The 72,089-nt window shown below is 39.4% G+C and overlaps 1 protein-coding gene across 1 annotated transcript; it reads right to left on the bottom strand.

Annotated features, from left to right (window-relative positions):
• Positions 1–35,222: 35,222 nt before the first annotated feature.
• Positions 35,223–56,616, bottom strand: LOC146004855 (trypsin-like). Its single transcript, XM_083143880.1, has 7 exons — positions 56,601–56,616; positions 54,941–55,003; positions 52,253–52,392; positions 51,043–51,134; positions 49,197–49,300; positions 45,685–45,878; positions 35,223–35,510 (listed from the first exon to the last, which is right to left on the bottom strand). The coding sequence occupies exons 1-7, from the start codon at positions 56,614–56,616 to the stop codon at positions 35,295–35,297; spliced, it is 825 nt and encodes a 274-aa protein (XP_083000006.1). The 3' UTR covers positions 35,223–35,294.
• Between the last annotated feature and the right edge of the window lie 15,473 nt (positions 56,617–72,089).

Raw genomic sequence — 72,089 nt, 5'->3', positions numbered from 1 at the left:
TCCCCTTTGACCAGTTGCTTAAAATAATCAAAATTAATCTGGAGTCGAGTTCTGTAATTCATGTTAATGCCCCTTACTTTAATAACATGTTTCTCATCCTGAGGATCATGTTTGTTCACCATCTTATATGCATAGTTTTTTGGGACCACCACCCAAAAAGCATGTAATTGGGTAGCGCTCTTTAATCTCATCCGTCATTTCACCAAGAAATGAGCCTGTAGGAATAAGTTTTTCATGTTCATTTTCTACATAAAATACAGAGTTCGTATCCACGTAGTGAATACTTTCCTTGACTTTGTCCATAAAATAATATAAATGCATTCTCCCATAAGCAGTAATAAACGCAGAGACAAGTACATTTGAGAGTACTAACGGTTCATTTTTGCTTTCCAGATCAATATAATTCACTAATAAACAAAATTCGGAAATAGGGACAACATTACTGATTTCATACTGTGGATTAAACACTATATCATGGAATTTCTGTTCTGTATTTACAAAAATAGACTTAGTTTTTAAAGTATTTTCTGAAAATTCAAAGAATTCAGCAGAATTTTGGAAATAAAACGAAGCCCAGGTTTGGGTGCAATTTCATCTTTTATAAGTTGAATTCCCTCCTGATCGAAATAATCTTGAATATACTTGTCTTTGTCATGTTCTGAACTGCAGCCGGAAGAATATCCTGAGGACTGTTGTTTTAGTCTAAGAAATGTGTCTACATAGTCTTCGAACACATTATCATTCTGGTCAGCCGAAGTAAAATCCCAAATTTTATATATTTTGAATATTTTGTACCCTTTTTTTACAGCCAGTTTCAGTTCTTCCGATACCCAGGTGCCATGTAAGTATCTTTCTTTATCTGCGTGTGAACATTGTTCTTGATTCTCGCTTTGAGCACAAATTCTGCATAAAGCAAACATTAATTTGTTATTGCATGACATGCCCAGTACTGGTAAATATAAATCTTTAGGGGGGAGAATATCACATTTTACAACCCCAAAAACATTATCCAAGGTATTAAATTCTGACGTGTAAATAACTGGTTTCCCTGTAGGCATTTTTCTTTGCTTCATCATTGCTGGGTAAAGGGAAACTACATCTAGCATTTTCATTCTCGTATTTTCATTCTCTTGTTTTTCATAAACTGCTCTGAAAACTTCTCTGCATCCCCCATTAAAAGCTTGTTTTGGGATAAGTGGGTTATTCAGGGAATAACAATTCTCAGCAACGAATTTGCGTAATTCAGGATCTTTTTTAATTTCCTCATAGAATTCACATTCCCATTTTTCTACAACCGTGTACCCCATTTGCTTTAATATTTCTTTACGGGTAACACTACGTTCGTACCTATGGTCAAGGGTCTCGCCAGTCTCGTTAAGAGGCTTATCTCTGTTTTCAGTAAGGCAAATCCGACAAGCGTGGAAATAACATCCATGAAAACTATAAACAGTTTTACTTTCTTCATGGAGCCCGTCCAACTTATAACGACCTATTTTAGCCTCCCCCAGATTACCTGCGTGTCTTAGAGTGATTTGTTTAGTATTTTCTACCCACTTTAACCACTTTAATGCAATTAGAGATTGCTGGTCTTGTTCACGAAATCCAAATGGCGGAACTTTAATAAGGGTGTTTAATTTCAGATATTTACTTCTAAATATCAAAGAAGCTAACGACGAAAGAGTCTCACAGCGAACAAAGCACTGTATTCCAGTCAGATCTTCGATCAGATTAGAGAATTTGATACATGCAGCAGCAAATATTTCCACATCTTCAATACAGTTTTCGCGCAACTGTTTTTGAAAATCAAAAATGTTCCCGGCTTGCACTGTTTTCTCATGCCATTTTAGCATCTCTTCTCTTTCATTGGGGGACTTGGAATCTATATCATAATACTGAATATCTGGGAATGGACCTACATAATTCTGATTTGCTGGGGTGGAAAACAAATACGGAAAATCGCCTCTCTGCAAATCTTCCGTCCCAGACTTGCTGGCAAGTCCTTCAATTTCATGAGCATGAAATTCAACGAGTCCCTGAACACTATTTTCTTTGTAATTGACATCTCTATTATTTTCCTACCCTGCATAATTACGGATGGGGTAATATTCTCTTTAGTAATCAGGTAATTTAAAACAAAATGAGAATCATATCGTCCTGCATTATGTGCAACACACACAATTTTATCAAACCCTTCCCTCGGTGTTTGTATATAGTGCATAAATTCTTGAATATTGCGGAAAATATGGACACTGGGACCACACGTCTCGCAGAAATCTGCATCCGTGTCTTTACAGACATGACAAGCTTGCTTAGCAACAGCCAGATTGACTTCGTGTTTCTGGCTTTCCTCACCCTCTACCAGCATACACTCAAAATCATAGAAAATATAAAGACACTTTGCAATTGGTTCGGGCTTAATAGGCTGAATATAACATTTGTGTGCTGGTTCAACAAAAGCATTACATCTTTTACAAAAACATTCATCGCATTTGTATGGTGTTTTGCGCAATCTCTTGTTCACAACTTTGTAACATACATTACATTGGTGAATAGCATGGCAAACACTGGATTTTCGCCCTTCGGTACGGAAATGATTTTCATAACATTTTGGGGACAAAAATTTCCTATTACATGCAGTGCATTTTCTCGGGATAGTGTTAGTGGATTCATTACCATGGCAGTTTTCACACAATGACCAATATCTAGTACATTCAGTATTTTGATATTTATTATTAAATCCTACTTGGCATTTGGGGCAGTAATACTTCTTCACAAGAAGTGTGGGGACAGAATTAACTATATCAAAATGTTGATCGTGATAGAGTAAATTAATCTGTTTAGGGGCGAACGATGTTGACCGGATAACTTCATACTCCTTTCCCCCTCTTTCATTGAAAACACAACAATTTGGTACTCTGGTCCCAATTGGTTATGAAATTTAATAATGTCCTCTACAGTGCATCCATTGGTTGGATCAACGCGTTTTTCATGGCATAACCTCATAGCCGCTTCTTTCAGTTTATTATCGTATCTTCGAAACGATTGGATTTTGTTTGTGTTCTTCTCAACTTTAGCTTGGGCAAATACAATAGGGCGCGGCAAGCACAAATTGTCATCGTTAGTCATAATAGTAAAAGCAGTCTGTCTCTGGTTAGGATTGTTTATTGTTAGTAAGGGAGCATACTTCCTGTAAAGTGGATATTTTCTCTTCCCTCTACCACGCTTGGGTTCGACAATATGCGTCATGCATTTCAAAGAGTTATCCACAAAGAAGGATTCATTGCTGTTCAGTACTTTGTTTACATAGTGTTGAATAATCTTGTGATTTAATGCCGAAAGGCTGCGCCAAGGGATATAAATATACTTATTGGTTTCATTGCCGAAGATAATCAAACCAACCTGACTGTCCGGTGACACATCAAAAAAAATATTTCTCATTAGAAATTGGAACATAGACCCAACCAAATATTCAGGGTTCCCCCACAACCTGATTAGGTATTTCAATGGATACCTCCCGCCCTAGCATTCCAAACCGTCTAAAATATCTTTCTCTTTCTTCCACAATTGAAAATTGACTTGCCCCCACTCCTAATTGACACATTGCTGTTTGCACTGTCTCACAGAAAAAAGTCGGATCACATGTAGTGATATCGTCGTGGAACACTACCCTGTCACATATATCATAATATGCATTAACGAGTTCTAGTGGATAGGTATACATTCCAGAGGTAAAATTACGTATAATTTCGTCCGAAGTACTCACCGCAGTGTGGTTAGCCTCGTTGGTAGAGCTTGTAGACGCCATCTTTCACTAAAAGTTCCTTCCAGTCACACGTACACAGAAAATAGAATCACCTGAAAAAAAAACATAGTTGTAGTACTTGTTCACATTGCGCATATTCTTTTTGGTTTGCATTGACTTTTTCTTCGTTTCAATCTTAGGATTTACATATTATTTAAAAACACACTACATAATAAAAAATCATTTACCTTAATTATAGCTTCTCTTGAGTTCTTTGTCTTCAAATCTCAGACAATGATCACAAGTTGATATCTTTTCTGACACAATACTTCAGAAATTCTTCTCAAACTAACATCTTCTCGCTTTTACGCGCTTTTTTATACCTCGGAAGCAAAACTGACGCGTTCTCTGATTGGTTGAAATAAACCGACGCGTTTTCTGATTGGTTGAAATAAAACCGACGCTTTCTTTGTTTTTGCAGTCTAGTTCACCTTGAACTCCTTCCCATCATCCTTTGTTCTAGTGTTCTACAAAACCTTGGCCTACTTTGACAGAAACTTTCAAAAAATTTGACCTAGATCGTGCATTCCTTGACATCCTTTGTTGTCTGGTTCAATTCCTCCCCTGCCCTACGGTGTTGCATACCTTTCCCCTGTTCTTGCGTTCTGATTAACCTTGGGAAAACAGGTTCTGATTAGTCAATCGGGTTCTTTCTTTGTTCAGGCGTCATTTGACCTAGATCGCACATCTCCCAAATTCCTTTCTCGTCTACCCTCAGCGTGGAGTTCACAGTCTCCTGTTTCGGACCGTCGTCTTTCATAACATAATAACATACATTATTACATATATTGCACACTATTGGCCTAACCATTTATTACCTTTACATATCGCGGGTTCGAGTACCGGGACCGTCTTCTTTCGTACCATTAACACCTTTCATAGCGGTTCATAAACCGTAAACTTTTATTTTCAATACTATAAACATTAATATTATCGATTCATACATTACATACTTTGTAGTAATGAATATAAAACCATATGCATAGCGTTTAGTACCTCTAATTACCTTATGTATACATATTTTTCATAAAATAAATAATTATATATTCATAAAAATTATAAACATGCAAATACATAAATGTAAAGTATTCTAACTACGTGCCAATGAGTTCTACATACGTGCAAATAAATTCTAAATACGTGCAAATAAATTGCGAATATTAAATAGCGACAGACGTTGGCTGGGATTACATCTACTCACTACTATTTCGTATATTTTACGTCCTTTGCTACCTTTAAGGCTTTCGTTTTATAGGATAATCGTGACGATGAGGATGATGGTGAATTATTGAAATAAAATTATTATTTCTTTGTGTATGTAATTACTATTTTCTATAACTATGTAAGTAAAATAATAACAACGAACATTGAAATAACCATTTCTTGCTGAGGATTCGAATTTGCGACACCTGACACTTCAGAGCGTGCTAAGATAACAATCGGGAAATTATGCTTGTAAGTAATGTTTTCACCCAAAAACAGTTCTACCACCTCAAAAACATTGCTTCAATCCGAAGTTATTGCATTCCTGCGACAACGTATGTCAATCTCAATCATTATTATCAACAATTATCACAAATTCCTGTAACCGAAATAATAATATATGTGTGAAATATAGAATTTTAGGTTGACATTTTTAGAAGGACAGCGGACCCCTTTATCATACCCATCCCTCTTCTCTCCTTCTCGCCCATGATGTCGAAGAAGGACAAAGAGGACTTTCGTAATCGCTGATATTTAGTGTAAATACAAAATATCACTTTGTAGTTTGCTTTTCCCCCAGTGTGATTTGTTTTTTTAAATTTTGATTTGGCGATTAAAGTCCACTTCATGCACAGTAATGCTAATCGGGACAGTTTTAAGTTAGATCCTAACCACTTGTGCCTACACCGGGTATCGAACCCGGGATCCCTTGAATATAAGGCGGCAACGCTACCACTGCGCCATCGTTTCCCAGTGGGACTGGACACCTTCAGTGTAAGATAGACCCGATTTGGCGACTTAGCTCTTTTCTGTCAATTGAATATGGCAACACTGGTCTGTATCCGGTAAGGATCACCGGCAACTGCGCCGGCTAAACAGGCATGCCAAAAACCCGCCTCCTCCTCCCGCGGTCAGTCTTTGCCGCAACGCGAAGTCTTCCTTGCGTGGGCTCAGGGCGCTTTCCTCATGTTGCCTGAGGGTACCGGATCAGTCCCCCTCTTCGCTTTTGCCGGTGTCAGAAAAAATGTCAGTCTGCAATGATTACTTTACGACAATATTACCAGTTTATGTACGTAATAATATTTTAAGACGGGTTCTTCAATTCTTTATATTTTGGTGTTACCTGCGGTAACAGCGGCTACATGTGCTGTGCATTGTTAAAATGTCCAAAAAGACGTAGCACTGTTCATCAACAAAGCGTTAGATGTTTTTTGAAAGGAATCAAGGCCAATCTATGTAAATAGCAGACCCGAGTTTGAACTTGTATACAACGCCAAAATATTTTCAATTGAATTTTAATTTTTTGATTTGTAAAGAAGTAGTAGTAGTTGTAATAATAATAATAATAATAATACCAATAATAGTAACAATAAAAGTTTTTATGACTGAAGGGCAAAGTATGAAATCACACTATGACCCCCCTGAGGAAAAATCCTGCGCGTGGCCTTGGAGTGGGCATACCCCCTCCCCCAAAAGCAAGAAATTCATACAAAAAACTACGAGTTATTCGAGAAGAAAAACTATTTCTGGCTTCAAAGGAAGCACTTCACTTTGCACACAGGTACGGTTACATAACAGAAGTGACTTCAAATTCGAATGCAGGTTGACATATGGAATGCAATCTTTTGCATATCTAAACCAATAGGAAAGAAAACTTAATTTTACTGAAGGTGAAATGCTGGACGCAAAAATGTATTGTCTGGACACTATTTTGAAAAATGGTCGGTCAAAAAACAACATTGGAAATGACGTCGTAACTCTGTTCCCATACGTGCAGACAGAAATGATTGGTCGTTTTAAGCCCACTTTATGCACAGACACGCTAATCAGGATTTCTTATTACTTCATTTTATTTCACTATGTGACTATATTAATGATACATTGTGATGTAACAAACTTGGATACAAATATTATTCAACAGTTACTGACAAAATTTTGACTTGAAACATTTTATATTTAAGTTGAGGCAAGCATGAGACTGGATCTACAATTTGAAGTGGAATCCGAGCCACTGTGAAATGTGCATCCATAGGGTAACGATACCCGAAACCTCTTCATTACAAGACGACGACATTACCATTATGCCATCGGCAAGGCTTTTCGAAATTATTGCATATTTCCCCGTATTTGCATACAAAATCAATATAAAAAAATATTGCTAATGGAGAATGATGTATTAAGTTTTTATATTCTAAGCAACAGTAGTTGTGAATTATGTCAGATGGACATGTGTCGCTTTTCTGCAACTTTTGGCTAATCGCGACTATGAGGATGAGTGATGATATGATAAAAATGTAGAGATACTCACTCACAGGAACATTCAGGTCGAGCATCGTATGCTCTGATAAAGTTATATTTGAATGATTACAGTTCTAATTTATTTCTTCATCTGTTTTCGAGATAAACTGGAATCTACACCTTCATGGCGACCACAATGTCCTATGTAAACTCGACACATCATGCAGTCATAGATGATGAAGCCAAGCGTAGCTACACCAGAGGATGAGAAGCACTCACACTTTTCAGTGTCACAAGAGAAGAGTTGCAACGTTGAGCCAACTTCTGCAGATTTTCATTGTCGACACTTCTGAACTTTATTAAAACTGGTCGCCGGTGGTACTAATTTGTAAATTCAACATTTCTACGTTTAATAGTAATTTGATTTATATATCTGACAACTTTTTTCTTTATTTCTAGTTTTGAAATTTTGCGTTATCTACCACAAACCAACTACGTACAATCAACTCGATATAGTCGTGCTGTAGTCGGGTGTTCACGGGGTTAACTTAACTTGCTATCGTATTCCTTCTGCTGCAACACATATTACTTTACTTAACCTTTCGTTTATATTCATTGCAAGGGCCCGGATTTTGATGACTCAAAAATATCTGAAAAATGATCTATAAAATGACCTAAAAATATCAATAACATGACGTTAAAAATTACTTAAAAATTGTGTCTCTGTTTCAGAGTATGGCAGTTAGTACGGCACAGTTCTGACTTCTGTAACGTTAGAACTGAAATAACAAGGTAAATGAGTATTATATGTATAAAAATCTGTAAAAATGTAACCTTATTCAGAATTATTGCAGGAGGTAATGTCAAGCGGCATGTTGCTTTGTTCCTACAATCGCGTGTTGATGGAATTATTGTTTTCATTGTTACCAACATCAAAGCGATCAGTTCCTGGCTAAAAATGCAATCACATTATGTTCTTTTTGTAATTACTCAAAAAAGACCAGAAAGGACGTAAAACGCGAAAAATGAGCAAACAATGACGTAAAACTGAAAAACCAATTACCTAAAAGTTAAAGAATAAAAAATATGACGAGAAACTGTACAATAAAATTCATATTTTTATAACCAGAGGTTCGTATTCAGGAAATTTAATACTCGAGAGCAATGCATAATACATAAGGGAAAAAAAGATGACGTCATGAAAATCCGTGCACTGTTGTTTACGTAATTTGGCCATTATTCCAGTGAGCTTTTTACATTCAAAAACATATTTCTGGTCTTACTTGATCGGGAATATGATGTTGAGAAGGGTAGATGCTTAAATACATGAAGTGAATCATCATTTTTTTAGCAGAACGTTTGCTATCTTGGTTGGTCTCTTTGTAGAGATGAGATCTGACTTTTATCTTCAAGGCCAATGTCGAAGCTTGACTTATTACTATTATTAGCGATATTAGAAGCATTTTTAAAGTTATTAACAATGTACAAGTTGCCAATACGCAAAATATATTATCAGCAAGACAATAAACTATAATAACAGATATACTGTAGCTAACAAAATATTCCTGCAGTTATTATATTTAAATAAAATCATTAAATACGCGTTTAAAATTTTTATAGTAATTTAAAAATGTCATCTCTATGGTAAAATGCCTGTTTTATGTAAATTATGTGTATATCATCATTAGGGATAGGATTTTCACGACTGAGCATGTTTCTTTTGGTAAGGGTGATGTGTTCCCCCAAAATATAGAAATTCATATTATGAAGGAACTAATTACATTACGGTACTTCTTAAATCATATTTTGGAATATTTTGCCATTTCTGCGTGGTAGAGCATATTTTGATGGATTTTCGGTCATATTCAGCATATTTTAGCTTTTTCAAGAAATATGCAGTCGTTTTCGAAGTGGATTCGTTCTTACTTCCATGTTCACTCCAGGATTTTTTTACAGCAGCAAAATATTTTTCATTTTTATTTGAAAATTTACAGAAAGTATTCATTGTGCATTGTAACTCAGTGCCCATAAAGTGAACTAAAAATAGTATGTGACAATGTCTCAGCATTTAGATATTGATGTTAGAAACAGTCCACTTATAAGGGCATATTTTTCAAATTATAGTGCATATTTTATACAATTTTAGGTCATAAGATCATATTTTACTTTGCATTATTTGGTGATCTTTAAGTCATAAAAATCCTAGCCCTAATCATCATCATCACCATCATTATTCTACCATCAAGTAATTTTTTGTAGACGTCAAGTGATTAAGACCATACATTTAATCCAAAGTTAATAGAAACATGGCTTCCACTTAACGCTTCTTGAAACATAACTTAAACTCTGCGGACATTTTAGGATTACAACACCGAATGTATTGAATTTGATTTGTATAATTTAGCGTCGCTTTTCTGTTACTTTTGGCTAATCGAGACGATGAGTTATGATGTGATGAAATCGATGAAGTCACACTCACAAAGAACTCCCCCGTAACCACGACCGGATTCAAAACCGCGACCCCTGGTGTCACATCAAGCTGTGCTAAACCCTCCGCCACTCCGATTATGTACTGGATGTAGTGAACTTAATCATTTTTTTGAGGAGGCATCTCTATTATGGGGAAAAATATGCCTCCTTTGCCCGCCCTGGAAAAAAATACCTCTTTTGCCCCTCCCTATAAAATATCCTGCGGACGTCCATGAGTACATAGTATACTTCCGAACCGTCTTACAGCAACTTGCAGACATGGATAAACGGGCTTCATGCATGTCCTTGTTTTGCTGGAATCAAAGCGAGGGTGTGGCGTTATGAGTTTGATATTTGTTTTAAGTCTGCTTTATGCACAGAGATGCTACTTCAGAGTTTATCAAACTTTTTTCACATTGAACCCTTTAGTCATAACTGAACGTCTATAGTACCCCCACCGTAGGATTTCTCCGAATAGTGAGTTTTGGGGATTTTTTTTTTTTTTGCCTGATTGGTGGGGCGCTCTTAATATGTTGGAAGCGTGTGTCTGCAAATAGAGCAAAATGGCATTCTGCCTGCGTGTGGAGAGATGGTAAACAATATTAGAATCCTATAGTTGTTGGTTATTCCTATGTTTACAATCTTTATGATTAGTTACAAATATGATAATGAATTGAAAAACAAAGTAAAGACCTTACTCAAACTGTTGCATGTATACTTTTACCTCACACAATCTAATTATGCACATGCAAGTTTGACGCCAGCAGATATTATCAGTAGGTAGGAGGTAGCGTCTGTATTATTGCATCGTGTTTATGAACCTCAGCAACAATATACCCATTTGTACTCATGACGTTTTTACACTTTAAGAAATGTTTGTTGGTTTTGAGTTGAAGAATGAAATGGGTAGAGATTTCGAACGAGTGTTTTATTTCAAAATATATGAAACAAAGATAAGAGTGTCGGTGACACAAAATCATTATTTTCCTGTTGAGTGTTAAAGCTATGAAGTCTGAAACAATGAAGTCTGCTCTACACACATGAAGCAAAAATGTTGTCGTGTTGGTATTCTCGATATTTCTCTTCCGAGCTGATCACGTAACACCTTCAAGTCGCGCATGTACCCCTGAGGGTACGCGTACCACAGTTTGGGGATCACTGGCTGGGCATACAGTAAAGTGGCAGGAGAACCACCATGTGTTCCAGCGGGTATTAAACCCGGAACCTCTTGAGAGGGGCGGCTCCAGAAAATTTTGACCGGGTGGGCAGGAGGCATGTATTGATAAATTAGTGTGGGAAATACAAGAGTCGTTCAAGGTTGACCAAGACTTTCATGCGTAAAATAGTATGAATCAATGTAGCACTCCATTACTTCGGCAGGAGAGACCATGATTCCTTGAGAGTAACCATGATCCTTTGCGACGCATTTGGCGCATGCGCAGTAGTGTAAACAAAGATGGCGTCAAGTTTCTGTGGAACAGCGGTGTATAATGACATTTCTCGTGAAGAAGAAGGTGAAACCTGTTTAAATTTGGCGTAGACTGCAAGTACAGTATGGTGAACAAACACTGTCACGGGCAAGAGTGTACGAATGGTGTCAACAGTTCAGTGCAGTGCGGGAGTTGGTAGCAAATGAACCGCACGGACACGTTCGCCCAACTGCAGACACTCAGGTGAATATCGAGCGTGTTGAGTTACTTGAGTTATTTGAAGACCGGCGAGTAACAGTGCGTGACATAGCGTATACAGTCAATATCAGTGTTGTACGTTCGTGGGGCCGTTCGGAAGAAAAGTCCTGGAATGTTGTCGCAACATGTCATTCTTCTCCATGACAATGTCAGGCCGCACACGGTCCATTTGACTCAAGCAGCACTGGCCAACTTGCACTGGGAGGTTTTACCACACAGTCCTTACAGTCCAGATTTAGCTCCCTGTGATTTCCACTTGTTTGGGGCTCTTAAAGAGCATTTTGGCGGGACGCACTTCCAGACAGATGAAGAACTCAAGAACGCTGTCCTGCAGTGGTTACGACACCAACCTACTTCTTTCTACGCCAAAGGCATCAAGGAGCTTCCGAAACGATGGCAACAGTGTCTGGATGTTCAGGGGGAATACTTTGAAAAACTGACATAGTTTGATGCTTCTATGTATGTATATTTCCTGTCTAGAAATAAAAGTCTTGGTCAACCTTGAACGACTCTTGTATAAACTATATGTGTTCTTCCCCATCTCTCTCCCGTCTGTCCCGATCTCCTCTGTATTTCTTTCTCCACTTAACCTTATTTACTCTTTTCCATCAATTTCCTCTACTTGTGTCCCCTCCTTCATCTCTCTTATACACACATACGCATGTGCGCGCGCATAATCCATTCGTTATATCTAATAATGAAATTTCTTATCTATATACCTACTCTCTATCCACTCCAATATAGAAAAAGGGACTCGACAGGTGTAGTCCTCAAACAGCTGTTGCTCCTCCGGATTCTTCCTCAATATAATATCTCTCTTTACTGTGTCGATCTTGATATAATGTACGCAATTCTCTTTCATTGAAGTTTCCGTTTCCTTCATTGTACGAGGGCAAATCGAAAAGTCTTTGTCCCTATTTTCTTCAGCCGAAATATTAATATAATTGAGAAACCGAGATATACATTCAATGCAATAGGTTTTTCTTGGAACGGCCCAGCGTTAACTGTCGGCTGCTCCGCAGCACGGCGCTGCTGTCAGTTTGCAAAGATGGCACTACTATACTCAATACGTCCACGTCATAGCAGCCAAATGTTATTAGTTTTCTATGGAGTAAGAGACGAACGCCCACCGAGATCCATAGGGAAATGCAGCTGACGTGTGGGGACAAATGTCTCACTTTGAGAAGTGTGCGGTGGTGCTGTTGTGAGTTCGAAAATGGCTGAGAAAACCTTCATGATAGTGAGGTCCTCGCTCCTTGTTCACAACGGAAAACATTCTCCACGTGGCAAACAGGACCATCGACAGACTTCAGTCATTCGAATGGGAGATTCTGTAGCATGCACCGTATAGTCCAGACATCACCCCCAGAGATTTCAACGTGTTCGGTCCACTGAAGAAGTTCCTTGCAGGACGGAAGTTCATTTGAGACGACGAAGCGAAGACCGCTGTCTGCCGGTGGTTCCACAATCAACCGACCGAATTCTGCAACAGCAGCCTTTCCAAACTAGTGGCACAATGGGACAAATGCCTGAACTGCTGTGGTCGCTATGTGGAAAAATAGTGCAAGGTACATAGAACAATTCCAATATTTTGATTTCCCTGCATGTTTATGTTTCTCGGCTGAAAAAAAAATGGGCAAATACCTTTTGATTTGCCTTGGTATATCTATCAAATGTCAAGTTGAAAATAGAACATTAGGTAACGTTTCAGTTGAAAGGAACAATATTCAACATGTATGTTTGTTGGCACACAAAACATGCTGAATGTTTACTATTTCAGTTCCACCTCTTCAGTTAATCATGACCATGAATGATATAAACTGATATATAAAAGATGACGTGCACAGTGATACATGTATCAGGAAAAACTAAATATGCTGACCAAGGCAGTAATTTTGTATCAAGTACAAAAGTCAAGACTTTTGTACTTGATACAGAGTCTGAAGAAGACCTTGCTAGAAGGTTGAAACGTTACGTTAGTTTATGTTTTATAATAAAATAAATTACTGCCTTGGTCAGCATATTTAGTTTTTCATAATCATGGAAACAAGGCTTAATGGAGTTATAAATGTATCAGGATTCCAACCTGAACCTTCTCATGGTGGCTATTCCCTGGGAATTCATTCAATTCTGGGAATTCTTAGCTCCAGGAATTCTCCTATTTTTTATTTCCGTAGAAGTGAAAATTTGTAACTTCCGTTAATCCAAATCCCATTGAAATTTATTCATATTTACGAGGGGATATCAAAAAATTGATTAATTTTTTTACAGCCAAACGGAAATGTTTTCACAAAAACTGAAATATACATTTGGAAGTACGTACATGTACAGGGTGGTCACAAAGTACGCGTACCCCCCTGTATTTTCGACACTACAATGGTTATGGCTAATGGTTTAAGTGTCCGGAACATCGGTATGGAGACCGTCCTTTTCGTAGCACGTCCGAACTCTGCGCCCTATTTTGGTACACTTCGCGATGGAAGTGTGAATAAGACTTTTTTCCGGGCGGTGACGTTCCCCTCAATAACGTTCTGAAGGGCCTTCAAGAAGTCCCAGAGGTGGTTAATCAATGACACAGAGGGTCTCCCTAATGGTGCAGTGGTAGAGTCGTCGCCTTGTAATGACGGAGTCCCGCGTTCGATACCCAAAGGAGGAACATAGTGGTTCGGATCCAACTTTAAGCAGTAGGTCCAGTCCCGATTAGCCTTACTGTACATAAAGTGGACTTAAAACACCCAATCAACCAACCAACCAATGACAAAGGTATGTGTTCATATCAAGTAATCCGACTATTACCATCTTAGTGTCGAAAATAAAGGGGGGATACGCCCACTTTATGACCACCCTGTATTTCGCCACCTTTCCACGAGATGGCAGGTGTGTGCTACGCTTGAGAGGTTCGACACAGTTGAGCTGCGGAGTGTGATTCGGTTTCTGTGGTCAAAGGAACAGAAAGCACATGAAATCTGTCGTGAGTTGTGTGCATTGTATGGTGACACGTGCATGACATTCACAAATGTCTGTAACTGGTGTGCAAAGTTCAACCCAGGGCATGTAAATGTCTTCCATGAACCCCGTTTTGTACGGCCTCACACATCCCACACACAGAGCAATGTTGACGCTGTGGATGCATTGATTCAAGAGGACCGGCAGTCAATAATCCAAACAGCGGATGCAGTGGGCATTTCATATGGATACTCCATCAACCATGAAGAACTTGGGTATCACAAAGTCTCAGCGATATGGATCCCCAGACAGCTCACACCACAGCATATGGAGGACCGTATGAGCATTTGCTTCAGTACCAGAAGGCTGGTACATGTCCATATTTAGAGGTGGTGGGTTTAGTGTTCATCCCCCCCAAAAAAAAGTCTGGCAAGTAGAATTAATGGGAGTTCAGAAAATAAAATTTGTAACATATTTTCAAAACAATATATGCAGTTTCACAAAAATACAACAGAGAGACAATTCTGAAATGATGGAGCTAGAATTTTCAAACATTTTGAATTTTGAAATTTGAGCGAAACGGGTTTAATTCTCACAATCGCAGCGTACGCGACCTTGCATTTTAATTTATGTTGTTCTCTTTCCAGTGCTGTTGCTGTATCAGACTGAAAATTCCCTTCTGATTGTCCCAAAGTTCCTATTCTAGTTTTTAAATTCCCTGTTCGATAAGGATTTAAATCCTCCTTTATAAAAGTTCTAACGTAGGATATCCAGCTTCGTAGCACTACCCTTCACCCAGCGGTCGATATAGTACACACATTTAACATATATGCGGTCCTATAAAGCACATACTTGTATAGTGCACAGTGGTTGTATATAATGCTGCTTGTTAAGTATTGGAACAATTGGAGCTTCGGAAAGTGGAACGAACAGGTCCATAGAACCCTCTGAGACTCTGCATCCCGCATTGCCTAAAGAGCCTAACTCACATCATTAACTGCTCTCTAACTCAAGGGGTATTTCCCGAATATTGGAAAAAGGCCGTAGTGACTCCCATACCGAAAACCACTGTTTTCCTTGATGTTAATGATCTAAGACCAATAAGCGTACTACCAATTATGTCTAAAGTTATAGAACTCAAAGTAAAACAAAAATTAGTAGACCATCTGATGTTGCATGACCACTATTCTCCACATCAATCAAACTTCAGGAAACAGCACAGTACGGTAACTACTTTAGTTAGCGTTGTTGATGACATAGCCAAGGGGATGGATAATGGTAAAATTTCGTTCCTGGTACTCCTTGATTACACCAAAGCAATTGACTCCATAAACCACAACCTCTTGGCAGAGAAATTGAAATCTATCGGTATAAAAGATAAAGAATTGTTATGGTTTCGGTCTTATCTAACGAACAGGCAACAATGTGTAAAATTAGTAGATGATAATAAATCGTGCATATCTAAATGGCTTCAAATGGCAAACAAAGATTACCACAAGGAAGTATTGTAGGACCTATTCTGTTTTCCCTATACATCAAAGATTTTAATTTCATTTACCCGTACTTACAGGAACTTAATTGGTTAAACGTTAAAAATAGGAGAACATTTTTGGCATTGTCGTTATTGTACAGGTTCCTGAGCAATAAGGAACCTAAATATTTATATGATCAAATTACCCCGTACAAGAAGAAGGGGATGCAAATTAACCTTCGTCAAAAGACACAATTCACGATCCCCACACACAGAACAACACTCTATGGAAATTCCTTCATAGTCACTGCAATAAAAAAGTGGAATGAACTCCCCCCCCCCATCACTGACGTCAGGGGAGCTCCACCCTGCAACACACAAATTAAATCTAAAGAAGCATCTACTGTCCAAACAATAGTGTCTGGATTTGTCTTTTCTGTAATGAATGGGAATGAGGTATTGGTTTTAGTTTTAGCTGTAACAATTGTATTCTAATTGTGGTTTTAGATTTAACTCTGTACCTTCAGTATATTAATTGTTTATATTATAAGTATGAATGTTTTATTTTTATTTTTCTACTGCAACAGTGATTTTCAGGAAGTGTAAAGTGTCAAATGTACGGCCCGCGAAGCCGAAACAAGCCCTCTCAATAAAGGCGATTTATTATTATTATTATTATTAATGACCATAATTTATCTCTCTTACTTTTAAAGCTTTTTCTTGAGGTATCTAAAATTTAATAACAATATATAATAGCTGAGCATATCAGTATACACTGCATGAAACGTAAAAAGAATAAAAAATAGAAACAGTTGTGCTGCATATTCACACTTCTGATGGATAGAGTGTAAAAGTCTCCTTAAGGGTATAAGGACAGCAATAATAATAATAATACGTTTGTAAACAATTAGTTATTTATTATGAAATTATAATTATTATTATTAATTAAGAATCATTATTGTTATTATTTCTATTATTCCAATTTCTTGCGACGAACATGTGAACAATTATGAGTGATCCCCCTCCCCGAATTTTTTTCCTGCCTACGGCCATGGGGCTGGAAACGCATTCCTCAACCGCATTGTTACCGGAAACAAATCGTGGGTTCTTCATTACACTCCTGTACGAAAGCGACAGAGTATGGTATGGAAACACACAAACACACAAATTCGCCCCTACCCAATAGGCCTATTACATGCAAATAGTTGCGAAGTTGAAACAGAGATGGCAGCACAAGGCATGTATAAGAGAAGATTGCTGTATTATAAATAGTGTAAATAGGCTTAAAAGTAAATTAGAAAGATACGCAATAGTAAAATAGAGTGTAAGAAAAAAGAGAAGATATAAAGATTACTAATTAATAAATATATTTGTGGAATTAATAATGTTCTCATATGCAAGTATATACAGGGTGGTGCAAAATTCCGTTTACAACGCGGAGGAGGTGAGTCGCCAAGTGAAATGAACACGAAAATGTAAATGGAATTTTGTCGAATGACGCACCGTGTCAGAGTTAGAGGATGCCGAAATCGTGTAAAAATAGACTTCACACCTCCATATGCCGACAAATAGTACTCATAAAGAAGATGCGGCACAATATCTCCAAAGAAAACACACCTGGGCTAGCGAATGATGCACAAATCACGTGTCGAAAATGAATGCGGCAGGGATTCCCCACAAGAAGTGAGGGATTCCCGGGAATACTATGTCCGACATGGAACGCAGGTATCGAATGGGGGTACAAAGGGAAATGACGGAGGTCACAGCACATGAAAAACATTTCGCCAGGAAGTGTCCGAAAAGCAGGCTGCAGAAGGGGATTCCCCAGAGAAGAGGGGACACAAACAAAATGTGCAAGAGGTGTAATATGATGACACACACGTACACTCAAAATCGAATGAAACGCCCCCCTTACGGTTATGCAACCCGGAATTTTATATCATCTAGTTTCGCCAGTAATATCAGCATATCGAGAGCGTAGTGTTTCCAACTCTTGAATCTAGCCACAGATTCACGCGACCGGGTGGAGATCTTGCTTTCCTCTTGATTTGATTTTAACGGACAAGAAGTTTATTTTGAGAATGTCTCTGGTAATAATAACAAGTGTTATTAACATTTATGCTTGAGTTTTTTATTATTCTTTTACCACTTCCGAACGAATATGTGAAGATTTTTTTTTTAATTTTGCAATAACGCTTTCGGTATTTTTCCTTCAGAGTTATTCTTTTTGTTTTTAAATTTTTGGCGACATCTGATTTGGAAAAAGTTCCACGAAGTTTGTTTTAAGTGTAAATGCATCTGGACATACAGTGTAGAGTGGGATTCGAACAACAAATATGAGCTTCCGTCGCGAATCGAACCAGCGCTCCTTTCATTATGTTTTCTTTCCACGTTTATTACAATTTGCTTCCTTCAGCCTACTTCCGATTGTCGTACATTTCAATTCGTATTCCCGTTTTTTTTTTCATTTGCATTGTTCGAGCAGTGATAACTTTCTCTCTTAATCTGGTTATTCGAATACTTTTATACTTAATTTTTTTTTCCTTTTCTCGATTTTCCCTTCGCACTCATTACAGATTTTGGTATCGCGCTTTTCCATATTTTCAGTAATTTAATTCTTTGACTATTTTTAATTTGCCCTTAGTCCGAATCAAGAAAATATGTTGGGAAATGTTTCCCGTGTAAATCTTATTGTATGGTGGTGTAAAATTGATGCCAGCTTTTTCTTGCGATAAGGGTTTTGAAAGTGCAAGGGTCTGATTTATTAACCATGCTGGGAAGGGGAGGGGGCGGAGGGGTGCCAGAAACCTTCCAGTCGGAATATGCCTGAAACGAAAAGTATAGATCGACCAAAACGAAAAAAATCCTTGGGACGAAAAGTACCCGCGCAGATCTCCCTTCTTCCCTTCAGTTCGGGCCATAAGGAAGCATGGTCCACTCTACCCCGCCCCTCCTCGCGGGAGTACGGTGCACAGGAGTCGTGAGTCTGCGCAGGTTGTTTTGCTTGTGGTTCCACTCTTCCATCAGCAGGTGCGTGCTGAGAAGGCTATTCTATCTGCGAGTGAGGGGGAGGGGGTGACGAGCAACACTGCCACAGCGAGTCGCTGTAAATGATTTCATTGTCTGTGCTGGGTGAAACCGGTTCTTGGTGCTCCTACACTTTTCCGATACATTTCTGCCAGCCTTTCTAGCGAAGCGAGGTCATATGTTCCAGATTCGAACTCCGGTCAGGCATGAATGTATCACTGAGTTTGTCCCGCCACAATTTTATAAATTGATAATTCATCCGTATTATCGCGATTAACTCAAGAGGCAGAAGAGTAATGTAAAATAACCGAAATAGAAATTGATGCATTTGTGCCTGGTGCTAGTGTAACGACGAAGTTAACTCTTTATAAATGATGCAATAGGTAGCCCTTGCGCTCAAATACACTTATACCTTGCCACAAAAAAAATCTAACTTATCGCTGGTCTCTTACTACATTTGGAATACAGCCAAGAGCGATGTAAAGCAATGCAATTACATTGTGAATGTTTCACATCCTATAGTCTTTCTTTTTCTCGTAGCGGGGGCGGGGGTTCATTCATTACAAATATCTAGGAATGGATTTAGCAGCAATCCGTGATATATTTAAATATCATAACATGCTGCGTAGCCAGGGTTCTTGGGTCCTAGCCTCTGATAATGAGTTTTTCTTTTTCGTTGTTTCTTCAATCTTCATCAATTTCCCTGAAGCATCATTCATCCTCTGTCGCCATTGGCTATATGTAAAAATTGACATAAAATTAGTAAATTTTGAAAAGAAAACACAAGTATCTGCTTTTCTCATAGCTCGCCAAACATGCACATTTCTGTATTTTATGCTTTCAGCGCTATCATTATTCTTGGCAGGCAATGGAATTGAAGCAACTCTCACAACTAACGTAAACTACATATCACTCAGGCATGACAATTCTCGCGGGCAAAGTGGATTTCTTTGGCACATGGTAGCGCAATAACTATCTTCTGGCCTAGATTTAAATCCGTACTTTTTATTCCAGTTGAGTGATTGACTCACAATTTTGTCATTGAAGGTTTGGGTTGTATTTGGGTTATACGTATTGTGTTTTTGGTGCGCTAGAAAAAAGCAATCCCAAAGGTTCGCACTGAACAGAAAATTGTGCGCTTTTCCTCTCTCTCTCTCTCTCTCTCTCTTCCAACTCCGTCCCTCTCTCTCACCCCAAGTCCCCACTATTTAGGTAAACTGTTGTTAGAAACATATTTTCCGAAGAATATCCACATTGAAAATAATATTCCCCAATTGTTTTGATAGGGCATTTCTATTGCCCCGAACGAATTATCTCCGTAAGAGGACTAGGGCCTCCCCTATGGCGCAATCGTAGAGTCGTCACCTTTAATCAAGAGGTCCCGGGTTCGATACCCGGTGGAGCAACATAGTGGTTCGGAACCCACTATAAACTGTAGGTCCAGTCCCAATTAGTCTTTCTGTGCATAAAGTGGACTTAAAAAAAAACAATTCAATTCAATTCAATTGAATTATCTTATCAATATTTTTAAATCTGCATGCACCTGCTTAATTTAATAGATTATACATTTATATTCATTGCGGGCAGAAATGTGCGAGAAAACAATGCATTTTTTTCAGGGAATGCATGAGTCAATAATAATGTATATTTTACGGTATATACTTTTTTATATTGCATTGATTCAATAGTATCCTTATTTCCTAAAGCAAGCGTGAGTTTCTTTGCACACACCACGCAGGCCCTGCTTGACGTAAATCTCAGATGCAGTAACTTCACGGTTGCCTTTTGCCACCACGCTTTGGCTTTAATTCGAGCCCCGATGGGTGCTTCGTTCGAGATCCTGCAGCAGTTTTACTCGTATCTATGCCTTGAGCATGCCACTTGCAACGGAACCAATAAAATGAAACTTTCTGCACCGGAATGGGCGTGAAACTCTACATGCACCAATAATAAGGTGTTTTCAAGAGGCATGTGCCACGTGCAGCATGTCCCTTCGGTCCGAATGTTCCTTTACGATATCATTTCATCATGCCTTACTTTCGGAATTTACAAGAGAGAAGATAGTCCGCATGTTCTTGTGCGGCGGATCTGCTGCACTACAGATTGCTACGACCCTTGGTGTGGACGATTCATGCGTCAGGCGTTGGATTCGGTGTTACGAGGAAGAAGGTGACCAAGGAATGAAGTGAAGACCCAACAAAGGCCGGCCGTGGAAGGCAACCAGGGAAAAAGATGCAGGCATTATTGAGATGAGCGAGGGCAATCCCTTCATGGCTACAACGAAGATTCGCCAAGAGTTGAAACTGGAGTGCCATGCTGCAACAGTTCGGCACCGTCGAGCGGCAAAGAATGAAGCAATGACGCATTTCCATCACGAAGCACGGATCAGTTTTCTTTACAATATTTACCAGCTCCTCAAGAATTTTGGCAGAACGTAATTTTGAGCGACAAAAAAGTATTTTCGTCTGACGAAAATGGTCAGGTTTATGTTTGGAGGCGCAACAAAACTCGCTACGGCCCCGAGAACATTTCTACCCATGCTAGGAGTGGCAGGATATCCGTGGCGGTGTGGAGATGGATCAGTTCGTCTGGAGTAGGTGCATTGGTGGAAGTGTCCTCGAGAATGAATTCGCAGGAATACATCGCAGTGCTGGAAAACCACACGCTTCCCAGCGTGCGAGAGAGACACCTTGAAGATGAGATTTCGCACGTGACTTTCGATCAAGACAACAGCAGCGTCCATACATCGAAAGCGAACACCACCTGGTTTAATCAGCACCCAGGAATTTCAAGAGTAGATTGGCCAGCGAAGTCTCCCAATCGAAAACATTTTCACGTGTTTGATGTTTGGGAGAGTTTAAGGAGAAGACCAAACATCTGCTCGTGGAATCCTTGCCTCGTCGACTAGATGCAGTGCTTGAATCCAACGGCGGGTGGACACAGTATTGAAACCCCGCACGGTTTAACCGATGTTCTTTGCTACATCCCAGAACAAAACTAATTACACACATCTCCATATGCAACTTATGTTTCCAATTCTTTTTTATTGATACCTTGGTGCTCATGGTTACTTTTTCACACACTGCACCATTATATTATATTCTATAATATTAATATTCACATTATTGACAGATATGATTCACATAAAATTCAAATGCGCAGCACACATGCACCCATCCCTAACACTTAACTATTAGTTACATTACACCTATCACGTTGTCACAGTTCTAAATCAGTGGTGCCCAGGGGGAGGGGCATTATGGCACAGACTGTGATGGAAATTTGACTGAGTAAACAGGGAACAAGTTTAATTACGTTATCAATTAGCCATTGCTGTTATACAAATAGTAATTTGTAGATTGTCAGGGGAATTGTTACGGGTAATAAGTAATATTGGTGGGGGGGGGGGGCGATATCCAACTCTTACATATTAGGCCTTAGATTGATAGGGAAATTATGGTGGGCGATTAATGAAGTTAGTGGGATTTTCAGGTAGCTGGATTGATAATTATTTTGGGGGCAGGGAATCCCAACTCTTGTGTATTACTATTACGTCTTAGATTGCTTTTTTGGAGGGAGCAATATCAACAGGAAGTCTAAAATTGGCTTGGAAATTTGGTTGGGAAGATTGAGTATTAAATTTGAGGTGGAGGAGAGGTGAATAAAGTTTTGATAAAGTGTTATGTCTTAGATTGTGAAGGGACTCGAACCCGGAACATTCGGTGTCTGGATCGTTAGTCCATCACTAACTGCGCTTGGCCGCAGAGAAGGTTCTCTTTGGTGGCCAAGCGCGTTAAATGGTCCACTTCCGATACCACGAAATTTCCGGGTTCGAGTCACGGCTTCAGTATTGGTATCATGGTGTCAATTTAATCTAATCGTCACTCATCCTCATTAGTTGAAAGTGGCAGAAGGGCGACTTAAAATAACAAAGAGGTACAAAAACAACTTTAACTCTCTAGTAATTTCTGATCAATAGATGCGTATTAGCTTTGATTGTTGACTCTTTAATGATAAGCTTACGATTATTATTGTTAATATGGATTGCCATCCATCAACAGAAGAACGGACCAATCGATCATTTAATTCATGACGTTTTTTTGGTATTTGTTGTCCCTTCGGATCAGCTTCGAAACATAAGGAAATGATTAGATGTCTGTCTGAAGTTAGTGACAATGGTTCTTTGATTTTCCGTCGCTCTTTCAGCCGGCGCGGGAACCACCTTTATGGCAGTGATCCTCTGTTGCCGCGTTTACCTACGAAGGAACTCGTGGCCAAACAACGAATTAGGTCTACCGCTTGGGCAAGAAGCGGCAACTTCACAAAGCCCTCTTCTCCGAAGCAGCCAGCCGGGAAACAGAATTTTGTCAAAATAACCCTTCTGCTCTGTGAATGAACACCGGTTCTAACAGCGTTTCTATACTTAATTGGACATTATCCATTGTTTTTCTTTTTGATTGACTATACAGGGTGTTGCAAAATACCTGTTACAACGCTTGGGAGGTGATTCTACAAGTAAAAACAAGGAAAAAATGTCATGTGAAAAAATGTCGAAATCGGCACCGTTTTCGAGTGACAGGCGTGCGAAAATCGCCTCACACCATGTGTAAAGTACAATAACTCAAGAAGGAAGAAATATATCAATGTCGGAATAAAATAATACAAACAAAATCGTACCTGGTGAATACAATGGTGCATCAATTGAGGCCCAGTGTAAATTGCGCAAGGGGACTCTCAAAGAAAGTGGGGAATCCCCTGATGGAAAATACAAGAAATTTACTACTATCTTCTACATAATGTTGAGATCGGAATGTAGCCAGTAAAAAATGGCGACGTATGTCCACATGTCCCACTACTGCTGGGACACCGTCCCACACCCGGGAAATAGGAAAATAACTGCAAATCTCCTGTTGTACACGGTTCACATTGCGGTTCGAAGAAAAGAAACCAATTTGTCGCATGTCTCACTACTGCTGGGACACCATCCCAAATGGAAAAAAATACTGGAAAATCATAAAAAAAAGTTTTCAATCCCTTAATGTTGACACACTACTTTGCAGTACGAAAAACAAAAGTTAAACAATGGCCACATGTCGTTAGGCTGTACATATACTACAAGAGAGCTCCCCAAAGAAAGTGGGTAATCCTCGAAGGAATGAAGACGGAGAATGGCGAGAAAACGCACACAATGGCATGTAACATTTCCAGGCACAGCACATCTGGAAGGGATTCCACTGAGAAGCGCACAACCTCCGCACATGCAGATCGACGGTATGAAGTACAGCGATATCCAGCATCTTCACTCGTACCTTTCACTAAAGGACACTATGTGGTGCTGATAGGGGCTCACACAAACACCGGTATACTCAGAGACGTTGTTGAAAATGTCCGCCATTGACTTCAAGACAAAGATGGCATCGGCGAAGCACTGATTGTCTGGTACGTGCAAATACCTCTGGCATGTCACCAATTGTCCCAGCAGCGGCACTAACACGAGCAACGAGATCCTCAGCACTTTCCACAGGGGTTTCATACACGAGCCTTTTCATTTCTCCCCACACAAAGAAATCCAGTGGTGTGAGGTCGGGGGAACGAGGTGGCCACGGTAAAGGTCCACCCCTGCCAATCCAACGATCGCCGAAAATATCGTTGAGTAAGGCTCTGGCTCCCCGGTCGAAATGTGCGGGGGCGCCGTCGTGTTGAAACCAGATACGTTGTCTACCTGCCAGTGGCACGTTTTCCAAAAGTTCAGGTAATACGTCATGTAGAAACACCCGATAATTCCCACCACACAAAGTAGATGGCAAAATGTACGGGCCTATCAAGTGGTCACCTACTACGCCACACCACACATTCACTGCGAACCTATGTTGATGATGGCGCACAATGATTGCATGCGGATTGTCCATATCCCAGACGTGGCTGTTGTGGCTATTGAACATGCCGTCCCTGGTGAACATTGCCTCATCGGTCCACAAAACTATTGTTGGGAACTCTGGAATGGAAAGAGTTTGTTGCACGTACCATTGGCAGAAATCCATGCGTAGGGGAAAGTCCGTGGGCAGTATGTGGTGCACCTTATGCAATTTGTATGGGTGCAATCCCTCCTCTCGAAGAACGCGGAACACATTGCTATGGTGGGTTTGTTGAGTACGAGCAATGACACGTGTGCTGGTGTCAGGACGGTCTCGTATCGCGTCCAACACGTCCTCTTCAAATTGCACAGTGCGCACAGTGCGGGGTCTTCCACAATCCCACCTACGGGGTAGTAGAGATCCAGTTTCACGCAGTCGAGCATCAAGTCTTTGAAAGAGTGCATGTGCTGGTAATCGCCTATTGGGAAAACGTTCGTGATACAAACGACGTGCTTCACGGCTGTTTCGGTTTGCCTCTCCATAAACGAGATGCATATCAGCAAGCTCGTGGGTAGAGTACTCCACCATTGTCTTGTTCGAGAACTGCCCAGAAACAGGGGCACTTTCCCTCCGAGTGACGGATCACAACTACCGTGATTAGCACCCACGTAATGTCACACAGGTGTCCACGCAGTTGTTGCAAACCGAGAAAGAACACGGGAATACGTACTCTACGTACAGTATTCCTTAGCGCAATTCAACCATACACACACGCCAGACTAAACTCCACGCTGCGAGACGCAGAACAAGACAGGAAAAACAACGGTCGACTACAGTCTCTACGTAGTATCCACCAACACTAATACGTAACAGGTGACCTACACTCACAGCGCCTCTAGTGGAGCTTTCTGTACCAATTAGCTGAAATCAATCTGAGCGTAATTTGACGGCATAGCGTCATTTTCGAGTGAATTTCCTATTTCCCGAGTGTGGGACGGTGTCCCAGCAGTAGTGGGACATGTGGACATACGTCGTCATTTTTTACTGCCTACATTCCGATCTCAACATTATGTAGAAAATAGTAGTAAATTTCCTATATTTTCCATCGGGATTCCCCACTTTCTTTGAGAGTCACCTTGCGCAATTTACACTGGGCCTCAATTGCTGCACCATTGTATTCGTCAGGCACGATTTTGTTTGTATTCTTTTATTCCGACATTGATATCTTTCTTCCTTCTTGAGTTATTGTACTTTACGCATGGTGTGAGGCGATTTTCGCACGCCTGTCACTCGCAAACGGTGCCGATTTCGACATTTTTTCACATGACATTTTTTCCTCGTTTTTACTTGTCGAACCACCTCCCAAACGTTGTAACAGGTATTTTGCAACACCCTGTATATCTATCTATATATTTCGAGACATATCAAGAGATCACCTCTTCTCTCATCTTCAGGCGATCAATTTTTGCTATGTCTGTAGTGTGATTGGAACAATGACAGTCCGTGATTTTTTCCAAATCCGGTCCGCTAAGCAACCAGTCTTAGATGCCCATTCGAAATCGACAGCTATAGAGCAAAATATGTTTGAAGTGAAGAGTCTTATTGAATGAAACATAGCTCGACTCACCCTCACATTTGAATTTTTTTAGATAACTTGCTTGCACTTCGTATAGAAAGCACCACGAGACTGAAAATTCACACTATTTGTCATGGCAGATAGACCTTATTCCAGCTTTGCTGAAAGTTCGATGTAGTTGTCAGTCATTAAGTTCAACGCTCTCTGCGCGTGTGTTGTGATGGGTTACCGTGTTCCAATTTTGTTTTAATTCCATTTCATGCTCAGAAAGGCTACCCGAAGTGGGACCTACAGTTGAAAGTGGGATCCGAACCACTAGGCAGTTGTATCTCCACCAGGAATCGAACCTGGGATTCCGTGATTATAGGGGGTTAACGCGTTCATGGCTTTACAGTTTCGTGAATTCAAGGAAGCCAAGGTGAGAAAAATGTGAAGAACTATCTTCTACACGGAGCTAACTGTGTGTATGTATGTAAAACTTTCTAGCACATCCATTTTCCTACCTTCATTTTATCATCATTACGTTGAATTTTGCACCAGTGATTTTTCACTACGTTCTAGGTCACGTCACTTTGAGTCGTAAAGTATTGTCTGTAATTCAGTTTTAGTATAGTTTGTAGCCTCTCACCCAAAAATTTTTAAGGTGGGAGAAGGGAGTGGGGAAAATAGTGCGAGTTCAATTGAGAATACGAAAATACAGCGGAATGATTATATTGCTACAATATCTTCAGGAATGTAAAGCGTAAAATTGAATTCTGACTCTGAGTGAGTCCATGATATTGTTTATGTTTGAAGGTAATATATTAAACATGACTATCAGCATAACCGAACGCATATAATGAGATGATTTATTAGTGTTACCAGACTAAAGGTGTGGAGTGCGGCCTGTTGCCTCGTTCATTACGGAATTCCACATGTAAAAATTGATCAGCTCTTATTGCTAGTAACCATTATAGGCTTAGACCAAATTCTGGCGTTTATATTTCAATTCACTTCCTCAACAAATCCTTTCTCGATTGACTAGATTTTAAGCGGAGCGTCATTCAGTTGTTTGTGAGTGTTCTTTTTGCAGAAGCAACAGCAGCTCGCTCGCACCCACAGTGCCCCGCCCACTCGACGAGACGCGTGGTCTGTGCAGTGCAGAACAATGACAGTGTTGCCTCTCTATTCGATCTTTGTATTCTCTTTTGCCTGCCACTACACACACATTTCAGACAATTCTTCCCATACAACAAATGGAAAAGCAATCAGGCAACTGTTAAATGGCTCTTTTCTAGATTTTCTATTAACACTTTCCACGGCCAAGATATGTTAACTTGGTTCTGTTTCGTATTTCTACAATTTAGCTTCGTGCAGTAGGGCTTTATATTGCAAGCTAAAAAAAACAACGTAGTCAGGTATTTTAACATTTTAATTTTCATCCGTTTCATGATTGTGTGAAAGAATATGGTGGAAAAATACACTACTTGAGACAATATCACTAATAATAATTGGCCGCCGCTGTGCCCGAGCGTTGTAAGCCGTCGGCTTTTGATCTCGCTGCCGAAATTCCCGGGTTCGAGTCCCGGCCTGGGTATGATTGTTTATGAGTGTTCCTTCATGAATTTTATCATACACTAATCCTCATCGTTGCGACTAGCCAAAAGTAAAATAAAAAAAGAGAAATATATTAGTAATAATAAAAATATGAATCTAGCTCCCCATGGTTCCTTTATGACTGTCCTTTTATCAATTCCATCGAGTCATCATTCATCCTCATTGTTGCGATTAGCCAATAAATGGTAGAGAAGCTGCGAAAAATAAGATGTAAAATAATAACTGAATTTTCTCCACAGAAGGAAAAATAAATGCTCCAGAAAACATGCAATACAGGAAAAGAGTGTCCTGTAATGTGACTCTGTAAACCAAATGTAAATCACGAATGAAGAAGTTACGTGAAGGTTTCGTCTTCTACGAAGCAATACAGGCTTGGATGGCGTAGTGGTAGCGTCGACGCCTTGTAATCAAGGGGTCCCGGTGGAGGCACAAAGTGGTTCGGATCCCACTTTAAACTGTAGGTCCAATCCCGATTAGTCATACTGTTCATTGTGGACTTAAAACACCAAATCAACAGCCAACCAACCAATACGGGGTTGGAAACACTACGGTTATAGGTTTGGAAACACTGCTCCTCTCGGGAACTACTCTACCAGGCGAAACTAGACGATATAAAATACCGGGTTGCATAACCGTAAGGGAGGCGTTTCTTTCGAATTCCTCTGTACACAAGTAGTATCCAAGGCTGTACGTAGAAATGAAATACGTACGTACACGTGAGAGAACGACCAGCACGTACTGATATCGGCTCCAAATACTACGACGGAAGACGTAGTAGTACATAAAGCTCCGCTAGAGGCGCTCAGTGCGATGCTACCTGTCACGGCCCGCTATCGCTGGTATACGTACGTACAAACAACGCGTCAGTGTACGCGACTAGCGATCTGCCTGTCAGTTACGTGTGTTGTCGCATGGTATTCATCCTTAGGCGTGTGGTGAAATTGAGCACATTGCTAAAGTGACCGTTAGGAAGTACGTAGTGCGTACCATCTGTGTTTTCTGTACGGGGTGGACACCTGTGCGGAGTGTTCAGTGCTCTAGTCGTGTACGGTACATCACAAGTTAGTTTCGTACGTATTCGTGTGCTCCTTTGTGAGCCTGACAATGGCGACATACACCACCAACGTGCTTGCCGATATGCATCTCGTTTACGGTGAGACACACCAAAACAGCCATCAGGCAAGGCGTGTGTATCGCGAACGATTTCCAAATCGGCGCCTACCATCACATGTCCAGTTTCAACAGGTGCATGCTCGTTTACGTGAAACTGGATCTGTACGACCTAGGGTGTGGGATCGTGGCAGACCGCGCAGTGTGCGCAGTGTCCAATTTGAGGAGGAAGTGTTGGACAGGATACGGGAGACGCCGGGCACCAGCACCCGTGCCATTGCCCATGTGCGACACGCGCACCATACCAATGTGTTACGCGTGCTGCACGATGAGGGTTTGCACCCATACAAACCCTTGCAAACCCCAATTTTCCAAATGCAGTGTTGTGGACCGACGAGGCACTATTCACCAGAGAAGGCGTCTTCAATACCCATAATAGTCACGTGTGGGATGTGCAAAACTCGCATGCAATCATTGAGCGTCATTTTCAGCGACGGTTCGCAGTGAATGCGTGGTGGGGAATTGTCGGGGACAACCTGATAGGTCCGCACGTGTTGCCCAATACTTTGTTCGGTGCAAACTATTGTGTGTTTCTACGGGAAGTTCCACCTGAACTGTTGAAAAATGTACCCCTTGCAATTAGGCAAGATATATGGTATCAACATGACGGCGCCCCTGCACATTTTGACCGCCGAGCCAGAGCTGTACTCAACAATACATACGGTGATAGATGGATTGGTAGGCGTGGACCTGTTCTGTGGCCACCTCGGTCACCCGACCTCACAATGCTAGATTTCTTCTTGTGGAGGGAAATTAAGAGGATGGTCTACGAAACCCCGGTGGAAAGTGTGGAGGCCCTCGTTGCTCGAGTTACCGTCGCTGCTGGGATGATCACTGACATGCCCAACGTATTTGAGCATACCAGAGCGTCCGTGCTACGCTGATGTCGTCTGTGTGTAGATGTGGCTGGCGGACATTTTGAACAACGTCTGTGATATGTATCGTATGTCATTTCCACAGCCAATAAAGAATACTACTTGTGTACGTGTGTGTCATCATACACCTCTTGCACATGTTGTTTGTGTCCCCTCTTCTCTGGGGAATCCCCTTCTGCAGCCTGCTTTTCGGACACTTCCTGGCGAAATGTTCTTCATGTGCTGCGACCTCCGTCATTTCCCTTTGTGCCCCCATTCGATACCTGCGCATCTTCTTTATGAGTACTATTTGTCGGCATATGAAAGTGTGAAGTCCATTTTCACACGATTTCGGCATCCTCTAGCTCTGACACGGTGCGTCATTCGACAAAATTCCATTTACATTTTCGTGTTCATTTTCGTGCTCAGCTGTCTCAAGCCTCTTAGGCATGTTTACAATGCATTGTGTTGTGCCATGCAAACCTCCTGAGCATTCAGGAAACAGGTAATACTTCTGGTTATAGAGTCAGCAGTTTGCATGGTAGCAATTAAATAACACGATTCGGCATAGAGGAAGGGCTCGATGGCCTAGTAATATAGAGGTGAGACAAGCTGAGGGGGGACTGACTTTTGGGATTGAGTTGAGGGAGAGAAGGTGGTCAGCAAGGCAGTAGGTCAGAAGTGGAAGGACGCTTTGGTCAGCATAGGAGAGAAGCTTACAGAGGACTTCGCTTATTTTGATTCAGCTAAAGACTTCAGATAGACAGGTAATTATCCTACACCCATCCATGATTCAGGTTCAACGGTTCGCAAAACCCAACGAGTGACCATTGTCTTTTCTGTAGTCTAGTTCCTTAGTGTAATTTTGTACCTTTCGCATTGCCAAGTGATAACTCGCCATGCTAATGGCGAGTGGTCTCATCAAGGATGAATGATGAGTAGTTTACATCACCCCAGCAATTAATTGCATAAACAACTGGTTCAGATCCCTTCATTCTTTAGAATGACACGACTTGGCGATTCACCTCCTCCGCGTTTAAATGGAATTTTGCACCACCCTGTATAAAATGCAAAGAAGTGTAAATACTGATAAATGTTTGTGTCTGTGAACACAATCTGTGAGCTCATTTCCATCCCCTTGTGGACTTTTTGATACATCAGTGGCGGCACGTTCTGGTCGCCACCAACAACACTTTTGGTTGCGCGTCACAATCGCGGCACCGACTCGCCTGGGCGTTCCAGCCGATGCACCAAGTCCACACTTTTGGTCGTAATTATTAGTGGCGGCTTTTTCTAAACGACGCCCCAAGGTGGGTTAATAGATTAATAGGACTTAGTATTTGAAGTATAAAAGTTGAAACAGGATAATCCTTCTTGAAGTTGGTAAAAAAGCCGAAACGTATCTACGAGGATAGGACTATTAGTGTGGCGAAAGAGCCGCAATCTATAAAATACACGAGAAGCCAGATCAACATGGAAGCTCAAGTCCAGAAGGAAATCCAAGTCCAGAAGGAAGTCCATATCAAGATGGAAGACCAAGTCCAGAAGGACATCCAAGTCTAGATCCAGAAGGAAGTCAATACCCAGAAGGAAGCCCAACTCCGGAAGGAAGCCCAACTCCGGAAGGAAGTCCAGATCCAGATGGAAGTCCAGATCTAGAAGCAAGTCCAGATCCAGAAGCAAGTTCAGATCCAGAAGCAAGTCCAGATCCAGAAGGAAGCCCCATCTTTGTATAAAGGGAGGAATGTCAACGGTCAGTTGACTGAAGAAGGATATCAGTGATAAGAGTTGTAAATGTTGAAGCGACGACAAAGGAATAAGAACTTGAACTTGAATTAAGATTTTAAGCAATTATGGAAACATTGAAATTTATGTAAAAGTCCTATTATCCTTATAGTAATACCAGCGTATATGTTCTAAACTATGATATCAATGTAAGAAGAAAGATATAATACAGTACATTGGAAGACCCACTGTCTGGTTAACATTTCAAAAAGGAACCCAAAACCCTGTAGATATTAGCCGTGGAATAAAGAATTGACACCATAAGTAGGTAGCAATAGTGCCATTATCATTAAACTACTATAAATTTACATGACAGCTGATATTTTGCAAACTACCACAAAAATTCAGTTACAAAAAATGTAAAAAATATTGTAATTATAATTATAGAGTACATCCAGAATGTTCTATTTTTAATGGAAGAAATGTTAATGAAACTATTAAGGTTGCATTAACACACCCAACACACGTTTTTCCTTAAGGTCAATCCATATGAAGTCATACAACATGGTTGCTTGACCATTTTCAAAAAAATATATTTTTGTGTGGTGTGAGCCTCATATCTTGACTGTTCAGAACCACTGCTATTTTATATTTACTATAACCGATTTGAAGATGGCGGGCATTTTTTTATCATGGCGCGCGTCATTTTCTCCCTTCGTAAGCATCAGCGGCAACTTTTTTATCTCAGCTCTGGTAAGTCCTACGACAATGAGACAAAATTTGTGATGTTAAGCACATTATAGGCTACAATTATATTTCTGTGTAATTTTCTAAATATTATTCCTTCATAATAAATTTTAAGGTCAAAATTGTGTATTTTAATAGCTCAAAATGACATTTTGGGACATTTTTTTGAGGGGGAAGGCAGTTTGTTTGACACTTGAATTTGTTGTACAAGTACCTGTGTACCAATAGAGTATGTCAAAATTATTTGAAGCTTGAGACTTTAATATTCTTTTTTCTACAGGGTCAAAAACGTGTACTTTTTGTTAAAAAATTTCAAGTTCAGGGTTAAATATCTCTGGTGGGCATTTGTTTAAAAATCTGAAATTAGTACACAATACAGTACTTCATGAAAAGTAACTTGAGTAAAAATTTTGAGTTTGAGATTCAATTGGTTTAAGAGATACAAAACTCGTGAAAAATTCAATATTTTGCATTAAATATGGTATGCCTAATTTCATTTCTTATTAACATTTTGTGTTAAAATTCTGCAAACTGTAATTTGGAATGAACAACATTACAATCCTGAAATGGCTCTGCAATAAAGTATATATGCGAGGGCGTGCTGAAAAGTAAAGCTTCCTATGTTTTTATTTTCTTTGTTACCTTGTAAACGCATTTTGGATTTTGAGCAACCATGCATTGCACTTATAAGACTTTCCCGCTTCTCAATTGAAGGTTTCAAACTTCTATCGCCAGAGGGTGCTGAACTATAGCCAGGAAAATGGCAGCATGTAACCATGCAATGTCGGTGGAGCGCCTGAAGTAGCGTGCAGTTATCGAGTTTCTAAACGCAGAAAATGTGCTACAAATTTGACATTCATCTGAGACTGAAGGCATTTTATGGGGATGAATGCGTCGACATCAGTACTGTGCGATCTTGAGTTTATCATGCTCTTAAAAAAAACACACAGCTGAACACGATTCCGATGACCTCCATCAGTTGAGGTTCGCGGCCTTTCATTCCATTCTCTCACATAGCTGAGATTTCTTCAGCTGGTATTTAGAAAATTACACAGAAATATAATTGTAGCCTATAATGTGCTTAACATCACAGATTTTGTCTCATTGTCGTAGAACTTACCAGAGCTGAGATAAAAAAGTTGTCGCTGATGCTTACGAATGGAGAAAATGACGCGCGCCATGATAAAAAAAATGCCCGCCATCTTCAAATCGGTTATAGTAAAAATAAAATAACAGTGGTTCTGAACTGTCAACATATAAGGCTCACACCACACAAAAAATAAACTTTCTTAAAAATGGTCAAGCAACCATGTTGTATGACTTCATATGGATTGACCACTTAGTAAGTTCATATATACAATATCAGAAATAGAACAATATATATTTGCATATATTTTTTTTATTTGCTTTAACCAAACTACTCAAATATTTTACAGGCCTTTTACCAGAAAAAGCCTTTCTATAAAAAATGTATCTTTACGTATGGTGGCAAAAACAATACAAGTAATTTTAAGCGTGTTTTTTTTAAATAAAAAAATCAATTAAAAAACTGATTTAATTCGAAAAATCAAAAAGAATGAATTTTTAAATAAAAATCGTGATTTTTATCCACCCTGATTGTGATTGAATCAGTCCTCCCCAGTTCGAACACCCAATATGCCTCCTGCCTGTTACTCAGCGAGGCCCGTAGTCAGAAGTGATCTCCAGGGGGGGGGGGGGGTCACGGGTTATCAGGGGGCGTTGTAAACCAAATCCATTTTTTAAAAATTTAACATTATTAAATGAAGGTAAATAACATGTGTGGGGGCTTATTAAGTTATATAAAATTTATAAATATCATATACTACACAAATACTACATTTTTCTACAGCTTTTAAAACATCTCTTGAAATGTTAATTGATTGACTGGTACTGAAATCATTCCTTACACACTCCATACTACTTTAGATCATACAGATATTTATATATATCATCCCAAAAGAAAGCACAATATTCAATCACATTGCCTACAGTATATTCCACCCCCCAGCCGAAGCAATTAAACTCCCCTTCCTTCCCAAAACGTGGGAGCTGTTGTTGACCTTTGACGCAGATGCGGATGGAATTTGAATGATGTCATCAAAGTCACAGATTTCTGTCTAAAGAGGAGGACGCAACAGGGACAGTGAAGGTACAGATAAAGAAGCTCCCCTATGAAAGAACTTTCTGAAGTCTAGAGAATATTCTAAATACTTGCAGCTACTTCTGCTCATAAACAAAATGAGCGAATGTAATAGATGCTGTTCATATTCTGCAGACTTATCCTTAAAGTTGTGAGTTGTCTACATTTTCACTCTTCACTGCAAACAAATTATGCAAAATAGTTTACTTAATGTCAAGGGGGGCTGAGCTCCCCTCGCCCCTGCACTCACCACTTTGACACACTAGCGATCCCGGAGGAGCAGCGTAAAAGCAGCATAAGCGCGCCAAGCGGAAATAAAATTTCAGAGTATCTCTTTATATTGATGCCTTGTTTGATATTCCAAATATTTACATCATAATAACTGTGTAAAGTTGTATCATTCTTTTTTACTTACCCTGTATCTAAAACACTTTCTGTATGTTTCAGTGAATATGTTGCACTGGTGCTGACCTCCTAATATAGTTTTGTATTTTCAATGTTTAAAAGTATTACCTTCACTTTAACTAATGAAACTTGGATGTATCATAATTTTCAAACTTCCATTGTTGGCGAGAATTGGACCCATTGCAGTTTTCCATTTACTGGATTGTAACATTAACGAATTAATAATTGAATGTGAAATAATATTAAATGAAAACAATGGAATGTAATAGAAATAATTTATTTGCGTGTCTTTAATAAATACATGCAGATCCAACAGGATACTACTCATCGTTGAGCCATCCGTCTATGTGCAGGAGCATTATCAAGCGTGGACCTCCAAAGGTGAATCGGTTGTGATGACGTCGTTTTCGGAGCGATCCAAGGGGAGGCTCCTCCCTGTGTACCTCTGGATCCACCCCGTGAAGGAGGCCACCCTGGTGAAGACGGCGGGGGAGTTGGGGGAGCCGCAGGGGACGTTCCCGAAGGACACGATTCCCGAAAGACGACCGTTGCAGGCCAGTGGGCCGCCTGAGTCTCCCTGAAATAGTAGAGAAGTGTTAATGAAGAGCTTGATAGCAATGACGTATTTAGGGGAGGCAGGGAGTCCGGACCCCCCTCCCCCCGAAAGACTTAAACATACTAAAATTAAATAATCAAAACATACTTTTTTAGCATTTATTACATAATCCATGGTTATTTGTTACACCGGAACTTATTGGAAGGCGAGAAATTGGGATCATACGGTTTTAAAGGACATTACCAAATATTTATGCACACTATTACTTACGATAATATGCATAAAATATTAATCAATTAATTAATATTCCTTTTCGTCAACTGAATCTAACTCCTTTTTGTTATTCAATAAATATTTAATTCTTTATCTATTTGACATTAATTTTTGCCACGGCATTTATTTTCATACAACTTTTGTCGATCTTAACTACAAGTAAGTTAGATAATGGATATGTGTTCTTATGTATCTATTCTTTTACCATACTTTTACCTATTCATGTTACAATAACAAGATAACATTAATTAATTTACATATTTATTTAATATTATTATTAAAATTATGTTATTGTTATAATTATTATTACTATTACTGAGACACTTGGTCGACCCCCCCCCCCAGAAATATATTTCTACATACGTTCCTACTTCATGGGGATGGAGCAGGCAATTCTAATATGTACTTCTTCTTTGTTCATCTAAATTGCTTGGAAGAACTGAGAACAACATGAAGGCCTAAATTACAGTACTAAGCACAAATAAGTCCCACACCGCAGCCGTGCGGTCCAATACGAGACGGGCTCTTGCTACGGGACGCGCGCTGGTTCGAGTCTCCTGGGGGAAGCGTAATAACTTTCCTTCTGAGATTTCGGCCTATGTATGGAACCGGTGGCCACACACCATTGGGAGGAAATTAGGGAGCTACGAATGACTAGCGTGAGGCCGTCATGGAAACCTATACCCTGTCCCAGCTAGCTCTGGAGTAAGTCGCGCAAAATGGCAGAGAAAGGTGGGAAATGGAGTGGGCAGAGCGAAGCAGTACACGCTGCTGGAAAGGCTGGTAACTTCAGTCGCTTTCCCCCTCCATGCAATCCGGTTCCTTCTCACGTGTTCATTGGTGGAGCGGTCTCGCGTCACTACTTGAGTAGAGACTTGTTTCCGTTCGTCTGCTCCAGAGATAGATTGTTTTAAGTCCACTTTATGCACAGCAAGGCTAATCGGGGCTGGACCTACAGTTTACAGTGGAATCCGAACCACTATGTGCCTCTAACTGGTATCGAAACCGAGACCCCTTGATTACAAGGCGACGACGCTACCACTGCGCCATCGGAGAGGCCCCAGAGATAGATGCGACAGAGTGTATAACACCGACTGGTGGTTCGTCGTGCTGACCACACGTCATCCCACTAATTAAATATTATCATTAAATATAAAGAAATTGCTACATTTACAAACTAGCAAATTAATTCCTTGAACAACTGGTTCAAAATGTAAAGAAATTAAACGATAAGTGAAATGTTTTAATAAGTGTTAGAATTTATTTAATTACACTGATAAACAATAAAATACTCCTTTAAATAAAACTAAGTGATCTTTATGTATTCAGATGTGCTGATAACGAATATCGCATCCGTTTTCCTGTATCACCTAAAGTTTTTGCAGAACACCCACATTTTATAGTTTTATGGTTTCAGGTCTCCGCATACGGCTTAACGTTTGTTTCCTAGCAAATGGATAAGAACCTTTTAGCCACCTTGTGTGTTTATGACTGGCACTTAATATTTCGTGGAGGAAACATCTCGCAGTAGAGTAATTTCCTGTTTCTCTGTTAAAATTTGTTCTTTTGTGGGTTAGTCGAGTCTTAACTTCCTTTCCGATAACTTCGCGAGTAGCCGTTTTTTATGTTTGTGTATGTTCGTGAAATTGTAAATGTAATATTGTGTATAGTGAAGTGAGGTGTAAGTTGTATTTTAACAAAACGATCAGGGCATTCATAATTGTTTTTTAAAAGAAATATATTATAACACAATTAATGAGTTCGCCATGTCACGCAAATGTGTGAATAACCCGAACTTGTTTTGTTATGTTTGCGGGGAATTTACTCCGAAGTCACAGAAAAATACTATCTCTCCTATAGTGAAAAAAGCATATGAGTTGTATTTTGGAAGTAAAGTAGACGAGGTAAAAAGCTGGGCACCAGGTAAAATTTGTTGTAATACTATGAACAATATTTTACGTAACTAGGTGGAGGGGCAAAAACTAAGAGACATTAATAATACCAGTTTTCCATAAAATTAACATGTAATGCTATGTTTTATTTACATACTTTGCGGTAGCTGACGAAAAGAAGTGAGAAATGGAGAAGAAGTAACAGGTCAGTCTAATTTCTGTGTTCAAGGGAGGGTTTTGTTCAGTTTCCTTAGATATTGGTCTGAATGTCTCAGCGCCTAAGGCGAGAACCACCTTCGCAGCTAAGGCTCCGTTCCTTACTAGTCCAATTTGATTTAATTTTAAAATCTTATTTATGACTATAGTAGTTCGTTTTAACCCCAATTTGTTACCAGCTCTAAAGAAATAAAGAGAGAGAGAGAGAGAGAGAGAGAGAGAGAGAGAGAGAGCAAGAGAAGTATGCAACGTTCACACACAGACAGACATAATTCTTGGTTATTCCTTCGTATATTATTCTTAGTACAGTATGTTTGAAGTCAAAACTAATTGTTTTTCTTTGATGTTATAACAAACTCTTCCCCATGGGATTTCGTACCCTGGATGTGATCACCGACGCTACGGTAGTATTGCAGCTGGTCGTACAATTGTAGAGTTGCAATATTATGGTCCAAAGTAATGGGGAAATAATCAACTCAGCAATAGTCCCCACCAGACACTCAACAGTACAGCTCACCGCTCAGGAGATGATCCCCAGCGGAAGTGCAGTGAAGTAGCGACAGGCGACTCCACTATTAGGTTTAGGGGAGTGAACCCTGAGTGAGAAACACACGTGGGCTCGATGTAACCCGTGCAGCGATACAAGTCGTTTAAGGTTACCAGACGTCCTGTTTTACCTGGACTAATCCTCTTTTTTCCAGTCCTAAAAATAGTCCGCCAGCTTTTGAGGAAAATTTGGAAATGTTCACTTTTCTGGGATAAAGACAACTGCTTAACTTCAAGATTAGTAACAAAATGTCATTTAATAATAATTGTTAATATTATTTCAGTCTTCAATTTCTAAGCAAAGAAATACGACACTCTCAGTTGCAAGCGCAAAGCCAAGAAATTTTTCTTCCAACAAGGAAAAATTGTTGGACTTTTGCGTCACTTCTGTTGTCGCCGCTCGTCGCGTAAGGTTTTGATTTCAAAGCATTTGTGATATCTACAGCGGCTCATGGTGATCAGCAAGTTTCTAACAATAGGTAAGAATATGCGATACGCCGAGACTTTCTTTGATTTGAGTTTCACGACATCAGAATTCAGAAATAAACAATAGTTTTTAACTGCTGTACTCTTTTTAGTTGTTACATGGCAATGGAAAATTGAAGCAGGGACGGCGACAGGGGTGGGCACGGGTGGGCAAGCGCCCACCCAAAAATTCCTGTGCCCACCCGATTGCCCACCCAATCAAATTCAATAAGTACATATACTTGGGGATATATGAATGATTCAATATATAAGTGTATTCTGGTGTTCATAACACGTATATTTAACTTGTGAATATTATCTATGATACAAATATTCACATATTATCAACACATAAAAAGAAATGTTGTCATTAGAAGGTGAAAGTAATTACTAGAGCTATTGAAACAAAAACTGTGATCAAATTAATACTTCCATGATTAAAAGTAGCTAGTAGGCTTAGGAGGCTCAAAATTATACAGGGTATGATCAAGATTAGATCAGAATTTAGGTTGAACTTAAGGACTGTAGCTCCGGGTCTCCACATACGTATATAGTATATCCCGGCCTGAGTATAGTTAAAATAATCTCCACAAAAACAGATGAAAATATCATCTTAGCGCTACTTCCTCCAGCAATACAATAATTTATTTCGACCTTTTAATTATTTTTTTCATTCATTGTTTTCTGCCTAATTGGCAGGTTTTTCACTGCAATCTCCAGCTTTCCCTATTCTCCGCCTTACGCTTCGTAATAGCATACGACCCAGTTAATTTAATATCATCCATAAGCTGATATCTCTTTCTTCCACGGACTTTTCCTCCTTCAACCATTCCCTCCAAGGCATCTCTTAGCACGCAGTTCCTTCTTAGACAGTGTCCTAACCAGTTTCTTTTCCTCTTCTTGATGGTCTCCATTATAGATCTGTTTTCACCAACTCTCTTCAGTACGGCTTCGTTTCTTACCTTGGCCGTCCATTTTACACGCTCCATTTTTCGCCATGTCCACATTTCAAAAGCTTCGAGACGTTTCTCTTCATTTCTTCTCAACGTCCAAGTTTCTGCACCATATAGTGCTACACTCCACACAAAACATTTCACTAATCTCTTCCTTAGACCTATGTCCATGGGTCCACAAAAAACATTTTTTCTTCTATTGAAAGCTTCTTTTGCTATTGCGATTCTCATTTTCACTTCTTGTTTGCAGCTCATGTCACTGCTTATAGTGCATCTGAGGTACTTGAAGCTATCCACTTGCTGGATTCTTTCACTGTTTGCTCTCACATTAATATTCCTTGGTTTCCATCCTATAACCATTGCCTTTGTCATCTTTACATTAATCATCATCCCATACTGCTCACAGCTGCTGTTTAACTCTTCTAACATACTATTTATGGTTATTTCATCCTCAGCGAATAATGCCATGTCATCAGCAAATCTTATGCAGTTTATTCTCCTTCCTCCCAATTTGACACCTTCTGTTCCCTGGAAACAATTTTTCACTATATCTTCTAAATAGATATTAAACAAAGTAGGCGATAGGCAGAATCCTTGTCGTACCCCTCTTCCGATTTCACAGCCTTCTGTCATTTCGTCTCCTGTTGTCACCTTAACTCGTTGATTCATGTATAAGTTGCTTAGAAGTCTCCTCTCTTTCCAATCTACCCGAATTTTCTTCAGAATTTCTATCAAAGGCTTTCTCCAGGTCTACAAATACTACAAACAATAAATTTTAATAAACCAGTTATGTATGGAAAAAGCTACAGAATTATTCAATTGCTAATAAGTGGCTTATATTTAGAAATCCTCGTTCGACACACAAATTTTGCCACATGAATCAGCCGAATCTGTAGACGCAGCTGAAGTATAGAAAAAAAGTAATGTCACGAAGTACCCAGAAGACGATTTTGTTAGTTTGTTTTTAAGCCCACTTTTATGCTCAGATAGGCTAATCGGGACTAAACCAACAGTTTAGCGTGTAGTCCGAACCAGTGTGCATTGTGCTTCCACCAAAGAAGGGGGAGTCGAACACAGGACCTCTTCGTTATAATGCGACAGGGTTATGCCATTGGGAAAAAATATACAGAAAGAACTCGCACCAAACGAGACAAATAGTTGAGACTTTCGGAAAACAACGTCATTGTTCACGGAATTAGCTGCCTTGATCCGCTAATGAAACGCTGTGCAATTGAAAGTACCACCTCAACTTTCTAAGAGGTATGAACTAATGAAACTCCATTTTTGGAAGAGTAAGTTGTGGTTGATTTGTTTTATTTTAAGTCATTTCTCTGCTAATTTTGATAATGATGACAATAAGGTTCAATGGTGATTAGATGAAAGTAACGAAGGGGCGAAAACAAACACGCTGACACTCAAAACACAAGCCCTCATAAATTATTACTTTGACAGTGGTTCCAGGTGCCAGGGACTCGTTGCCCTGACAGAATAAAGTTTCCAGGGTATGCTGCACAGGATAGAGGTTGACATTCTAGTGTGTTCGAAATGGTCACGCCACACAACCCAAGTCATCTATGAAAAATAGATGAATTATTACTGGTACGGTGATCAACTTCGATGAATTCCTTGTGTCCTAAATCATTTTGTTACCTCAAAAAATATTTCATGTAACCATACGTGTATTGTTTGCTTCTCCCGCATTAGTAACATGACAGTTCAGGAAACGAATAGCAACTTAGCTAATAATCTCTTCAATTCTGAACAGATTTTTCAATCTTACTCGTTTATTACTTATATTTTGTCAAAATAGCCTTTCATTAGCCTAGGAATACTTCATGGACAATGATCAAAGCATTCGTTTTGTGTGTGTGTTTTAAATAATTCCTAATAAGATGTTCATTGTATTCCAAATATTCAGTGGCGGCGATTAGGAGGAGCGGGAAGTGAGGAATGCAGTTCCCCCGCCACATTTTGCCACTTTTTGCCCCCGCACTATGGCCTCTTTATGCCACCAAGAAAAGTATATTGTCCTTGCCCTTCAAATGTTGGCACCCAATCGCCGCTGCTTAAAACATTCAGATAGATTTCTCAGTTGTACAAACCTTGTAAGCTAAAAAAAGTGATTCCCAAGGAGTAAGAAAACTCTTTCAGTCAAAAATGCATACGATGAAAATACTATGCTCAGGAACATACATTTTAAATCACGAGAGACTTCATGATTGTCTACCATCGCACTTTCTATTATTGTCGCCGAATACATAAAATCAAGTATGTGCCTCGTATTTGCAACACAAGCTTAAACCTAATTAACATTTTTTTCACTGTATTAACATGCATGAAAGAATGTGATTAGAATGTATGGCTGCGCATGATTAAACACTTCCTTGAAATGATTGTGTCCATCAGAGATAAAGCGAAAGGAAATAGAACAAGATGTGAGAATAGATTAGAAAAGAATAAAGAGGAAAACAATAAATGGAAAGGGAAAAGAAGTAAGAGGATAATCGGGAGTGTAAGAGAGGGGGGATACATACGTCTTACATACACATATATACTATATATGGTCTTACATTCATACTGCCCACCCTAATCTATTAATATGGAGCTTCTGCCCACCCGGTCGAAAATTTCTGGCGCCGCCCCTGAATTGAAGTTCTGTGGATGAGCGATCTGAACCATGCCGAAACCCAAATGTTATTTTAGTAACTACTTACCTTACAAAAACTGTTTCCTGACTTTATGCCTGGAAGAAACAACTCCCAGGCAGAATGTCAATTTATGTTATTCTCTTAAAGTAAGAGACCGAGTTTCACAACCGTATAATATTACGGGCATAGTGAATAAATATTAGAATATTCAGACATATGCCTGTAATAATTCCTATTATTAGTTATACGGAAACGGTGTAAAATTGTTTTACAGGGGTGTGTGATCTATAAGCTCACCAAATGCTATATATTATTTTTTAAATTCTTTGAAATACAGGATGAGCAATACAAAAGTATTCTGGCTACTGAAAGAAAATCAGCAAACTGTTGCTGCGGACACACGCTCTGCGTAATTGATGTAAATCAACTCCCACGCACTTCGAAAAGGATACCAGACCGCAGCGGAAGGCTTTCTGCTACCCCTAAAATCTGCAAATGGACTGCTCCTTCCCTTCACCCCCGCTCCCCTCGATTGGGGATCTTCTCGTGAGCGGCGAGCTGTACAGTCGCTTACAGAGGAAGGGTGTCACACGACGTACGTCTCCATGCGTATTGCTTACATTCAATATAAAAAATATTCCAAAGTACAGTATTTCCGGATTAAGAATGTTTTCAAATTCCCTTTAATTGTCTTTTACCAGCACGACTGAACAGCCATGATTTGATTTGATTTGATTTACAATATTGATAATCTATGTTTAGAAAATAATATATTTATAAGTTAAATAGCCGGCCCCAGGGCGGAGTGGTTAGCACATCGCGCTACGATGGCAGGGATGCCGGGTTCGAATCCTGGCCTGGGCATGTATGTTTGCGAGTGTTCATTCACCAATTTCATCATATCATCACTCATCCCCATCTTCGCAAATTAGCCAAAAGCGGCATAAAAAGCGAAGTAAAATAAAGCAAATCAATCAATCAATGATAAGTTAAAAAATACTTATTAGGAATGATTCTTGTAATGACGAACATGTCTGAATGTGAATTAATAAAATAATGGACATTTCTCATCACGACTGAAGTTTTAAAATAGTCAGGATAGGGAGTAAGAGTAGTGAACCATCCCGGCCAAATTGGGACGTCTGGTAGCCTTGCATCAATGGTTATAAAACCAAAATTACTAAAAATCGCCCTTGGGTACGGGCCTGTTTCAGAACATGTTTTTGTTACATTCAGATTATGGTTGATGCAAAGGTTTGTTTTACCAGAATTTAATATTATTACTCGAAATATGATTATATGAAAGAGTAATGATCGAGCTAGTTTGTTACAAAATTGCAATGTAATGTATCTCTTCTATTTTAGAGTTGGAAAATTACTTTTGCGAATGATACTTCTCTACTATGCGTAGCTGTATCTGAGTAATTTGATGCAAAAACGATGATTCAAGATATTTCTTGGGACATTTTTTGTTATATTTACTAATGCAATATGAATGTCGTGGATCTACGTAAAATATTATATCATACTGGTCAGACACGTTAAACATGAAGTGACATCTATCGATACTATTTCAAATTTAAGCAGAATATTATAGTTATTTGAAATAACTTTTACGTATAGTTCGTTACTTTACATGAAACAATGGAGATAAACGGGGATTAGGTTAAATACAAAGTAACGGCCATTCCCTAGTCCGACTAGAATACTGAACATTTGTAGTCGAGATTTCGATCCAAACACTCAGTGCATTCGGAAACCATTATTTTACTGCCTGATAAATTAAACATCTATAAAATGCCAATTGTAAGCAATGATTCAAGGTTGTTTGTAAAGTGAAATTTAAAACCTCAATCTATTCATTTCCCCTGTTTTTATTGATAACATAAGGACGCATAGAAAGTCTCAACCCCAGAGCTTTCCAATTTTGAATAAATATGCTTTTATTACTAATGCTGTTTCTTGGGTTAGTGGAGAGTTACAGTCAGGTTCAAAAGTAGCAAAAGGAAAGCCAGATTGCAAAATGTAACACTAACTACAAGTTGCATTGGAAAACATAACATGTCGCTCATGAAATTAGTCATCACTTTCACTGTCAAAATGCCCATGTGCTGGGCACCAAGTTTGGGCAACTGCCAGACCATGGTGCCCACCTGCTAGTCTGTTCATTGAGCAACGGTTCCTAGCTTATGGGCACAACATGTATGAACATTTATGTACCTTGAAGTAGCTGGCCTGGCAGTAAACCAAACCACTATTGAATAGATGTTTTGTTTTAGTCATTGAGGACTCTCAGAAGATTCATAACGTAGATAAATACATTGCTCAGAAGCAAATGGTGAAAATGTTATTAGTCTATGGGCCTGCCGAGAATTCGGTATAATTTGGGGGTACTAATTTTCCTTTATGCCGCAGTTATATGGGTGTCTGAGGATACCAAAAACCATGATTGCCATTTCAAAGTGACAGCTCATAGAAATGGCGACCAATCCAAGATGGCGGATGTTAACATTTTTAAGAAATGGCTATATCTCTGAAACCAACGGTGCGATCTCAACGATCGTTGTTTTCAAATGAAAGCTTAATATATGTTCTATATTTAATGCTATCTTAGGATTTTCGATAGGAACAACCGTCAAGTAGTTATCACGGATTAGTAAAAACTTTTCATATTTTCTACTATAAGTTTATGTTTATCGTTAATTTATTAATAATCTAGACATCTGAGAACAAAATGTTCCGAACAAAAATTGTAGCGTAAACGCTTACCTTTAATTTGACATATTACACTTGTTGATTTTTACCTTAGAATTCATATAAAACGAATGAAATATGTGGAGTGTGCAGTTCTTAATGCATATTAAGAACGTAAAATGTAAAATATATGTTAATTAATGTTTGACAATGTCAATACAATCCACGAATACAATGTTGCCAGCTTATGCTCAGACCCGTGAAGCAGGAAAAAATGGGGTACATGTATGGCACAGTTACAAATGTGAAATGTTCACATTATTTACGAAGAAACAACACAATTTCGAGCATAGCAGGTGAAGAGCTATAGGAAACTACATGATACATTGTGTATTCAACTTTGGCCTAGGGGTAGGTAACCTTCACCGAAAACCCTCTGGTAGTGAAAGTGTTATTACTGGTACAAAAAATAGAAAGAAAAAAACAGAAAGTGTGACTGCATGCTTACCACACACGCAGATCGTCCTCCTTGGATTGGTCCAGTACAGACTTGGCTTTGACCAATTGCAACAGCGTTGCTCCATAGCTGCTGGCACGTTGCTGTGTCAATTGTTGGGACGCTGGTGTACTGCAGGTACTCGGGCATTATGGGAGTGCTGCCTCGGCTGGTGCTTCCCCACCCAGACACAATGCAGTGCGATCCTGTTGGGAGAAAGAGAACAGATGTAAATTCTTATTCATATGTGCAAAGTGTCTCACATTTGCCTTAAATTCAATGACAATAATTAAGAATCTCGCATACACATATAGTTTGAAATTTAGTTTGGAATTACGTTTTAAGACCACTTTATGCACTTATAGGCTAATCGGGACTGAACCTACAGTTTAAAGTGGTATCAGAACCACTGTACAATGTGCCTCCACCAGGTATCGAACCCGGGACCCATTGATTACAAGGCACATATTACAAGGGTGTCTCAAAAATATGGGATTGTTTTAAATCGAGTGGCGCGAGGGGGTTCTTGCGCACCCCTTAATTTTCTTCCGCACCCCCTTCAGCACCTCCTACGTTCAACTGAAAACACTAACTCTTTTAGTGTGTCATATTATGTCTTGTCGTCATATTGAGCGCCGTATGTTAGGTACTGAAGTAAGACCGTTATTATTGTATGGAACAGGCAAACACTGAAAGAGATACCGATATACAGTACATACTTTTCTGTACTGGCGGGAGCCTCTATAAGGATCAGCGGCCGGATTTTTTTCTTTCGTCAGCATTGTTGTTAAGCATTTTTTTCTTCTTTTGTTTCTTCAAGTGGCCTGTTTGTGGTTTTCGATAATTACATATATCTCGGTGGATCTCAAACTTTCTCAGTCCGGGACCCACTTGAAGGATATTATCTACACTTTATGGGACCCATAACCATGGGCGCCGGCAGAATTACTTGTAGAGGGGTTACATTCTAGAAAAGTAAATATGGAATGTAGAAGACTAATTTATCTAGTCTAACTTCTAACTAAACACACATTCTAAAAATTGATTTTTTATTCTTTTTACTCGCCGAACTAATGTTGGGGCTGCCTTTTCCGCATAAGCTGGGGTATGTTGGGTTCAATGTTGGTTAAGTCGTAAATCTGAGTGAATGTCAAGTCTATTTCTGTACTTGCTTTTCACTTGAATCAGATATGATAATCCATTTTCACACAAATATGAGTGGAGAACTGCATGAACAACTTTAATGCCTCATCGGAAAGTACAGGATATTCACCTCTTAAAGATATCCAATCTAAAAATTAACTTTTAATGCCAGAATCACAGCTGATATCACACAGGTGTTCTCATAGTTTTACTCTTAGGTTTTTAAGACACAGTAAATAAATTTTCGAGCCCGACTTCGCGACCTACGACCCCCAGCAGTGGGTCGCGCCTCATAGGTTGAGATACGATGCTACAGCTTAATGTGACATATGTTTTTTTTTTCTTCTTCTTCGTTGCATGGTTGATAAAAGGTTTATTTTCCGCCTACTTGTCCTTCCTCACACTGGAGCAAAGATTTCAGCTGCTCTTAAGCTATCACCAAGTCTTCTTCTTGTTTCTATGTATTTGTTCCACGTAACATGCCTAGTAAACGTACTATTTCAGGCTTTTTCAAAAACTGTTAGGAAGAGGCCCAATGTTCACGAAGAAATTTTACAGTTCGTTGTTGGCGATAGTGTGGCCGGTAGAGGGATCTTAACGAAGACGAAGTTGCTGTGCACTTCGCGTTTTGTCCTGAAGTTGCAGACGGAAGGTAAAATGTACTATTTTGTACCTCTATTGGTTACATTGAAAAGTTCAAAAATTGTGTTTTTAAAGGCAAGGATAATTTCATTTTGTATTTCACTACATAGTTCAATAAGACTGCAACGTGTATATGAATGTTCACACTTTCTTGGAGTATAAGAGTTAGTATTAATTATCATGGACGTCGAGGAAGAGGGCATGGGGGAAATGAATATCAATCTAAAGTTATGTATTTCACACACATAATTTAATTTTAGTCAGTAATTTATGTTAATCAGTGGCGGCGATTAGGGTAGCAGTTGCCCTCCGTTTTTTGCTATTTTTGCCCCCGCACTATGCTAAGCACTATGCTAAACCTTATATACCAAGGGAAAGTAAATTGTCCTTGCCCCCCTCCCCCCCAGTTTTGGTACATTGCTCCACCAATTTTGAAAGGTTGCATGCGTGTTTCATGTTTTCCTTATTTTCAGCATCGCATCCCCTAAATTTCTTTCCGCACCCCCTCAGCACCTCTAGATGATTAATCCTGGTGCCTCCGCTGATAGTAGTGGTAACTGCTGTAGTTTGTATCCTCCACACCAGGATTCGGAAAGTTACTTCTTGAAAGTAACTGTGATACAGTAACCTCGATAGAAAAGTAACTCACTTATAGTTGCAGTTACTCGTTTTAAAAAGTTTTTCACCTAAATTACTGCTAACTTAATATTGAGTTCCTATCCGACAGTTATTTTATTCTAGCTATGAGTCATGTAATATGTTTAATGCAAGAACTGTTACGGGGATGTTCTATTTTGACATTATTTTAATGGCTGGGAAATCTAAAATTACAATTCTTTCTCACTGAATTATAATTAACCACGTGGATTAATATGTACAAATTTTATCGCAAGAAAATTCCACGTAAAGCCCTATTCTTTTCTTGAAAAATATTGCGACATGGAACATTTTTTCGCATGCAAATTAATCTAAGGTAAGGTGGTTAGTTCCCTGCGTACCGTGCCATTAAAGCACATTTAGGGGTAGGGTCCCCACACATTCTTGATTTCGGCCAGTTTGGAGATGATGGGATCAGCACCAGCTCCGGCCGCCTTCACTCCACGGAGTGGGAGGGCAGTTTTTCCAGAGCCGCTTTATGCGGGGACAAGGCCGGAAAAACTCCGACCGTAGATAACCCATCCCGGGAATCGAACCCGGGTCTTCCGCATGGCAGTCAGACGTCCTAGCGACTAGACCACCGCTGCTGTCAAATTAATCTACGGTACGAAATTTTCTTTCATTCGATAACATAAAGGGAAGTAGCCGTAAACATTATCAGTTACTTGGAAAGGTAACTGAATTACATTTACTGTTGTTTATTTTCAAGTTCATTTCAGTTGCAGTTATCGTTACTTGGCAGGAGTAACTGTTACCTGTAACTGCCTTACTAGTAGTGTTGCCCACGGGACGAGACGGGACAGGCTTTTAAAAATTCGAGACGAGACGAGATTGATCATGTGTCCCTTTGACAAACGAATATTTTCGAGACGAGACAGCATTTCACAGCATTTCCACGAGACGAGACAGGCCAAAGTCTCGTCTCGTGGGCAACACTACTTACTAGGAACCTTTCACATAATTTGAGAAGAAAATAAGTTGGTGCTGACGTAGACAAAAATGTCCGACATAGTGTCACATGGTGTTATTGTATAAGTATCTATTCCAAAATGCATTATCGCTTTTTCCCTACATGTAGTTACCAGTTTGAGGTCCATAGGTGTCCAGACTAATCGGGCGAACGTATGTGTTGAAAGCAAAGGGTTGAGACACGCGGACGAGCGCTATGTCATTCCGAATGGTTTGCCTGTAAAAGAGAGGAAAACAAATAATAGCACAGTAATTGAATGATTGACATTACTTAGGCAACCAGTAGTTAGAATCATTATTTCTTCCTTTTAAGAAAGTCCACCTGAAGGAATATTTTCTCAGATAAATGTTTAAACTCAATTTGCAGTAAACTAGATAGAACTTTACTAACTGAAGTAAATACGAAATTGCATGCACTAATGTGGAAACATCTATTTTTAAAGCTTTAAGCAATTATTAAAAAGTGGTAATATTTATTCGGATGAATTAGGGTACTGGAAATAGGCTTAAATGTACGTGTGTGTGTGTGTATATATCGTACAAGGGTACATTGTACCCCCCAAATTTTTGAAGGGGGTACTGTTCCCCCTAAATCCGTAAATCGAGTTGTACCCCTTGTACCCCTCCTTTGGTAATTTGACAGCAGACGCAAGGTGCTACTGTTAAAAGAACCTATTTTCAATTCGCCCAACTTACAAGCCTATAACTTATAAGCATTATCTTCCTTACAACAGAAATTCAAACCATTGTAAACTTATTCTACTACATTGTGGTTGCTACTAGTTAGTTCATTGACCTAAGTTCTTGGAAACTTCTTTAAGGAGATGAAAATTGTTTGAAATGTGTGTGAAACGATGGAAATAGAAGATTTGCTCTCATAAAATCACGCTGCAGACGAATGCTACTTTGCGGGGGGGTACACTTTTCTAAAGAAATGGTCAAGTCGATTCGAAGATAAGATACAAATCTTCATCAGAAGAGTATATGACTGACAGCATTTTCGTTTGAATATTTAAAATGGAACTATCCGAAACGAAATACTTACACGAACGAGACGAAACACTACAGACGAACTTGGGGGGTACAATGCACTCCTGTACCTCACCCATATTTTTCGTAACTTGGTAAGAGGGTGTCCGGAAAACTATTCTTAAACCTATATATTAAGATATTTTTTTAAAAAAATAGAGTCCCGATTAGCCTTTCTGAGCATGAAGTGAATCTAGAATAAGTTTTAATAGCTTCAGAGTGGAAACCGAAACAAGGAGAATAGATGAGGCTGTGACAATTCTCGACTCATCCCATCGCGATATCATTCCTTGGTGAAATGAAATTTTTCCTAGACATTTAAACAGGGTGCAATTTACGATTTTATCAGAAGGGGGGGGTATTTTTTCCTATGTATTAGGTATACTTATAATTGGACTGGACATTAATTGCTTAAAATCTAATTTTGATATCGAATGCCACACAGACACAACGCGATTTTAAGTTAAACCCTCAAGTCAAACTGTAAGAAAATGACATTAGTCAGATGAATGCATGAGATAAATGAGGCTCACTGCAGGTTCCATTGGTAAATTTTGGATTGGATTCACAAGGTCCTTGAGTGAGATGGGAATGTTTGATTGATTTTTTTTTGGTTTATTTTACTTCGCATTTCTGCCACTTTTGGCTAATCGCGAAGATGAGGATGAGTGATGATATGATGAAATTGATGGACACTCACAAATAACATCCATGCCCACCGGGATTCGAACTAGGGACCTCAGGCGTCATAGCGCGCTATGCCAACCCTTCCGCCACGGAGGCCGGCGAGGTGGGAATGTGTTTTGGATTTTCTTTGTAGATGCGAAAATCTTTAACTGTGACGCGTACATGTTTTTGCTTACATTAAAGTTTGCATTATTGCAGAACTGAGTGTTTAATGCTGGTTGCTGCATTGGCACTTTTCATTACCTGTTGTAGCCTTCGTGTGTTATGATTTGGGCCACGTCTCTCCTCTGCTCCGTACTGTCGATCACTCTCATGTTGTGTTCGCCAGCCACGACCTGGAAAGGAATGAAGACGTTTCAGCACTTAGGCTATTTGGCTCCGCCATATTACATGGAGTCAAGCCCATTAACGTAACTACGTACATTCAACACATCTACCTGAAGACAAAAATCTCCATACCTCTAATAAAAAATCAGCTATAACTACAGCCACGGCTCGAAATGGACCGAAGTGTACCGGAACGGCCTATCATATTATATGGTAAAAGTTTGTTTCACCTCCACCTTTTGCTCACATAGCCTATTCAAGCCTGGGCCTACAGTTTAAGGCAGGGTCGTTAAAGGTCCAGGAATTTTAAATAAATTCAATTCCGGTCCATGAGAGAAAATCCCCAAGCGTAAATGGGCTCTGAACCGTAAAGAACCTTTTTATCTGTAAAGTATTTTAATTCGGTCCAGGAATCGTTCTTCCGGATCAATTTCAATACTGTCCAGGAATCTTTTTTCAATGAAACAATACGCAACTTGGATCGAATTTAAATTGTTCGAGAAAAGGTTCCGCTCCTACTGGCCGCGGTGGCTCAGTCGGTATCGCGTCTGACTACCATGCTAAAGGCCCCGGTTCAACTTTTCTAACGTTGGAAGCGGCCCCGGCGCCCACCCAGTGTCCAATAACATGGGTACCTGGGGGAAACCCTGGGGGGTATAGGCGGTCAGGGGCGTGATGCTGATCACATCACCCCCACTCATAACCGGATCAAGAAAGTGTGAGGCGTTACCCGCACACCCCCTATACGCCTTCATGGCGTGGTGCTAAGCACAGGGGAGCACTTTACATTTTTTTACCTACTGCGAAACCCAATAGAACATATTAGAACGTATGGGTTGCTGGAACTATAACAAGTCTGGTTTAAAGTTACAAGTTCGTCAGTAATTCCTGATTACAAAGTGATTGCATTAAAAGTACACTATCGGATCTGGAAGGCCCTTTACACACATTTAATAGTGTACATTGAGACTGACGTTAGTCTTAGAACACAGCACTAAATATTAAGTTAATACGTGTACTTTTAACACCCAATGCCTATACTCTGATCCTTAGCTTGAAGTCACTGTGGATTCTCCTTCACTGGAACTTATTTCAATTTCCACCCGACTAATGGACATGCACGTACCTTGAAGGACCAGGGTTGCATCCCGGCCATGCAGTGGGCGGCGGTGACCACCCACACCTCGTTGACGATGGACCCCCCGCAGAAGTGGGAGAAGCCGCCCGCCCTCACCGCTTGCAGAGATACTTGGTAGGGGAACTTGCCTGAAAAGGAAATTCCATGAACTGCTTTTCAAAAGGTATTCCGAATGTCACTTTCAATATAATATATGCTAGAGTTAAGTTAGCATGTTTAAAAAAATACATGCTTCAAGGCTGAGACGAAATGTCACTAACTCTCCACAAAATACAAAGGAAAGTAAAATGAAAATCTTAATTTGTTTTTGTAGTAGATTTCTACATTTACAATTGAACAAGCTATCTGCATTTTAGCACAAATCCATTGCTTATATACATGTATCTTCAAGTCTGGTTCAATGCGTGGATACCTCAGGAAGAATCTTCGGTGCACGTGCAGTCACTTATGAGCCACTGTGAACAGAGGCCATTGTTGAACTTCGTACTCCATGCGTAAACCTACTGGTATTGTAAGCAAGCATAGATAGATATTCAATTCCCATTTGTCGAAAAATTTAATTTACGACTTCCAGAGGACAAGAAACCGTTCGTCTTCACTGGTGCAAGTGTGTGTGGAGGACAGGCAATCTTTAAGATGACAAAGTTGGCACATTGAAGCTAAATTGATCAGTGTGGCAGTTTCAGGTAGTTTCGTAAATAACGGTTGTTTCCTCATGTAAATTTGAGCTGCATATAAAGTCTGCCACCTTCCTCCGTGCCGAAGTAGACTACGGGAAAATATTTCAAGTGGCTAATGTCAATATACAATGAAAGACAATGATTTATCGATTGAAGGGATGAAGTAAATGCGTAGACAGATATATATATATATATATATATATATATATATGCACATATATATATATATATATATATATATATATATATATATATATATATATATATATATATGCACACACACACACACACACACACACACATATATATATATATATATATATATATATATATATATATATATATATATATATATACGTATATATATATACGTATATAAATCACACGCAGCGAGAAATAGAAAGAGAGAGATAGAGATGGTAAGAGGGATAACCAGCAGAAAAGGTAACGGAGGATTAGAAACAGAATGCAGAGAAAATGAAAAAAGATGGATGGAAGGGTAAGGAAAAGTGGAAATGAATGACAGATGAAGTAGAAATGGAAATAAGAGAAAAGTGAAAAAGAATAAAGGAGAATCCGAGAGAGAGAGAGAAGAGGAACTAGAAATGAAGAGAGAGTAAGAGAAAGGAAACGGAAAAACAGACAACCAATTGATAAAATAATACCAAGGGAAAAATCAGATAAAGCAAAAGAAAGTAAGAGAGATGTTAGAGAAAGGTAAATAATGAACAAAAATGAAAGGGTATATTTAAAAAAAAGACATAAAGGAAAAGAGGAAATGAATCTACTACGCAATCAGAGATAACCAGCTACATAAATCAGTAGCTAAATTCAACTATTTAGCAAAGAAAATAATACTAAAGAGGAAGTAAAAAGTAGACGTAAATCAGGGAATTTACCTTTCCCCTCGCCCTATATCAAAGGATCTAAAGGTTAAATTTAAAAGAGCAATTTTTTCCTCCAGTTCGGTAATGGTTCATACCATGGTCCGTTGCACTAAAAGAGAAGCATAATAGGTGAGTGAATACAGAAGTGCTTAATCTACATTCAATCAACTCCTGATATTATTAGAATAGTTTCAGGATGATTCAAAAGTCCCTTCCAACCACCTAACGGCCATGATAGTAACAGGTTAGCCCTAAGAAGAACCATATTGGGGTGTTCCAACCGGACGTCCGGCATATTGGTGGAACCCACATTGAATTCAACTCAAAATTTTTGAATGGGAAAGGGGTGACGTGATATATCAAATCAGGTTAGAATTTCAAGGGAAATGCAATAGTGAAGGTTTTTCATCCTATCTTTTATCAGTTATGGCTGCATTATTGTAACAAATGTCTAATTTTCCAGGTGTGAAATTGTGAAGTTATATATTTATTAATGTAAAAGTTAATAAATTAGAAAGGTATTTTCTAGGAATATTGTTGGCATCGGGGCATCGCCTTTATAAAATAAATAATTAGCAGGCTGCGGTCTCACAAAGATTTAGAGCTGCAGATATAGATGGTGTAAATTGCTATAAATTGCCTCGTTGGCCAAGGACGTTGAATGGCAGACTGCTACTTTGTCACCGAAGAATCTAGGTTTCATCCCCGTCCTGTATATTGCTCCTTCATCAATTCCATCGTTCGTCCTGGTCCTTGCGATTATGCCAAATTCACGATAATGTAAAAATTGAAATCGTACTCTTAGAAGTATTTACGCATGTTTCACAGTGCGACAGAAGGATACTATAAACCTTTTTCGAGCAGGCCTCATCTCCAGGAAGCTATCAACTCGGGGCAAGCCTCGGCATCTAACGACCTGTTGGGTGAGATGAGTCAAGGCAAGGATACTATAAACCTATTCTACTATTAATAGAACATTCCAAAAACCCTTATTTGAGAGATACTGTCAAATTTCTTTACGGCTTAGTAGAAAATTTATTAGTTCTTAAGATCTTTTAAGACAACATATTGTAAGTAGCATTGACAAATATAATATACAGAACAGCTACCTTGGCTAGCGCTGAATCCACCCACAATCCGCGTTTCTTCAATTGCAGCGGTGCTGCCATTTCCTGAAAGTAAAACAAAACATATCACTAGACAAACATATATTACACATTTGCTCCTTCAATATGCACCGTGTGCCCGACCCTGTGGCCGAGCGGTTAGCACATCGCGCTGCGACGCCAAGGGTCCCGGGTTCGAATCCTGGTCGGGCTTGGTTGTTTGTGAATGTCCATTCATCAATTTCATCCTTTCATCACTCATCCTCATCTTCGCAAATTAGCCAAGAGGCACAAAACGCGAAGTAAAATAAACTAAATCAATCAATCAATCAATATGCACCGTGAAGTTAAGAGTATACAATTTTCACATTAATAAAAGGGCTAATGAAGTGAAGTTATAGGTTTCACTTGCTGCCAAACTCTCTGCAACTACAATGTTTAAACTGTTTCCTACATTTTCAAGTTTCATGTTCATGTGTTGATTTATAACTAGACCTCGGATTTCTTGTTTTTAACCTATTTTTTCCTTTACAGGTATGCAAGAAATAATAAGTTATGTCAGCGTTTCGTTAAAAAATGCAACAACTGATGAAGTTTTATAGTGCCTAAATAAACCTATTTTGCTTGTTGGAACCAATTTTACGTTTATGCGCAAAAATCAAGCCTTTTTTAGGTTTTTATATATTTTTTAAGGTTTTACAGGATTTTTATCTCACACAGAGGCATTTGCTTTGTTTGGTCACGAAAAAATTCAATGACAAATGTGTTTGAAACATACTCTCTGTCGATATCCCTTCCTCCAAGTCAATGGAAATTTTTCAAAGCTCCAAAGCAAGCAAAATGTCTGGTGCCACTTTTACCTATACGTACAATCCAAAGTGGTCTGATCTGTGTGGTCTTGCTCACTTTTGCGTCACTTCGGTGCTTTGTGGCATTCACGCGTTGCAAACTAACATTTCAGCATTGAAGTTTGCACCACTGACTATGTTTTTGTTGAAAGATTATTTTCAGCATATAAGATGATCCTCACAGACAAAATTGCGGAGTTTGACTGTGGATAACATGAAAAAAGATTTTTGCCTAACTATGCGGCGAAGAGTGGAATTTAATAGCAAATTTCCAATGGTAAGTTCTGCCATCGCCGTAGGGTTAGGCAACACACATAACGTTATGCAAAATAGTGCGTATTTCAGGATATGGGTGTCCCATTTTCATTGCCGGTGACTATACCTAATCAGCATTTTTCATCAATTTTGAACTATTTTAAGTTGTTTTGAACGTACTTTAAGATTTTTCGAGCATAACTTAAGATTTTTTAGGACTTATTTTACGGTTTTTAGAACCTATTTTAGGATTTTTATAACCTATTTTAGGGTTTTCCGAACCTAAAAACCCGAGGTCTATTTATAACTACTATATGTCTTGGGGAGTAAAATCGAATAGTTAATAGTAGGCGCCGTTAGGGGTGTCCGACGCATGCCACCGCACAGGGCCTCGCTCTTCGAGTGGCCTCTCGCTTAAAGTTTCTATGTGCCACAGCAAAAGCACAAACCCCTGAAAGAATGCTGGTGGACGCGGGGTCTTTCCTGGGGTTTCCCCCTTTTTTAATTGTATTATTATTGTTATTTTTAAAGACCCGGGCGGCATTATTCTCCAGGGTTACCTCCGAGGATACCCATTTCTTAGAGGCTAGGAAAATTCCGACCTGAAACCACACCCCGGAAATTGAACCCGGGTCTCCCACATAGCTGCCAGATGTCCTACCGACTGTACCACTTTGGCTCACATATTATTAGATGTATAGATAATGTAAAACGCAGAAATGATGTTCCAACAGTGTTGTATTCTCCGTGAAAGACTTTGACAACCCTGTCTCATCCCTCATCCTGCAGAGATGTTTGGGCTTATGGCCAGCATCATCCTTTGTGGAGCTTCTGTTGTCTTCTGTCAACGTGTTATAGTTGTTTCATCTATTCGCCATTAATCCTCATCTTTGCGATTAGTGAAAAGTGGCAGAAAAGCGATGTAAAATAAAGCACCTCTACTACTCAACGCAGAAAGCACTACGTGTGCCACAGTTGACATCTGAAAACGTTGACAGAATTTATCTCCCTTCTTCGCTGTTTTACTTAAAATTACCAACTTCGAAGCTTTCGCTACACCTGCCCCACTCACGGCGTTTCCCAGAACAAGTAGAAGTTATCCATCCGAACCATCATCTCCTCCTGTACAGTCTGTGAAGCGAAAACGACTTGACAACCCCTAAGCACTCCTTCTTTGTTAGGGTTTCGCAACTCTTAAGATTTATCGCTCTGGTTTATACTGGGATAGGGCGACGAAGGTCGTCAAATAATGTTTTGGAGAAAACGTCCATAAGTAACAACAAACTAAAATAGTGGATTTACACAAGGTTAGTATAAATTCCAACGACATCTACAACAACTGACGAAATGTTGAATGGAACTGAACAAGAACTGACAATTGAAACTATATAAATTGTGTATAATAACCCCTAACTAGCATTGTACGATATAATTCACACTTAGATCGATCATGTGAGGCCACATCTGATCCTTGTTTCTATTATAAATACCTTTAATAATTTTGTTACACAAGGAATGATTTGGAAGACCAAAATTAAAAGAAGACAAACGTTTCTGAAAATCGAAAACCATCGAAGAAACCGCTATCAAAATTCTTACTTGTTGAAATTACCCACAACGACGCCCCCCCTTAAAATATGTTTTTAAAATGGAAAACTATTATTAATTTTTTTGAAAGAAACGAGTGTACCAAATATCGAAATGTGAAAAAGTTGAAAGCTGGAGACTTTAAAGAAGACTATGTTGAATAACATATTGAAAAATATTTGGAAAGCAAAAATTGAAAAGATACATTTTTCCGGCCTTCGTGGTGGAGTGGTTAACACATCGCGCTACGACGCCAGAGGTCCCGGGTTCGAATCCCGGCCTGGGCATGGGTGTTGTTTGTAAGTGTCCCTTCATCAATTTCATCATATCATTCCTCATCTTCTTCGCGATTAGCCAAAAGTTGCACAAAAGCAAAGTAAAATAATACTAATCAATCGAGACAAACATTTTTGAATGTTCAATACAATAAACTCTTTTGGAAACTCTTAGGCAAAGGAAATGCCAGCTATTTCAGAGACCCGATTTACGATTTTCCATAACGATTATAGTATCCACAGAGCAATTTCTTCATTACTGTAACTGTAGCCCTGTTTCCTTCAGTCCTTTCGAACAGTTAAACATGGATGTGAAACAAAATCCAAACTGGACTGGGCCTCCCCTATGGTGCAATGGTAGCGTCGTAGCCTTGTACTCAAGGGGTCCCGGGTTCGTTACCCGGTGGAGGCACATAGTGGTTCGGATCCCACTTTAAACTGTAGGTCCAGTCCCGATTAGCCTTACTGTGCATAAAGTGGACTTAAAACACCAACTCAATCAATCAATCCGTCAAACCAAACATGGACTGCCGAACAGTTGAAGGAAACTTACCAAATTGAAGAATGAAAACGAAGAAAGCAAAGGAAGTTGCTGCCGCAAACTTAAACATGATGATGCTTGTCCCTGACTGTAACACAAGAATTGGGATGGGAGCATTTATACTAGAGTGTTATCGATGTTTATTCTCACAAGGTGCGTTGCTTCGTGTCGTTGATCCTCGAAAGGGCGAAGACACATTCGGCGTTTTTTCCCCTCTTACGGAAAGAGTTATTTCCTTGCATCATCCGTTCGTGAGATATTGGTCACTGAGTCACTGGGACATTTGCAATCGGTGTGCTTGCGCGCATTAATTAACGATATGTAATTGACGAAAACAACGGGGATTTTCCTTGTGGAAAACAAGTGTTAACGTAACGTGTCCGTGTTTAGATATGCGTTATCTGGAGTTGAATGCACCTTTTTAATGATGGGAATGAACTGTCGGGTTGAGTGTTTACCTAGAGAGTTTACCTACAAGCATAGGCTTCATTAATTAATTTGGTTTATTTTACTTCGCTTTCTCTGCCACTTTTGAGTGTTCGTGATGATCAGGATGAGTGATGATTTGTTGAAATTGATGAGGGCAAGCACGTAGCCAGGGGAAGGGCTCGAAGGACTGAGCCCCTCGAAATCCTACAAATAGCTAATTTAAATAGTGTATAGTAGTAATTAATTTTACTTCCTTAGCAGGAATAAACATCTTATATAATAAGGTATAATGTACTGAGAAAGTCATCTTCATGGATTCTACCCCCCCATTTTTTCCTATATATGGTGACTGCTGATAAGGGATGTCCTTTCCCCCCGAAATAAATAAAATTCTGACTATGACCCTGCTTGAAGGGACACTCACAAAGAACACCCATGCCCAGGCCGAGAATCGAACCCGGAACCCCTGGCGTTGTAGGGCGCAGTGCTAACCACTCCGCCACGGAGATTGGCAACAAGCATGGGCGTGCGTAAACTAATTTAGGCGAAATTTCAATTGCCTAAGGTTTTCCTATCATTGTGACGACATTTATATTACTTAAATATTGAAAGCAAACAATTGAAGTTCAATATTGGTACAGAATAACCAAAGTATCGGTGATTGGTTGCCAAAACTTGGGGGAGGGGGACGAAGGACAGGTTACAGTTTACCCATGATAACCGAATCGACACCATTGTAACCAACTCTAGCAAATGTAATACGGTACAAGGCTATATGTAACAACTACCCATAATTACTATTTGCCGTCATTAAACCATTATTATTAGGGCTATCACTTAATAAATCACACGGAGCTCCCCATACATCGGTTTGCATTTCTTTTTCTTGTGGGTGCGGCTTGGATTGCTACTGCAATCTTCTTCTTGTGCATAAATGTGAGTTGAAGACGGTTGCATTAGCAATCGAGGTTATGCTCGGAAGAGAGATAAGTGCTGGCCTATTTGTAAAGGAGCTCTGTGCGATTTATAAAGTGAGACATCTTTACTACGTAATTATTGATTATTATAATATAAAATATGACATTTTGGGGGGAGGAAGATAGAACGGGACATCTCAAATGAAAATATATTCCTTACTTTGACACGTTCTTTCAGTCAAGAGAACATGATTTAAACCAAACACAATAAAAATGATCACACGAAGACTCGTAGCATTCACGTGATGTAGGGGGTGATAATATCTCTGTTCGTTCGTTGGTCAAAATAAATCAAAATTCAAGTTTTCACTAAGAGAAAAGAAGTAGTATATCTTACTTCTTAGCAAAATAAATACTTATGTGCATAAAATCCATTTCACTCAAAGAAATAACAGCTTCTTACAATTCAACTTGACCACGCTTTAAAACTTAAAGCCCGAACTAAAAGTAAAGATAAAACACAATAGTAATTCCCATGGCAACAGCTCATACAAGATATGTACATAAAGGTTAGTCACTATCCTGACATTATCAGTGATAGGTTTAACAATTAATACTACAAGAATTACAAAATTAATAACAGAGATTAATGTTAATAACAATAAACATTTGTACAACGAGAAAGGTAGTTATAAACAATAAATATTTGTACAAAAGGAAAGGACTTGTCAAGTTTTTTTTTAAAAAAAAAATACATATTATTTTCATTATTTTAATGGCAGTTTCTACATTTTTTTTAAATAATTAGGACAAATTAGGAGGTGCCTGGTGACCCACCTTGCGCATGTATATGCCTACAAGCAATATGCCACCGGTACGGCGGAAGTCGCCGACCAAGGAGAGGTCATTTTTCAGTTCCTGAATCTACCAGAACAAAATATATATTATTATCAAACATTATCAACATTACGCTCATTTCCTGTGTACAATTTTTCAATCCTATTGATTAATCTCAACGATGCTGATGCATGATGAAACGATAGAATGGATGATGTGACAAACACACTGAAAAAGTCTAGGCCTTGACCTGGATGCGAACCTGAAACCTTTGGTGTAATGGAGCGATTAGCAGTCCGAACAATGAACCCTGTGGTAGCAGGTTTAATTCACAGTTCATCTTCATCGTTGCGATTTATAGCTGTAAGTGAACACTTTTTCTTCTGCCTCTTTACTTAATAAGAAATGTACTTTAGTTTGTATTCAATTACTGACGAACGAAGGAACAAAGCTAATCTCTATGGTCTAGAGCAGGAATTTCCAAACTTTTTCGTTTCGCCGCGCCATTAGTGTTTCAAGATAGGGCCTCCCCGGTGGCGTAGTGTTAGAGTCGCCACCTTGTAATAAAGGGGTGGCCGCGGTGGCTCAGTCGGTAACGCGGCTGACTACCATGCTCAAGGTCCCGGGTTCGATCCCCGGCCGGTTCAAATCCGGGAACTTTTCTAACGGTGGAAGCGGCCCCGGCGCCTACCCAGCGTCGAATAACATGGGTACCTGGGGGAAACCCTGGGGGGTAAAGGCGGTCAGGGGCGTGATGCTGATCACATCACCCCCACTCACGACCGGATCAAGAAAGTGTGGGGCGTTACCCCCACACCCCCTATACGCCTTCATGGCGTGGTGCTATGCACAGGGGAACACTTTTTTTTTTTTTTTTTACCTTGTAATAAAGGGGTCACGGGTTCGTTACCCGGTGCAGGCACATGGTGGTTCGGATCTCACTTTAAACTGTAGGTCCAGTTCCGATTAGCCTTATTGTGCATGAAATGGACCTAAAACATCAATTCAATCAATCAATCAATCAAAGCAAGTATTAGATAGGCCTACATTCTGAGCTTTCTCCAAGCTTTCCCAAGTTAGAACTAAATTAAGAGCAACTCAGAAGCAGGATAGATTGGAAGCCCTGCTCTTGCTATTTATGGAACAGGGAAAAGCTTAGTCTATTGATGTAAATGAAGTTATTGATGAGTTTAAGAGCATTGTACCTTTTGACAGACGTCTCTTGTTATAGATGACGTGTATTTTGATGTATTTGTTTGTAACATTTATGAACATTTTGTGTGTGTGTAATTTCTATGCAATTTGATTTTTTTTCTACTACATATATTCAGAAATTTTCAACACTGTCATTTATTGAATTTATATTCCTTTACAAACATCAGTGCAGTTAAAGAGCCAAGTGATTGTGTTGCAAAATATGCTATTAAAATGGTACAAGACCTCATTTTTTTTGGTGCACACCCAAATATAAAGTTCTAGCTACGCCTATGCTCGAGTGCACAGACCTGTCTTTTCATACAATTATTTTCTGTGTGATTTTGTAAATAATATATCGGTTCTCGTTCTCTCGCGTATATCACCAAAGAGAGACAGGGAGGGAGGGAGAGAGAGAGAGAGAGAGAGAGAGGGAGAGAGAGAGAGAGAGAGAAGAGCGAGTACATTCTTGGCTATTGTGCAGCTACTTGTGCGATCAGCTGCAATAAATAAGTACCAATTTTAAAAATTTACTGCCCGTATGCTCATGGGCATTTTAATTTACTACCGGTATGCCATATCGTCTTATACCGGCCCAATTCGATCACTGGTTTAATTTGAATTCACATAATCCTTAAGTGAATTGGAAATTGTTTTGGATTTCCTTTGTAAATGTGAAAATCATTAACTAGTGACGCACACATGCTTACATTAAAGTTCACCTTACACAACACCATAAAACACACGTTGTTAATTATCTAAATGACGTGTGTGCATATCCCTGACAAAAATATTGAGCTCTCGGTTTACGTGCTTGTAAAATTGTACTCCGTGGGAGGAAATAAGTCAAATATAAGTAGTGTAAAATACTATAATATAAACCCGAGAAATGATGAGCCCCCCTCAGGCAGATTTGGCTACACTTAAAACTAGCTTAAGATGTGCATATGAGCTTATTGCTCAAGTGTGTTACTCTGTCTAACCCAAGATTTTTGTAAAAATGCCCTCGGGAATTTCCGGTGAAATGATGAGCCCTCTCAGATTGATTTGCCTACACTTACAAAAGCCACATCTGTGAGATTGTTGTCCATAAGCTTGTTAAAAATAAGCCCCTCTTGATATTGCTATGGCTACACTTAAAATTAAGCCAAAAAGCCACCCACCCACACCCACCCACATACACACACACACACACACACACCCACCCATACGTGTAAACGTGGTCTTATACGGCCCGAGTGAGTGTACATATGTTGTGGGAACCACTATAATTTGATAAATTAGCATAATGAAGGTCATTTTAAAATGTCGAGACCATGCATGCGATTACAAATACCACCGTGGTTTTTGAAAATTATCATTTATGCAGTTTTCCTCACGAAAAAATGGTTACTATTCTTGTTGGAACCTGGTACCAATATCACCTGTCTAATTTACGTGTTGTAATTTTTAATACAATTGCATCCGTTGTGGGTACCGATCAATATTGCACAAACCGTCCAACCAATCACAATTCTTGTAGGTCACATGATTTCCTCCTGTGTGTAAGCAGCTACGTTCCATACCGAATTGGGCAATAAGTTGTGAAACGCGCTTTACAGCGTCGTATCTGTCTCGGCGCAGAGCATTCGGAAGGGGGAGGGGGGAAAGAAAGAGTTCCTTTCGCGGCGGAGTTAGGAAGGGATTAACTGCTCCGCAGTCAGTGGCGTACTTAAGGGGTTTTTGCCCCACTGTGGAATTGAGAAAATAATCACATTTACCTTAATCGCTGACTCTTAATTTTTACTTTGCATACTTTTTTGTGTTGTTTGAAGATTTCAGAAATCAAACAGACTTGTGCGGCCTATCATGCCGCAACGGTGTGAACTTTATTGGCACGCTACCAAGCGAAAAGCAATAGGTAACAAGCGACAAGAGATACGTATCGCTTGCAGTGAACCCTCAGTAATCAATTCGACCTTTCGCATCGATGCGACAGGGAAAGCTGCACATGTCGCTTTCGGCTCGATGCATTAGGTTTTTCGCGCATTAGCGGTGAATTTCTTGCTTTAGATTGAAAAGCCAGTGTTCATGGGCGTCCGGAAGGGGGGCCAAGGGGGGACGTGTCCCCCCTGGAAAATGAAAGTCAACCAACAATTATATATTTCACACATATGATTTCATTTCAGCCACAATAAAATGTGTTAATTAATGCACGAACATGATAAATTCAAATTTCAGCAATGTTTTTTGAGGGAACATTGGGGAAATTGTGGCTTATTTTCCCCCTGGAAAAAAATACCTTCCTTGCCCCTCCCTGGAAAAAATCCTGCTGACGTTCATGCCAGTGTTGCCTGTCGATTATCGTCTGCCACTTGTCGCTTCGATCTGAAGTCTCCTTGAAGGGGGTCAGGGGAAGAATTCTGACGGAGGCGACAAGCGACAGTGTGCTTCAACATCGACAAGAGACACGGGTCCCTTTTGTCTTGTAGACTAAAATATTCACCGCCCGTGCACGACAAGTGGAGGCGTCACGATGCACAACATTGATAAAGTAGCCAGTTTGAGTGACACAACCAAGCGACATGCAATATTTGCAACTTACCGTGCTGTATCAGTTCCAAACGTTGCATTGATTACCGAGGCTTGTCGCTTTCGCTTCGGTCTGGAATCTGCTTAAACGGCATAAACGGCAAGCGACTAGCGACATGGAGATTTTATACCAAAGCGACAAGCGACAAGAGACATTAGACCATTCAATATAAGGCAAAACATTCACCGCGCATGCGCGAACAAAAGTACGAAGCGACATGATGCACGGTATTAACAAAACTGGCCAATCAGAGCGACACGCAAGCTACAAGCGACACCTGCATCCTGTCGTGTGGCTTCTGTTCGAAAGGTTCAATTCATTACTGCTGGTTCGCTTCCAAAGGACACGTGTTGGTTGTCGCTTTCGTGTGAAATCTCCCTCACAAAGCAAAAAAGCTGCAAACGGCAGACGACAAGTGACAGGCGACAAGCGACACGGAGAATTCACACAGAAGCTACAAGCGGCAAGCGACACTAGCACAGTTAGTTTAAATTCAAACATTCACCGCGCATGAGCTAACACGGACGGTATTGAGAAAACTGCCTAATCAGAGCGACACATGCAACTTGTCCTGTCGCTTTCTAAATGCTGGTTTGCAAGTTAAGCGTGTCACGTGCCGCTCGCCTCTGAAAGCTACACCAAGCCATTGTTTTATTCAATTCTCCTCAGGGAAGGAAGAGAATGCTTATCAAATACAGTCTCCGCAGATCATTTGCGAAGCCACTCATTATATTTGAAACTATATTTTTTGTGCACATTCAGCGTGCACTATAATCTACTGAAGCGGCCCTAACGAATTATTCGCTGGAACTAGGATCTCACTTTCCTCATCGTTGTGAAGGGTCACTCGCAATAGAATTGTTACGATTTTATCTCTCCGGTTGAGAACAGAATTTGGAGACTATAGTCCACAAAAAATTTACTTCTGTTGGAGTTATTAGATTGGGGGAGGAGGGTGGTGCTTCAGATGGCTGTTCCATGTAGACTGTACATTTGAACAAAAGGAGCAAAAGAAAAGTAACTTATTTAATTTATTTGTAATATGAATTAAGTGCTAATTTACCAGAAGTCCAGTACGGTAAAACTATCCAAGCATATAATGGTGTGAGTCTTAATTGACATTTTAATTAAACATTTCTTTCAATTAAACATTTCTTCACAAACTGATTCAATATTGAATAGGGCAGTGGTTCCCAAAGTGTGCTCCTTGGCGCCCCGGGGTGCGATAATTTCACTGAAATGCCACTTACTTGTTAGTGTACTGATGGTTTTAGATATGATTGTTCCAAACATTTGCTTATTTAGTCCTTTTTACATAAACACTGTTTCTGAATATGAAATATGTGCTTATTTTTTAACATAAGGCAAGCAACCTAACAACACTAACTTAGCGTTGCAAGTTTTAGATAGGCCTATGCCTACATTCTGACTTGGGCGTCGCGGAAAAAATTTAAAACTACAAAGTTTGGGATCCCCTGAGATAGGGCATAATTGTAATAATGAATGATTGACGTATAAACTTGTTGTGAAGCGTACAGAAATGTTTGTTTCGCGAATAGAGCGAACAATCAAAAGTTTTATAAATCTCATTCCTTGCAACCACCCAATCACAGTAACTGTTCATCACCTGACCTCTACTTCCACGTCACCCGTGAAGTTTGCTGGTGTATCTTTGCGTCCTATCACCTAGACCACAAGCATTTCGTTTTCGCGCCTTTTTTACCGGACGCCCGGTTCTTTCTTACTTCGGTAGTTCATCTCTTAGTCAAGTAGGAGGGGTACGAGTACACCTAAGGCCTCCCCGATGGCCCAGTCGACCTCCTTGGCGGAGTGGTTAGCACAGCGCGCTACGACGCCAGGGGTTCCGGGTTCGAGTCCCGGGTAAGGCATGGGTATTTGTGTTTGTCCAAATGAGAAAAAATGAAAATTGAGAATAACCGAGAAATGAAAATCTTGAGAATATAATGAAAAAAGGGGGATACTTCCGGTTAGGGGTATTCTTTAAAAAAAATGGCATAGTGGTTGCTTCGTCGCCTTGTAATCAAGGGGTCCCAGGTTCGATACCTGGTGGAGGCACTTCGTGGTTTGGATTCCACTTTAAACTGTAGGTCCAGTCCCGATTAGCCTTAATGTACATATAGCGGACTTAAAACACCAACTCAAACAAACGAGTTCCACCTGCACCAAAAGCAAGCATACAGTCAAGAAGTTTAAATATCGTACGTCTTCATGTAGTTACCCAGTCTCAAACGCAGGATAAAAAATAACCCTTTTTATCACCTTGCTACCTCCATATCACAAACACGTCACCCTTGCAATACGCAACCACGATTAAGAAAGAGAAAAGAACCAACGTTCTCGAGGCCGAGTTGGGAGAAGTATATTATGGTAAATAATCATATCGTAGAGTCATGGACACTTCTGTGTTGTAGCAACACTATTAACTTTCAACGGAATCATTACTACCCAGAAGTATCCGTGACAGCACAACCGTAAACTGATGTTGCGTTACATTTTTTTGGAATGTCGACTAAAAAACTCTCATAACATGTCGCAATAAAACAAGTGGCTTCACCAAAGTGAGGTAGGTACGAACACACCATTATTCTGCACTGTTATCTCAAGAGTCCGATATTAGCAACAGAGGGAGACATTTCTTAGTCACAAGAAATGCTTTCAATTAATTACTTATAAAAAGTAGACGGTGTCGTCTTGGCAGAACATAGACTCAAATACAAAAGCACAAGAAGCTAACTGTCTCAATTATATATGGTCTAGTTTTATTATTGTGTGTAGTTTTACCAACTAACCTTGAAAGAGACAATTTGGATCGACGTACACACGGAACATTTTCAACCAATGGCAGCACAAAACATGTCGCTACTAATACATAGTGCAACAAGCCTTCGAGCATACAATGAACAATCTCTATTTTATGGTGGTATTTTAAGACTTTAGATTTGAATGTCGTTGGAAAGGTGTAGAGCTCTTAATACAAAAAATACTAATAAATAATATGAATGTGAAACATGTAAGGGTAAAGTAAAGTGCATTACAGCGTTGTATGGATGTAGTTGTAAGGAGCCACATATTATATCTCACTTAATGTCCCACTATTTTGGAACATTTCTTGATTTAGGGCAATTATTTGGAAAATATTGACCGTCGACGAAACTGCTATGCCTGCAGTCATCTGTATAAGACACAGAAAATTTCAGTCCGGATACGAGTGCATCAGCTCAATCTATGGCGTAAACTCGTTCTGACTCTTGTAATTGTTATTCAGTCCAGATTTGAAAGCACCACTGATGCAAGGCCTCTTGTTGAGTGAGCGTGTCATCAATTTCTTTTCCTCCCTCCTAATTTATGATGGCGGGCCTCATGCAAAAAGTGCATAATTTTAAAGAGTTGAATGTTGCATGAACGTTTACTACACCCTAGCTGAGAAATGATGACTACAATGACAGAAATATATTAATGTTGCAACAAAGTTATAATTGAGGAATTACAACATCTTGTAACTTGGATATCTAGAAAAGTATTACAAGAAAGTTTGAACATTGTATTTTTGACTTAATTAAAACGTGATGAAAATGTAGGAACATTTTTATTAGATTCTCGTGTTTACAGTCAAAAATACAATTAATACCTTCTATTTAAAATATTCTGGCACAATATGTACTGGGCCTCCCCGATGGTTCAGTGGTAGCGTCGTCGCCTTGTAATCAAGGGGTCTTAAGAAATCTTGTTAATAATAAGTTGAGATAGGATTATTTGTGTGTAAAATATTTGTGTTTCACATAAGAAAGTGAAAAAAAAACTGTACTGTTTGATCGGGGGAGCAGACTTTTCCGTTGCAGCTGTAAGGGATTAAGGGATTAGCGAGCTAGCGATAAGTAGGTCAGTGGTACAAACATGGTTCGAACGTCGATATCTCCTTCTCAGGACGAAACAGCCGAAATAGGCTGGAATAAAATACTTGAATGTTGCGGCAATGAACTTCGTTATGAGGGGACAATAGAATGTAGTTTTTGTAAAAAGTGGTACCATAAATCTTGCGCGAAAATGAGCGAAGAAGAATTTACGAAATTTGAGTTGCATAGAAGATTTTTTTTTTCCTATATGCTGCGCACTGTCAGAAAAGGAAAGTAAAATTGCACAGGGTGTTCAAAAATTAACTGAGGAGAATAAAGAGAGCGTTAGCCTCACGACACTTTTATTATTTATGAAGCAGAGTAGAGAAGAGGATAGGGAAGAGCAGCTTAAATTTAGAGAAGAGGATAGCTTTGGCTGCAAGTCGTCTCACTCTCTTGGCTTTAAGTTTAGAAAGATCCGACCATTAAAATTAAAATTTCGAGACAGCAGGGGAGACATTGTTTTCATTATTATTATAATGGTTGATTCTACATTCTTAATTTTTTGTGGACGCTTTTGGAGGTGTTCATGCACCACTGGCAACCCCCGTGCTCACTCCTATGCCCTCACATATCAATTTTAATTTGCTTCATATGTACAAGATGATGTTTGAAAGTGTGTTAATATCGGGTGTCTAATAGAGCAAAGAAAATAAATTTTACACTGTTACTCTTCTTTGTACTCATAATATATATATATATATATATATATATATATATATATATATATATATATATGTTACTGGTACTCCCTTTTGGCTTAGTGGTAACGTCGTCGCCTTGTAATCAAGGGGTCCCGGGGGGTTCGATAACCAGTTGAGTCATAAAACGGTTCGGATTCCAGTTTAAACTGTAGGTCTAGTCCCGATTAACTATACTGTATGTAAAGTGGACTTAAAACACGAACTCGATCAATCTATCAATTTGTTTATTGAAAGGTTCTATTCGGAAAGGAACAAAGCGTTTTCGTTACTTACGAAAAATTATCCAACTTTAACCAACAGAATTATAATCGAGACGTTGTTTTATATATCTCGGTTATGACTTCCTGCAAAAGTTAAAGTACGTAATGATTGTTAAATGTGTCGACTGTTAATTTCTGGTTAAATATTTTTTTACTATTTCGTTGTTGTTAATTTTATCGGAAGAGAAAATTCTTACACTCCGCAGAAGAGAAATCATGTATTAATTTCCGAATCATAATCACCATTTTATATCATATGCATATCATTAACATTCTTCTGTTACGCCTTGCATGTATCCTGCAGCGAACGACGGAAACCTGTCAAAATACTTCATCGCAACCAAAGCAGTGGGACAAATGCCACGACTGTAGAAATGAAGGTTCCACCGAACGTCTGTTTCAGGCGCCAAAGAGACTGGAGTTGTCTCGCTGAGAGCTCGAGTTTCGGTTTCGCTTGTAAGTGAGTGAACACTTATATACACAAGCAACAGTGGCGTGTGCATGGGGCAATTAGTTGGGAATACAGTACTCCTAATATGGTTCAAGTTCGCTATAAAATTAACTTCAACTGCAAATAAAGATGGCGAAATAGTGTAAATGTTGAATGCTATCGCAATTGTCCCCAATGACGTAGTGGTAACGGTATCACATATAATGATGTGGTCCGGCGTTCGATCACCATTACAGCCTCAGCGGCTGTTTCCATTGTATGACATTCAGCCAACAACGTCCCCCACAATTATGTACGCGAAATCACACCCATTGCAATGATTCCGACAAACGTTTCGGAGCGTGTTGTAAACACACTTGAAGGTGCAAATATATCGGTTATATTCTAAATGTAGTCACGCATTTTGTTTAGTCTCTTAACAGTGGGGCGTTACCCCCACACCCCCTATACGCCTTCATGGCGTAGTGCTAAGCACTGGGAAGCACTTTACCTTTCTTTTACCTCTTAACAATGACCATACTATCTATCAGACTAGATAAAACGATGTGTAGGGCTTCACACACCCTTCAATCGCGGCTAATTTAGAGGTGATGGTGATGTGATGTGAACAAGAAAAAGCATTGATTCAATATTAACATATTATTTTGAGGTTTAGAGAGTGATAAAATATGTGTAAAACTCGTGCAATTGGTTCTCTTTTTTTCAATGATGATAATTTTGCAATTATTGTAATTATTACATAACTGCACCTAATATAAACTACAAAGGAAGAAATTATTCATTAGAAAATAGTTTCTTGAATTTTAATGTTAAAAAATATCAATATCTATTCATGTCACTGATTAGGAATGACCTACTAAGAGCACAGACTTTCATGAATGACTAGCATGTGAGTCAACATGTGAAAACATCGTTACGAGTAGAACCCAGTATACAGAGCCCCCTGGTAGCAGCAGATTTTTCATTTATACTTTAGGAAAGTTCAAGTTGCTGCTTCTCATGTACTAGTCCATGCATGCTAAATATTGAGGACAGAGTGATGAAAACAATTCTCCCCTCTTTCTTTGTTGCCACTAGCGTTTTAGGTGAGAATATTTACGTTTTGAACGCAGAGTTTCCCCCTCCCCTTGTAGGAATAATGCGGCGAATTCAGCAGTCTTTCAACAACCATCCCTCCACCCTCTGTGATGTCTCAAACTTACACTATATAACAGTTGGGCTGAAAAGTTCGTAGGCTAACATAGTAAAAAATAATTTTTTGACAAAATTCGATTTTATTATTCAATATAGTTGCCTTTGAGGGCGATACAACGATTATAGCGGTCATACAATTTTTCGATGCCATTTTTATAGTACGATTTCTCTTTAGCCTCAAAATAGGCCTCAGTTTCGGCGATTACCTCTTCATCAGTGCTAAATTTCTTTCCAGCGAGCATTCTTTTAAGGTCTGCAAACAGGAAAAAGTCACTGGGGGCCAGATCTGGAGAATATGGTGGATGGGGAAGCAATTCGTAGTCTAATTCATACAATTTTGCCATCGTTTTCATTGATTTGTGACACGGTGCATTGTCTTGATGAAACAGCACTTTTTTCTTCTTCAAATGGGGCCGTTTTTTCGTGATTTCATCCTTTAAACGCTCCAACAACGCTATGTATTAATCTCAGCTATCTCGATCAACTTCACTTTACGATCATTTAAAATTATTTTGTGGACTTTTTTGATGTTTTCGTCGGTAACAGCCTCTTTGGGGCGTCCACTGCGTGCATCGTCTTCGATGCTCATTTCGCCTCGTTTAAATTTAGCAAACCACTTCTCAACGGTTGATTTTCCTGGTGCAGAGTCCGAATAATGTTTATCAAGCCAAGCCTTGGCTTCAACAGTATTTTTTTTCGCCAAAAAGCAATGCTTTATTAACACACGAAATTCTTTTTTATCCATTTTTTCACAATAACAAAAGCTGCTTCACTCACAATGCTATATCTCACGAACTAATTATCCGGCAGCAGTGAAATTTATACACGTATCTTTCGAAGGTTAGTACTAAGTAAAAATCACATATATTTAATTCTAGTAACGCCATCTATGAGTCAGCCTACGAACTTTTCAGCCCAACTGTTATAACCTTCAAGTACATTAACTTGACATTTGTGTGAAAATGTAAAACATTTTACCAATATATTTTAGGTAGCCTTACTGTGCATAAAGTGAACACCAAATCAACCAACAACCAATATATTTTAGGCGAACCTAACTACAAATATTTAATTTTCGATAGTTATAACTGCGAAAGTCAGCTAAAGCAAGACATTTAATCCACCATCATGCAAATATCATTTATTTTATTTTAACGGTTATCCCAACGTTAGC

Source organism: Lepisma saccharinum, chromosome 22, assembly GCF_977018435.1.
Source record: "Lepisma saccharinum chromosome 22, izLepSacc3.1, whole genome shotgun sequence".
Taxonomy (NCBI): Eukaryota; Metazoa; Arthropoda; class Insecta; order Zygentoma; family Lepismatidae; genus Lepisma; species Lepisma saccharinum.
Note: the sequence above shows the minus strand (reverse complement) of the source record. Positions and strands in the feature narration are given on the sequence as shown.

What these genes read in the sequence shown, in the direction of transcription:
- LOC146004855 (XM_083143880.1), bottom strand. An exon ending in TGCAACCCTGGTCCTTCAAG is followed by an intron (nt 51,135 to 52,252) that starts GTACGTGCATGT and finishes ATTCCTTTCCAG; the next exon opens with GTCGTGGCTGGCGAACACAA. An exon ending in CACCTATGGACCTCAAACTG is followed by an intron (nt 45,879 to 49,196) that starts GTAACTACATGT and finishes TTCTCCCAACAG; the next exon opens with GATCGCACTGCATTGTGTCT.